The following is a 69,656-nucleotide window of genomic DNA, read 5'->3' on the forward strand; positions in this document are numbered from 1 at the left end:
ATAAGACTTGCAGCTCATTGCTTAAATCTGTTCCTAAATGTTTTGTTCTTTTAGATGCTATTGTAAGTGGAATTGTTTTCTTGACTCCCTTTTCAGAGTCTGACTCCCTTTTCTATGCACTGCCCGTGCATAGAAACTCAACTGCTATGTGTTGCTTTTGTATTCTTCAACTTCGCTGATCTCATTTATTAGCACCAGTAGTTTTTTTGTTTTAGGAAACTAGAGTTTTGTGGATATAAGATCATGCCATCTGCAAATAGAGGTGGTTTTACTTCTTTCTTTCTAGTTTGGATGTCATCTATTTCTTTTCCTTGACTGATTTCTCTGGCTAGTACTTCCAATATTATATTGAATAGAAGTGGCAAGAGTGGGCATCCTTGCCTTGTTCCTGATCTTAGGGGAAAGTCTTTCAGTTGGCCTCATCCAATCAGTTGAAGACCTTACTACAATATTGAAGTTTCTCAAAAAAGCAATTCTCCTCAAAACTGCAACATAGAAACTCTACCTGTGTCTCCAACCTGACCAGTGAGCCAATTCCTTAAAATCTCTCTCTCTCTCTATGTGTGTGTGTGCATACACACACATGCACACACACACAGACACATATATATGTATATACAGATGGTCCCCAACTTACAATAGTTGAGCTTAATGATTTTTTGACTGTATAATGGTGCTTTCAGCTATGTATGTTGATGACGAGAACCCATACAACTATTCTGTATTTGACTTTCAGAACAGTATTCAATAAATTGTATGAGGTATTCAGCACTTTATTGTAAAATAGGCTTAGTGTTAGATGATTTTGCCCAACTGTAAGCTAACATAAGTGTTTGAGCACATTTAGAGTATGCTAGGCTAAGCTATGATGTTCTATAGTTTAGGTAGACTAAATGCATTCTCAACTTACAGTACCTTCAACTTAAAATGGGTTTATGAGGACATAACCTCATAGTAAGCTGAGGAGCATCTGTATATGTACATATGTGTGTATATATGTATATGTATATACATGCACACATATCTCCTATTGATTCCATTTCTCTGGAGAACCCTTACCAATACACAGATTTTGGGTTTTTTTTTCCTTTCAGCATTTTAACAAATATTTAAATATGTCATCCCACTGCCTTCTGGCCTCCATGGCTTCTGACCAGAAATCAGCTGTTAACCTGCTGAGTATCTCTTGTGCATGATGAGTCACTTCTCTCTCACTGCTTTCACGATCCTGTCTTTGTCTTTTGACAATTTGTCATAATGTGCCTTAGTGCAGATCTCTTTGAGTTCATCCTGCTTGCAGTTAGCTGAGCTTCTTTGATATGTATTTTCATGTCTTTCATGAAGTTTGGGAAGTTTCAGTCATGATTTCTTCAAATATTCTTTTCGTCCCTTTCTCTCTTTGCTCTCCTTCCAGGACTTCCATTATGTATACGTTGTTATACTTGAGAGTGTGCCACAGGTTTCTGGGGCTCTTTTAATTTTTCTTCATTCTTCTTCCTTTCTGCTCTTCAGACTGGGTAATCTCATTTGTCTTGTATTCAAGTTTGCTGATTCTTTCTTCTGCTTACTCAGATCTGCTGTTAAACCTGTTTCGTGATGTTTTTATTCCAGTTATTGTACTTTTCAACTCCAGAACTTGATTAGTTCCTTTTCAGAATTTCTCTTTATTGATATTCTCATTTTGTACATACCTCATTTTTCTCATTTCTTTTAGTCATTTATGTGTAGTTTCCTTTGGCTCTTTGAGCATATTTAAGATAGTTGATTTAACATAAGCCCAATGTCTGAGCTTCCTCGGAGAGTTTCTGTCAATTAATATGTTTTCTTTGACTGGGCCATACTTTCCTGTTTCTTTACATGCTTTGTGATTGTTTTTGCTGAAAACCAGACATTCAGATATTATGGAGTGTTATCCCTGGAAACCATATTTTCCTCCTTCCCCAGAGTTTGCTATTCCTAATTGTTGAAGGCTTAGCTTGTGCTCAGCCAGTGTTTTGGCTAAAATTTCCTTGAATGCCAAGTGCTTTAAAACCAAACCAAACAAAGAAATTTCTCCCATTCTTTGTGGATTTGCTCTACGTTGAGGCACTCCTGTAACACTTAGCCAGGCTGGTCACAGTTCTGCCCCGGCCTCTGCCTCCTCTTCTCGCTGAGCCTGTAGATCAGCCAGTGCTGAGAGCTTTGGATCTTCGTGGTCTTTCCGGGGCATGCATCCTGTTCTAAGCCTGCTCTTGGCCTTCTAAATCCCCCAGTATACATGAGTCCTTTTGAATCTCCTAATTTCCCAAAGAAACTCTCTCTCCAGGTTTTCCCCGTAGGCTTTGTGAAATCTATTGTGTGTCTCAGCTATAATTTTTTGCCCAGGCAGCTGTGAGTTTTTCATTTGCCTTACAATGTTTCTGAGCACCGCCCACAGCTTTTCCACCTTGTGTGGGTTCCAAGTCAGGCAAAGACAAGTGCCTTGCTTCGGTCCTTCCGGAAGCCCCCAGAGGGGTTAGAACAGAAAAACACAAGAATTTGCGAATAAGGTTTGCCCTGCTTCCTCTGGAGTCAAGAACCAGGGTCCCATACTGGGAGCATGGGCTGCTGTCACTGAGACTGCCACCGAGTCAGGGAGAAGGTGGGGTGAGGGCAAAGGAAAATTCCACAGAGCTCTTCTGCCATTTTAAAGCTACCTTTTCCTGAATTCATTGTTCCCTTGGTTGCTGCAGACCTTTGATTGTATTCTAGAGTTTTAACAAAGTTGGTTCTGACAGTTTCTGGTTGTTTTATCAGTGTTTCCATGGAGAGATGGAGTTTGGAGCTGTCTACCCTGCCATTTTGCTGACGTCTGCAGCCACTTTAATTATGCTCCTTTCTGCTGCCTTACTGCTGCCACAATCAGCATGACTGTGGGAGTTCCATTAGCTCATTTACATGCTCAAAATTATATTAAACAGAATGCAGAAAGGTACATTTTGCTCCGATACACATCTTACAAGTATTGGGGGACCCCCCCCAGTTTGTCCATAGGTTCTGTCAGCTTTACCTGTCACCTCTCCCTGGTCACTTGTCTCCTGCCTACACTCTTGGCACAGTTGGCAGGGAGATGGCATGAGCACAGGTTAAGCTCAGGGGTTCTGAAGTCCAGCCAACCTGGTCTGAATTGGACTCTACAATTTGGTAGCTTTGTGGCCAAAGTCAAAATCAAGTAATTTACCCTTATGAGCCTCAGTTTACTTGTTAGTAAAAGGGGAATGTGAACCCCTACCTCACTGATACGAGATTCTGATGAGGAAATGCGTGTAATGAATACCATGCCTGCACATAGCAAGGGCTCCACAGGGTTAGTTCTTACTATTCCTGAGGAAGGGCCATTGGGAAGGGGAGAAGGAGGAAGCCTGGGGTACATCTAGGGAGCAGCAAGCAGTTGGGTCTGGGTGGAGGATGGTGAGCAACAAGGGAGTCTGGCCTGTTTCACCTTTGGCAACAAGGAACCAGCAAAGGTTCTTGAGCTAAGGAAGGATGAGACCAGGGATGTGCTTTCAGAATCCAATTCCAAACCAAAGGAAGAGATTTAGGGAGGAGAAGTGGGGAAGAAATAAACTATTAAGAAATATTAATAGCCGGGTGTGGTGGCTCACACCTGTAATCCTAGCACTTTGGGAGGCTGAGGCAGGAGAATCACTTAAGGCCAGGAGTTTGAGACCATCCTGAACAAGAGCAAGGCCCTGTCTCTATAAAAAATAGAAAATTAGCTGGGCATGGTGGGGCATGCCTGTAGTCCCACCTAGTCGGAAGACTGAATCAGGACGATACCTTGAGCCCAGGAGTTTGAGGTTGCAGTGAGCTATGATGACACCACTGCACTCTAGCCTGGGGAACAGAGTGGGATCCTGTCTCAAAAAGAAAAAGAAGGAAAAAAAGGGAGAGAGAGAGATGAAAGAAAGGAAAAGAAAGAAAGAAAAGGAAGGAAGGAAGGAAAGAAAGAAAGAAAAAGAAAAGAAAAGGGGAGGGAAGGGGGGGGAGGGAGGGGAGGAGAGGGCAGGACAGAGCAGGACAGGGAAGGGAAGGGAAGGAAGAAAAAGTCAGCCAGTGGTTAGAAATTATGTTCTGGAGCTCAGGAGAAAGATGAAGGCAGGATTTGAGTCAGAAGTAATTATGACTTTAAATGACGTCTGTATGCTGATGACTTCCAAATTTATATCTTTAATTGGGAACTCTCATTGCCACTGCCTTGTTGAGTAGCAGCTCAGACTTGGTGTGCCAGAATTTCCCGGCAGGACTCCTAACACTCACCCCACCAGCAGCTCTGCTCCCTTCCCCTCTCTGCTCCTGGCAGCCCTGTGCTTTCAGGTGCTGAGGCAGGAAACCTCGCTCTCACCTCTCTCTTTGCTTTCGTTTACACTCCCTGTTTAGTCTGTCAACACATCCTGTCAGCTCTGTGCTCACAGCACATCTAGAATTCAACCCTTCCTACCCCTCCTGACCACCCCTCCATCTTTTTGTCCAGCTGCCATCATCTCCTGCCTGGTTGCTCCCCGGCCTCCTCACTGAGCTCCCCACAACCGCCCCTGTGATCTGTTCTCAGCGCCAAAGCCAGGTGACCTGGTGAGCCTGAGTCATGGCATGGCCTTTGCCTCCAAGGACATCCTGCTGGCTCCCAGCCCACTTAGGGGAGAAGCCAAAGGCTCACATGGCCTCCCACGCTCCCCATGGCCCCCTTCACCCCTTCCCTCCCGCAGCTGCCCACCCTGTCCCAGGCTCGGCTCCTGCTGCCAACCCTCAACACTCAGCAGCTCCCACCCCGTCTTGCCAGTTGCTGTCCTGGAACGTTCCTTCCACAGATCTTCACTCTTCACTCTCTTGACCTTGGGGTATTCCTCACAAGCCACCTACAGCAGGCCTTGCTCGAGTACCCACCGCAAATCAGTGCTTCCCTCTGCCTCCCTCGGCCTGATCTCCTGTCCCTCCTCCCCGTTTCTTCCTAGTGCTTGTGAGCATCTAACACAACGTGCATTTCACCCACTGCTGGTTCCCTTTCTCCCCCGTGGGTGCATCTTCAGCGGGGCAGGGATTCTCGTCTGCTCTGTTCTCTGCTGGGTCCCAGTGCCGCCTAGAACTGGGCCTGGCTTGTTGTAAACATCAATAAATATTAGCTAAGGAAATCAACCTGCATAAAGCCGAAGGTTGGAGCCACAGGAGGTGGGACCGTGGAGGAAGCCAGGGCAGGCAGGATGCTGGCCGGTGGCCCCTCTGAGGGGCAGAGTGTTCAGAGAGAGGAGCGGCCAGAGGAGGACAGGCATGGAAGTAGGAGAGAACCCGGAGCCACGTGCGGTGGGATTTCCAGAGGAAAGGGCCCGTGGGCCCCAAACAGCTGAGTAGGAGTTATCTCCAGAGAGGGATGAATGCGTGTTGGCGAAGGGCTTAGAGAATGCGTATTCTCGTGCCCTCTCTACGGGAGGGTAAATAGGGCAGTCACCTTGGAGGGCAACATGGCAGTGTCTATTAAAATGTAACCACAGACTGTAGAATCCAGCTTTCCGTTCCTCAGTATTTTCCTTATGAAAGAAAAAAAAAAAAAACACCCACACAGGCACAGGGAGGTATGCTGCAATATTTTGGTGATAGTGAAAAATTGGAAACAACCAGAAAAAGGAACGGGTAACTAAATTGCAGCTCACGCACCATGCGAGGTACCGTGCAGCTCTGCAGAGGGAGGAGCAGCCCCTGTGTGCCGACAGGCCCGGGGCACCACGCCCTGAATGCCAGGAACACCACCGTCCTGCTGCCATTGAGAAAAGATGGGGGCGGGGAGATTTAGGGGTGACTTTTAAAATTTTGCCCTTTTCTATAATTTTTAAGGTTTTTAAAAGGTCGTGAGTCTATAGTGCTTTACAATCTGAAAAAGTGTTAGAGTTTAATGTATATATATTTTCTTAATATATTTGCTTAAAGAAGCAAAACAGGAGATGGGTTGAGGGGATGTCTGGGGGCTGCATCCAATGTGTGGATGCTTCTTGACTCTGGAAGGGCAGCTCTGGAGAGCGGGCTGCAGGCTCCCCACCAGGAGTAAGGGAGTGGGTAGACACCAGGCAGCAAAGAGCAAAGGCAGCGGGCACAGGCTCTTCCCACAGCAGGGGAGGGAAGGAGTATTTGAGAAGATCAAGGGGAGCATTTTTATGGTTGAAGGAGACTTGAGGATTGCAAGGTGTCAGCAGGCGGTTGATTTGTAAAGTAAGCTCTGTGTGTCCATGAATGATAACTCGTATGATACTGGCACCAACGTTCACCAAGGCCAGGGTGTTAGCAGCAAGGCAGGGAGCATCTGACCATCACCCCTCCCACGCATTTCAGACCCAGCACTAACATCACAGCAGGCAGAGTGGTGCAATTGCAGGCCCTCCTCTGCAAAAATCTCCATCTGAATTCTGTGCATTTCTTTAAAAATCATATCCCTTTATCATTTCCTGAAGCCCTGCTGGCTTTGGAAATATGCCCGATCTTTTCTGAACTTAAGCAAACTGAAAATTTTTATTCTTTCTTTATTATCCATGAATTATAATAGCTCAGCAAAAATGTCTCCACTATAGTCTCAATACTGATGAAGCTAAACTAAACCTTAACAAAGAGTTGTAAGTAATTTCTCTGGCCGTGATTGTTCCTGGCCTGCTGCACTGAAGTCTGCCAAATGACCCACTCACAGGAATTGGAAGGAATTGAAACTGACCCTTAAAAATTGAATCCACTCTTATTTAGCTGAGACGCCCCATGTGCCATTTTCCTGTCCCTAGCTAGGCATTAGCTGCCTTCGTTAATGGTGGTTGGCACGGCTTCCGTGCTGCGTAGAGGGGGGAGAGGTCTGTCTGTACACCGTGACTTCCCGACCAGCAGCGTGTAAGTCACTTGCAGGTGGGGCACGATTCCGCCTGCGCTGAGAGGGGGGAGGCTTATCTGCGTCCCTTCAGTTTATCTAGATCCCCCTTGAAGAATGAGGTGCCACTTCAAAGAGGTGGGTGTTCTGCGGGTGGCCTTACAGCTTCTGGTTGATTTATGCTGGAGTTTAGCCACTGCCTTTGCAAAGACTTTGTTTCACGGAGTATATTTATCTGACCTTTCTTTGAATAGACAACCCCACAGCAGCTCATAGGAAAAAATGGGTCCTCCATGTAGAGAGGTGGCATTTGGATGAGCTGCAGGAATTCTGGGGCTTCTCTGTGTTTGATCCCTTAAGCCTGCGCTGGCCACCCCACAGCTGGGCTCCGCACATCCCAGACGGATGAGGAGGAGCCGGGCGTCCTGCGGCTGGATGGACGATGTGGACTCTGAGGCAGCTTATCGCTTTAATAAGAACCAGACTCAGGTCACTCGGGGTCCACAGGAGTCGTAGGCAGTGCCAGCACCATTCTGAGTTACTCAGGGGGCCTGCATTACTGCCTGGCGCCTGCAGGAGCGCCGGGGCTGGGCGTTGAGGGCAGCAGGAAGATGCACACCCTTAGGGACGCAGAGAGCCTGTGCTCCCGACCCCGGGTAAGGCAGAGTAAGGAGCGCTGTGGCCTCGTAAGAGGATTTCTTCCTACTGCCTTCATCTGCGCACAGATGAGGTGGACCCTCATTATTCGGCACCCCCAACTCCACAGAGTGGGTCATTCAGTGGCTCAAATCCTGGTTGTGAGTTGCACAATGCCATGTAAGAATGACACTGTCCTCATAACCCAGGCGCCGCATGAGGCTCGGTGAGAAGGGCCCCAGGCAGGGCCGTGGTGGCTGCCGGTGCTCGGCTAGGGGTCTGCTCCTGCCTACCAGAGACAGTGCCTGTGCCCCCCTTGTCTCCACAGCCCCTAGGCCTTGGAGCTGGCCTTGGGTGTCAGCAGGAGAGTGCCAGCGCCTCACCCCCAGAGGCAGGGGTGTAGGTGGGAATGGAGAAGCTGTTTGGCTCCTACTTCCTTCCTGTCAAGCTGAAGCCCGTCCTGGAGTGTCTTCAGGTAGACACAGCTTCCCCGCCCGAGGGGGCACTGCTGGAGGAGCATGGGGTCCCAGAAATCTCTGCCTGCAGACTGCCTTTATGTCCCCCTACATGAACGGCCCTTCCAGACCAGCGGGACTGCTTCATTTAAGCAAGTCACAGCCCAAGCTGTGTGCCTTCTTCAAAGATGTTTAACACTAGACACTTAAACAGGATACAATATCATAAATATGCCAACAAAAAAGATGCGGGTGTCCTTTAGAGAGGCATTAGGTGATGCAGGCCAATTAGAGCCACCACCAGGTGCCCAAAGAGCATTATCTTGTTAATGGAGATCCTCGCTGAGTCTCTTTCTGAAGTTCCTTTCCAGAAGTGAAATTAAAATCACGCAATTAAAATGTTCACAGTTGGGGCTGGATGTTCTTGAACTGATTGAAAGATGAAGTGGACACACCAACATTTGAAACAGCAATTGTCTCTGTCATTAAATGCAATTAACTGACGTAACTGTCTGCTTTTCACCAGTCCAATTAGTAAGACTGATTGAAATGCTAAAACTTCAAAAAACATGCCACCCACCTGATTTCTCATTCCATCCTCACCAAAATTCTCACCCACAAATGAAGACTGCCAAAGGTGGCTATGAGCCACCCACTCTAGTGTCTGTATCAGGGGGTGAGTAGGGCTTTCTACCAGAAACTGGGGCGGAAGGGCACGCCCACTCCAAGGTCAGTGTTATAGGGCAAACGCACCGAGGCAACTGGGAGAAGCTCGTTGGCGAGCATAGAGCTCTGGTCTGTGCCGTGCACACCACTTCATCCGACCCATATATCCTTGCACTTCCACAACAGAGATTAAACCTAATGTTTTCTCCATGGCTGATCTCTGGGGAAGGAGCCACTGAATGTAAGTGATAACCAACATGCAGATTTCAGAAAAAACTTTTTTCTGATTATTATAAACAATCTGGAAAATATTGAAAGAATAAAAAGGGGAAAGTTTCATATAATCTTACCACAGAGAGGTAATCACTGTGGTAAGTGATATTTTCTTCCTCCTTACATACATATTTTAATTAATATTGAATATATATTTTAGTATATGTTATACATATTCATGTCTTGTATTTTTGCTTATCAGTATTTTTGCTTGAAGTATTAAAAACTTGAAATATAAAAAACCTAAACATTTTTTAAATGTCCAAATAAAATCTCATTATCTCATTATATGGACATACCATTTTCTTATTATTGGACATGTGAGTTGTTCCCAGTATTTTGCTATGATAATAGCAAAGATAATATAGAAAGGACATCTTATTGCAAAAACCTGCCTGTATTTCTAGTTTTTTTTCTTGGGAAGGTTTCTTTCAAGTGCAATTTCCTTGTGGTATGTGCTTGTCAAACTACCCTCTGGAAAAGTGACCGATTTGCATTTCCATCAGCAGGGTAAGAAGTTGCCTAATCACCTGAGTCCCCTCCAACACAATCTCTGGAAAGCCCAGTCGCTCTTTCCTAGCGAAAGCTCATTGTTCAACAGATCACCTGGGTCTGGGGAAATCGCAACAGAAAGCTGAATGGTCAGGCCTCTGGCCATAGTTCCCATCCAAGGGGAGGGCACAGGGCCAGCACCAGCTAAGGGCCTGCCAAGGCGGTATACCCATGAGCAACTGGGGCAGACACACTACTGTCATCCATGAGGACAGCTACCCGTAATCTGAAACCGGGCCCCATCACCCACCTCCTTCTCTGTCTTCTCCAGCTGTGCTGGCCAGAGATGGACACGAGGTCATCCTAGAGAAGATAGAAGACTGGAGTGTGGTAGAACTCATGGTAAATGAAGAAGTGGTCTTCCACTGCAACATCAAGGACTTGGAGTTTGGTAAGCCCTTGAGCAAGGTTTCCAGCCAGCATTCTGCCACCACCTCTGAAGAGTCCCTCAGTTTCTAGTTGGAATGGTCAGTGTGTTGTGTCTGGGTTCAAATTGGGCTTCTTTCTGAGTTTTAAATTCATACCGCGAGCCCTATGCCATATGGCACAGACAGGAGAGTGTCCTGAACCACACAAAGGGAAGTGCTGGGTGCTCTGGGAACAGAAGAGGAAAGAAAATGAAGTTAAGCCCTTCAAGTGATATGATGGAATTTAAGGATAATAGGTTTTTTGCACTTTAATAATGTGTTTTATTATTTTCTTTCAAAGCTATTTTTGTTCCATTTGTTTATTCTATCTAGACTTACTAAGACAATTAGAGTCAATATGCCAGCAGGGCATGGCGTTATCAGCAATGTTCTAGGGGATTTCTTTGCCCTGGAGACTTTCTGGCCTGGCAGTCTGGCAGCGCGAGTGCCTCTCTGTGCTCAGAAGCAAAAGCTTTTGCATCCACTAGTACTCTTTTATCAGAGGCTAGTTGACATTTTACACGCCTGTGGCCTTTGAAAATGCACTCTGGGTGGAAGCCGGGTATATGTCTAATAAGACATTACATTGTATATAAAGCTGGCCAAAAGAAAACTCTTTCTATTTCCCTAGGAGGTGATGGTAAATTAGACCCACTGTGTGAAAAGGCCAGGATAGCCGTGCTGAATGCCTACTGATCTCCTCATGCAACGGGCGTCTCAAGTGGGCAGAACGGCAGCTGCCCCCAACCATTCTGTGATGCAGACAGCAGCGGCCATGCTGAGGCACGGACGCTGGGCTCTACCAATCAGAACGGGGTGATGCCGGCCTGTCCGTCAGCTTACACAGCATCGGGTTTCTCACCTGGCTGCTAGGGGCCCAGAAATAATAAAACCACATCATTTGCAGCATCTCTCGGTCTCAACCCATAGGGAGAGCCCTCCAATATTAGGTACGCACTGAGCTGAAGGAAATAATAAAATGCAATCTAATAACAAGGTGCCATCCGGTACTAATAACACATAGTTGCCAGAAGCATTTGAGAAGCCATTCGACAGTCGGTGAAGAGCTAGGTAAGATTAGAGAGGGGATGGTGGGAGGGGGGCTTGGGGTGTAGACTAGAGGCCTTTCGATGTCTGAACCCAAAGTTAATGTCAATATTTGGAAACCTAGCTATTCCTACAAATGTATTTCTGGCTTCTGATGGAATAAATTTAAAATTGCTAATATAAAATTAGCTATAATCAAATCTTTGGTTATTCTCATTTAAAACAAGAAAGTGACCTGCCTTCTTTTGCATTAGCCAGTCTGACAGGATGTTCTAAGGAGGACACAAAGGAGGGCTGGGCAGAACATGAAACGGCTCTCCCGTCCCTTTGGAGAACAGAGTCCGGTAGAGTCAAAGAGGACTTTAGCTACAGTCAGTGCAATAATCAGTCATGTCAAAATAGTGTTCTTCATACCTCAGGTCCTGTGCGCCAAACTGCAGTCTATGTCCTCAACTGCAGAGCAAAGGAGAGTGACACATGCAGATACTTATCTAATGACGCTCGATGTAAGGTCATGGTAAGAGGGCCTTGTGCCTTTTGGAAGAAAGCTGGATCCCCTAGCAGAAGACTCTGGGGCCCTGGGAACCTGTGGTGCCAAAGCAGGGCTTTCAGAGCCTTCCAAGAGCCGAGGACTGGCTCCGAGCGCAGCCCTGCAGCCTCGCCACACCTGGGAGCAATCCCGGCCGTTGCCCCAGGCAGCCTCAAGCCCGCCTGCCCCAGAACCTCAGAGGCCAACACTTGGGCAAGTTCTCTCTCACACATGATGAAATAGAGGATGTAATTTTAAAACCCCAGCCCAAGCTTCACTTGTCAGAGTTGCTTTGGAGTTTATGGATCACGTAGAACTCTTTGGAAATATTTAATCATCTTCTTACTGAGAAATTGAGGCTCAAAAAAGTTCTTCCTCCCAGTGTCTGATGCTGATTTTCACATGTCTTCAGTCACCCTAGATTTAGTCTCTGTCTGTCAAAGAACAGCCAGCTTAAGTCACTACAGATATAGTGTTCTATCTTTGTTTCAATATAAACATTTTATTGCAAGAGAAATCCATTTTCGGCCGGGCGCGGTGGCTCACGCCTGTAATCCTAGCTCTGGGAGGCCGAGGCGGGTGGATCGCTCGAGGTCAGGAGTTCGAGACCAGCCTGAGCAAGAGTGAGACCCCGTCTCTACTAAAAATAGAAAGAAATTATCTGGCCAACTAAAAATATATATACAAAAAAAATTAGCCGGGCATGGTGGCTCATGCCTGTAGTCCCAGCTACTCGGGAGGCTGAGACAGTAGGATCGCTTAAGCCCAGGAGTCTGAGGTTGCTGTGAGCTAGGCTGATGCCACGGCACTCACTCTAGCCGGGGCAACAAAGTGAGACTCTGTCTCAAAAAAAAAAAAAAAGAAATCCATTTTCATTAAAGAAAAATGAAATAATAAGGTAATGATAATGAACAAATTTAATTACATTTTGATATATTTCAGTTTGAGTTTCTTCTATTTATGTCCGAATATTCGTGGAGAGAGACATATACAGAAACTGACTTCACCCATTTGGGATCACATTATCTGTACACAATTTTCTCCCTTTTTTTAACTTAACATTTTATGTTGAGCCTTTTCCCACGTGACTAAAGCATTGGTTGACTATCTGAGTGTTCTGTCTCGAATCAGGAAATTTCTCCCTCCTTGAGCGGTGATCCCTACTTTCACTGCCCAAACTTTTTGTGCTGAGAACTGAAACTGCTAGCTTTCCCAGTCTGCAATCCGTGTGGTAACTTCAGCTCCTCCGGCTCTGCAAACCTGGCGTTGAACTGGTAGCAAGTGCTCCCCCTGGTAGCCCCCTTGCCCTCCTCCACATCCTGCCCCACCCCTAGGCTGTGACTGTGCCTTCAGAGCAGCCCATGACCACCAGGACCTGCCCTCCTTCCCTCCGCAGGGCACAGGGCCAGAGCTGAAGGGCCGGTACGGCGAGATTGCACAGGGATCCTAAGAAAAACCTGAGATGCCTGTGCCCAGAGCTCTGTGTCCCAGTTTAGATCGGAGGTCAATGATGTCTGAATCAGCATTAGTGGGAAAAGTCACCGGGGTTACCTCTGGGCGGTGGGACTGGAGAGGAGGGTGGGGTGGGGCGGCGGGAGGAGGCCTACGGGCTATCCTGTCTTCCATGTTGTAGATGTCTCCTGTGTTGGGATTGATTTTTACTTCCTGAGTGTGTGCAAGGGATATTTTTCAAATAAACACTTAAAATAAAATCAAGACTTTGACATAAAGGCCACCTGTCTATGTGGCCTAACCTTCCTCTGTCATTGATTAAGAAGAATTTTCTTGCTGGAAACATCTGAAGAAATGTGCCGTCATCCTCCTTCAGCTCCCTCTGTCTTCTGTCTTCTAGAACAAACTCCTCCCTGCAGAGAGCCGGGAAACAGGGCTTGCTCCCGATCAAAGGCAAAGTGCTGTGTGCTTCCACAGGCTAGACATTCGGGTGCCTTTTAATGCTTTTAAAACACCACTTAATTAAATCACATTTTAAGTTTTATAAGATGCCAAATCAATGTCATTGCTATTGGAACATATATAGAAATTATCTTTTTTGGAATAAAATTAGTAGCATAACCCTGTCTTAATAGTTTTTAAACAAAATTTGGAATTCTAGGCTTTTTCTGTCTAGTTTTAAAATTTAAGAAGAATAGATTTTTAGGGAACCTTTCTGGACTCTTGCCTGGGGCCCCACTCTCTTGGTGGGTTTACCCTTAAAAATCTTGACAGTCTTTTAGCAAAGAGCCATATACAGTAGAACTGTGTTAAAAATCAGTTCCCAAGGTAAGTTGCTGGGACATTTCAGCAGTGAGGGGACAGAGGGAGGATCCTGAAAGGACCCTTGTACCCTCAATAGCAAAGGCTACTGCCTTGGACACACATCCTGGACAAAGTAATACTGGGACTTGATACTCAATTCCCTCTGCTTCAGACGTGCACCTCCAGCTCATAGGCTCTGTGGGCATTAAAGTGTTATGGGGGAGAACATCTCAGGTGACAATGGGTGCCCTGATGGTGCCAAGTTCCCAGGAGAAACACGCCAGTTGGCCAAATCCAGGTAAAAGACAAGAAAATGCCAGCCCAGGTCTCTGGCATGAGGCATGGATAAAATATTCTTTTCAAATTGCTTGCACATTGAAAAGGCTAGTGGAACAGAGCTTATTAGATAGTGGTGAAATCAGCTACTCAGGAGAGACCGGCGTTTGCACCTCGCAGCCCGGGGCACGCGCACAGCATCCGGGTGCAGCATGCCGAGGGGCAGCAGGCTGGTGCGGGAAGACAGCAGGGCAGGCAGCGTAGCGTGTGCTGGGGATGCTGCCTCGTGGGGGAGCGTGGGGAGCGGGCACCAGGATGACAGCGGTGGCCGCCACTCAGCTCCGTGACACTGTTGCTGTGCAGAAGGCAGGTCTGCTGGTATCACTCTTCTGAATTTTTCCAGAAAAGCTGGAAATCTGGATTTTTATTTGAAACTTTTTTGTTTAAAGAGACAGGTTCTCAATCTGTCACCCAGGCTAGAGTGTAGTAGCGTGATCATAGCTCACTGCAGGCTGAAGTTCCTGGGCTCAAGGATCCTCCTGCCTCAGCCTCCAAGTAGCTGGGACTACAGATACATGCCACCAGGCCCAGCTAATTTTTTATGTCTTATTTTTAGAGACTGGAGGTGGGATGGTCTCCAGGCTGGTCTTGAACTCCTGGCCTCAAGCAACCCCCCTGCCTCGGCCTCCCAAAGTGCTGGGATTATAGGCGTGAGGCACCCCACTGCCCTGAAACTTTTGGTTTGAAAGTGTTCACCCAGTTTTGTTTGTTTTTTAGCCAGCAATAAAACTTTATTGAAAGACATTTTTAAAATGGCTCAACAAAGTGGCATGATTAGCCATTTCTCTTCTTTTTTAAAATTGAACTCTTTATTTTGATGGCTCAATTTTCAAAAAAACAAAAACAACCTGATCCATCAGTATGCGGATCACTTGCTCCTGTTTGCTGGGACCACTCCCTTGGTCTGGGTGCAAACTTCCCCTTCAGTTCCACGGTCACTCTTCCCGGGAGGCCATGGCCCCTGTCCCACAGCAGTGGTGTGTGTAGACTGCTCTTGTTCCAGTGAAACCACTTGACCCAAGCATTTGGGTATGCAAATGAAAGAGCAAAGCTTCTGTTTGCAGATCTCTGAAATAGACATTTGAGAAGCCAAGACCATAAACAGCCTTATTGTTCCCATGCTTGGGTACAAGGGGCCCCAGCTGTAGGCAGAGCCACCTCCCCCAGGTCGGGTTGCCTGATGGGAAGAGCCTCCGAGCGAGGTGGTAAACAACATTTGCCTGCTTGGGCACGGCCCTTTGTGAACATGTGTGTCCCTGTTTGAGTGATTGGAGGAGCTCGAGAGCTGAGACTGCAGACTGAAGGAGATTGGTAAATCCCACCCACTCTTCACATGGGATTAACAAGTCAGGGAAAGCTCAGTCCAGACCATACCACTGATGTCCCCATGTGTAATATTTAAGACCAAAGCTTCTGACTCCAAGTAATGCACAGGCATTGCTGTCTCTTGCCAGCAGATTCTAGGTCCCATTCCCATGCTCTGATTTAATGAGTCTGAGATGGATCCAGGAATCTTAATTATTTACACATGTTCCACTTGGTTCTGATGCACGTAGACCCCTTGCCCTCTGAGAGAAGTGGTATCAGGGTGTCAGGGCAAGACCATGTCCTTGTAGGCAGAGGTGGGGGAGTGGGCCTGCCCTCTGCCAGCCATCCCAGGAAGGGCAAGGAAGGCCATCCCTAGACAGGTGAAACAGGATGTCTCTTCCCTCTCGACCTCATGCTCTTGGTCCTGGATTCCAGGGAGCCTATAAGGGCTTGGAAATACTCCTGGGGGAAGGGAGTAGGAGGAGCTGGCCCCCAGAGCATGGAGGTAGGTTGGGGTTTAGGCTGGCAAATATCCTATGGCAGGTACCCCATAACATAGCCACTTACCCCTGAGCTCCAGCCAGCTCTTGCTAACAGCTGCAGACGTCTGAAATGTGAGGTGCAGAGGCCTGCTCTTCTGCTAGGTCTGTGTCTACTCCTGTGGCACAGGAAAGGGCCAGACGAATATGCTCCCACGGTGAGCACAGCAGCAGCTGCAGCTGTCAAGGCCAGTGGCCCTAGGACCTGCTGGAGGTGTAGACTCCCAGAGCCCAGGACAGCGAGGGAGACCACTGGGGAACAGCCCCCGTCACTCCTGTCCAGAAAACGGGCACTTTGGAGCATGTATATTTTTCCTTCGACCACGCAGGAGGACTCTTCTGGAGCAAACTTGGGATTTTACTGCTAATCTGTCGCTTGTACTCCTAAAACAAGAAGAGCCAGGTAGCATTTGGGTTATACATATAAAAATTATTTTCCTTTTTATAGATATCTGTTTATCAAAATCCACATTGACAGTGGGGAGGGGTCTTTTACTTTGAATAAAAAGCAGTACAGGCCAGGCGTGCCGGCTCATGCCTGTAATTGCAGGACTTTGGGAGGCTGAGGCAGAAGAATTGCTTGAGCCCAGGAGTTCAAGACCAGCCAGGGCAACAGTGAGACCCCATCTCTACAAAAGAAAAAAAAAATAGAAAAATTAGCTGAGCATGGTGGTGCATGCCTGTAGTCCCAGCTACTCGGGAGGCTGAGGCGGAGGATCGCTTCAGCCCGGGAGTTTGTGGTTGCTGTGAGCTATAATCACACCACTGTACTCTACCCTGGGAGACAGAGAGAGGCCCTGTCAAAAAAAAAAAAAAAAGGACAAAAAAAAAGCAACACAGGCAGTCCTCACTCTGCAGAATCGGTGTGCTCCAGAGAAGGGCAGTGGCCAGCAGCGACTCTGGAGAGCCGGGAGGGGGTTGCGAGGGGAGGGGCAGCTCCCTGAGGGTGGGTCTGGTTTCAGCTGCTCAGTCTGCAGAGCTCAGTGGAGACAGGTGTGCTCACCCAGGGAGTGAGCCTGCAGCGAGCTGAACCTCGGCGCTGACGTGAGCCTGTGTCGAACGGGGAAAGCTAAGCTGAGAACCACAGCTGTAAGTTTTGTACAAAGTGCTTCTTTTTCCATTAACTTTTATTTTAGACTTAGAAGTATATTTCTGAACTGCTGTAACGGTTGTGCTACACGTTATTCCCCAGTTCATTACGGTTTTTCATACCTTTTAAGTCCAACCACTGACTTAGACTTGACACACATACAGTCTGGTTACCCCAAAGTTCTCACAGTTCCTCTAAGGAAACCACGGCCTTTTCTTTCCTCTCCCTTTCTCATGCAGCTTCCCCTTCCTAGAACGCCCACACCGTGCTCCCGGCTTGACCAAATTTTAGGCGGCCTCCAAGTCACTGCTCACCTGTCAGGCCCTCCTTGAAGCCTTCCCTGCCCCCATCCGCACCCCTGTAGCACCAGCTATGACCTCACAGGCCCTCCCACTGTGGCATCACAGCTGACCCTGCTGGCTTGCCAGTGTCCCCAGCCTCTGCGTGACGCGCTTGTCGACAAAGATGCTCACTTCTCTTTGCCTATGCTCTGGATGAGTAGGACCAAATTCAGCAGCATGTTGGAGAAAAATCCAAAATAACAACGATCAAAACCAGTTAGAAGTGGGAAGTCGAAATGGTTAACTTTATGTATCAGCTCAGCTGGGCAATGGGGCGCCCAGACAGCCGGTCAGGCAGTGTTCTGGGTGTCTGTGTGAGGCTGTTGCTGGATGAGACTGACATTGGAATCAGTGCGCTGAGCTAAGCAGGTGACCTCCCCATCCACTGGAGACCTGACTAGAACAAAAGGCAGCGTAAGGGAGAATTCGCTTTCTCCCTTCTCCGCCTGACTGTTGTAAAGTGGGGACACTGGCCTCTTGCACTTGAACTGGAACTGCACGGCCAGCTCCCCTAGTTCTCCAGCTTGCAGACAGTAGATAGAGGGGCCGCTCAGCTTCTGTAATTGCAGGAGCAATTCCATATGCGTGCAGGTAGACATAGACATAGACATCGATTTCCTACTGGTTCTGTTTCTCTGGAGAACCCTGACTAGTACAGAAGTCTAGAACTGTGGCCACGCCTCAGTCCCCAGAGACCCTGACTTCACCTGCCTCTCTGCTCTGCCATCTTAGCATGGAGCTCTGTGGTCCACGGCTCCTGAGTTCCAGCCACCAGGAGTGCACTGCAGGCAGCTGGGGGGAGGAAGGGACAGGAGAAGGGTTTGCTCGCTCCCCTTTAAGAATTCTCAGAAGCCCCACGTGATCCTCCACTTACATGGCCAAGCCTAATGACAAAAGGGACAGGAATTGGAGATGTTCAGCCAAGCTGCAGCATTCTGCTAGCTCATCTTCTTAGCAAAGGAGGTGGGACGATCAGTGTGAGGTGACAAGCAGCTGCACCTCGTGTGGGCACAATAGGTGCTCACAGCATGTCCACTGAGGGCTCGTGATGCCTGGTCTTGTGATGAGCTGAGTGCTTTAGGTCCAGGAACATTTCTAGACAGTTCTAAAGTTCTTCTCGTCATACCTCCTTCCTCCTCCTGGATACTAAAGGCAGACTCATCATAAAACATCTTCTCCCAAATTGATCTGTAATTTAATGTTATCCCAATAAATATGCCAACAGGACTTTTTGAAAACAAGACAAACTAATTATAACATTTATATTGAAATATAAATAAACAATAATCACTAAAAATAGAATAGAAATTCAAAAATTGACAAACAGAGGAATGTAGTATATGATCAAGGGCTTTTCAAATCAGTGGGGAAGAGCCATTATTCTTAAAATGTTGTTAAGGGAATTGGATCACCATCTGGAGGAACGGCTCTATTCCTACTTGTCTTTGTCCTAGAATAAACTCCAGATGTAATAATAAAATCACAAACTTGAAATATTTTATAAACTTAAAGTGAAGAAGGCCTTTCTAAACATGATTCAAAACCCAAAGGCATAGAAGACCAACTGGATAAATTCAACTTCATAAGAATAAACATGTTTTTTTTAAAAAACAAAAAAAAGCAAATAACATCAGAAGTTAAAAATTAAAATATATGTGGGGTAAAGCATTTTCAACTCATACCTTTAATCTATACAGAGCTTCCACAAATCAATAAGAAAAAGACTAACAGCCTAACGAAAAAAGGCGTATGTGAAGAGAAAATTCAGAGAAGTGGAAATATAAATGGTCCTTGAACATAAGAAAAGATGTTTAACCTCACTCATGCTAAGATCAATGCAAATTGAAACTAAAATACTCAATCAAAACAATGCAACAGCACTCTGTTGGTGCGGATGTGGGGACAGGCGTCCGTGCGTTGATAGAGGCAGTATAAATTGCTAAAGTGTCTGCAGAGCAATCTGGGATGATTTGTCAAAAAATTTAAAACATATATTCTTCGATTCCAGATATTCCCCTTAAAGGGATTTATTCCAAAGATCCTGTATGTATCTACACATACAAACATTTATGCTTACAAAGAAAATCCTGTGGCATGGCTCATAATAACAAAGATTGAAAGTCGCCCCACGTCCACTAACGAAGGTCTAGTTAAATAGACCCCGGATCACTCGCGCCCGGTCCTGCGTGTCCAGTCGAAAGAATGAGAGAGACTTTTGGAGTACTGCTGTGGAAAGGTCTCTAAGAGACATTGCTTAAACCAAGGAGTATATATATTACGTTACAATTTATGAAAAAATGAGAAAGAACACATGTATATACATTGAGTCTATGCAAAATACCAAGAAACAGGAAGCAGTTACCTCTAGAGAGAGAGGCTGGGGCTGCCGGGGACAGCAGTGAGTGGGAGACCATTTCACTACACACCCTTTTTACCTTTTAAAATCTGTGTATTTGATATCATTTATTCAAAAATAATGTCTTAAAAAATAAAGCAGTTGGGTTTAGATTGACAGAGAAACTAGACCCTAGCATAGAATCAACTGACAAACTGTTTGGACTAATGAGAGAATTCAGTGTTTGGAGAAAGATCCAAAAGTCATTTGCCTCAAGAGATGGAGCTGGACAGCTAGCTAGCCCATTCGAAAGAATGAAACCAGACCCGTCCTTCACACCACAGAAAAATTGACTCAAAATGGATCAAAGACCTAAATGTGAGAGCCAAAATTATAAAATTGTTAGAAAGCCTGGAGGTAAATTTTCATCACCTTATATTTAATAATAGTTTCTTAGATATCACACCAAAACACAAACAATAACTACAAAAACAGATAAATTGGACCTCATCAAAATTAAAAACTTTTGTCCTTCAAAGGACACCATCAAGAAGGTGAAAAGGAACCCAAAGAATGGGAGAAGTTTTTTGCAAATCATATGTCTGATAAAGTACTTGTATCTAAAATATATAAAGAACTCTTAAAATTCAATGAGAAAACGATGAAAAAAAAAACAAGTTAGAGATAGGCAATGAATCCAAATTCTCCAAAGAAGATATACAAATAGCTAACAAACACATGAAAAGATGCTTAGTATCACCAGTCAGCAGGAAAATGCAAGTTAAACCCATAATAACACCCATCTCACATCCATTAGGATGGTTTTTATCAAAAAGCCAACAAGTGTTGGTGAGCATGTAAAGAAACAGAGCCTCATACCCTGCTGGTGGGTATGTAAAATGAGCAGCTGCTTTAGAAAACAGTCTGGCAGCTCCTAAAAACAGTAAAACATAGAGTTACCATCTCACCTAGCAATTCTGTTCCTAGGCATACATCCGAGAGAAATGAAAACATATGTTGACACAAATGTTTATAGCAGCATTTATTTATAATAGCCAAAAGTTGGAAATAATCCAAATGTCCATCAACTGATAAATGGAGAAACGAAAGGTAGCACAGCCATCCAATGGATATCCTATTATCCCACCATAGAAAGAATGAAGTACTGATCCATGCTACAACATGGATGACCTTGAATACATCACGCTAAGTAAAGGAAGATCCTGTATAACAGGCGGCCATTTATGTGAAATGTCCAAATAGGCAAATGTACACAGACAGAAAATGGATTAGTGGCTGCACAGGGCTGGAAGAAGGGGGACTGAGCAGTCAAAGCTGAAGGATAAGTGGTTTCCTTTTTTAACACGATGGAAGCATCCTGTAATTGATTGCAGTGATGGTTGTACAAGTGCAGAACATACCAAAATACATGGAACATGCATTTGAAATGGGTGAAGTGCATGTGTGTGGATTTTACCTCAATTATCAAAAAAATCAATCACCTTCTCCCTCCAAACTATCGGAACAATTTTAAAAGCAATGAGATAACATCTACATCTATCTATATGCACTGATTTTGCAAAGATATCCATATCTCAGTGGAGGTGAGGGACTCAACGAGGGAACAGAGCCAACGTGCAGGAGACCCCAAGGCGCAGCTGGCCCACCCTGTCCCTTCCCGGTGCTGGAATAGGACTCAAGCTATTTTTGTAATTTTCCCTAAACTGACCTTCTGGAAATCTACTTCAACAATAATGAATGACAAGGACAATCCAGCTACAGTGCCCATATAAGATAAACCAGGTTCATGCAAAAAATTTTAAATTTCACCAGAATTTAAAACAGAGCCTAAATAACACCAAAGGAGGTTCAGAGCAGGTGGTGATCAGGCTCCAAGACTTGAATGATTCTTGCTGTTAAAATGTTCCAGTCATTTAGATATTCATTAGGGATTCAGCGTCACTGAGGAAATGGGTTAAATGAGTTAAATACCCAATTCATAATGGAAAAGTATCCAAAACAATGTGTTGATTGCAGTCCTCTCTGAAGCAAGCAGTGGAGAGGCACTGAAGCCAGGTCCACAAGGCCTGGCATAGTGTGTGCTGCTTGGGAACTGTCCTCGGAAAGACATCTATTTCCTGGTTTTGAAAATGCTTCCAAAACATGTAATAGTATCTCGGTGATTTTCTTTAGAAATGAAAAAATAAAAAAAAAAATTTAAAAAACCAACCCAGAGGCCTCATTATATTTTTAACTCTCTACATTTTTCCCAAAAGGAAAATGGTGGATCTGCTTCCAGAATAAGGGAGAATAGATACTGAGTAGCCGAAAACAACAGTTGTCCCCATCCCCTGAACATCTCCAATCGGACGGCCGACAACCTGTGGCAAACCCAGTACATCTCCCCAACTCCATCTCTACAACTGCATTCCCATATGAATTAAAGTTCTCATCAGCGACCTACTTACTCTGTTTGGAAACCTGGGGACGGTCACAGTTGCTCCATCGCCACCTTCTCTTGCTTTGACTTCTGAAATGCACTAACCTGTCCTTCCCTCCACAAGGCCGGTGCTTCCACCCAGCTTGGGGTGTCCACCTCTCTCACCAACGCTGTTTCACTGGATCCCCGCCTCGTGACTGTCTCCATCATTTCCTGCAAACCACTCTACTAAATAATCTTTCTGAAGTATCCATCTGCCCCATTCCTTGCTTCCCCGTGCATCTGTGGTTTTATAATAGCTTTCCGTGGTCATGTCATGCCTGGGACCTCGCCACACTGTGAGCCTTGGCAGAAGCAGAGTAGCCCACACTTGGTCAGTTGGATGCACCTGGCCCAGACCCTGACTCTAGTGTCCATGGCACAAGGATGGTAAGAGGACGGAGGATGTGTGCTGTGGCCCGGCAGGGGCAGCTACACCCAGCTTCTGGGGGCAGCCACGATATCCAACATCCAGCAAGCTTTGTGGTTCAAGCTGCCATTTCTGGCCTCAGCGGCCAAGACCATGGCTCCTACCAGGCCCGGCTTTGTGGTGTGACTGGGGCTACCTCTGGCTTCAGAGCCTCTCCTCGTGCCTGTATCTCGTCCAGCCTGCTCCTCCAGCCTTCCAGGCAATTCTCTGAGCTCCATGATTTCCTTTCAAATAATTCCTTTTTAGCCTTCCCCAGCCAGAGTCAGCTCTGTTGCGCACAGCTATAACTTTTGACTGAGACACCCCCAAGTGGCTTCAGGATAAAGACTAAACTCTTCAGCCAGGTGTACAGACCCTGTCTGATCTGGGCCTCACTCACCTCTCCCCTGGCCGCCGCCCACACAGAGCCCAGGTGACCAGCCAGCCAGGCCCTTCACACTCGCAGGCCTTTGCCCTCCCGTCACCCCTTCTTCGCCTGGGAAATCCGCCCGACTCAAATGCTCCTCGGGCCATCGTCCTTCCTCCTATCCCTTCTCTCCCCCTGAACAATGGGCTCCCTCCTCCGGTCCTCGGCAGGCCGTGCTGTCCACAGGCCCTGAACAAATGCCTGGCAGCTGGTGCCCGTGTGTGCCTGTCTCCTGAGAGGGCCACAGAGCTCCTGGGAGCAGCGACGTGTCATCCTTTACACCTTTGTGCCTCCCGTGGCAGAGCCTAGCACAGCACTTGTCACATGGTGAACCCTCAGCAAACACGCAGTCAGCAGCAGAAGGCAGGCAGTCCCCATCCCGTCCTGCTGGGCCTGGACAGCCCCCGGCACCGCGCGAGGGGCAGTGCGGCGTCATGCTTGCTGACGCTCGCTGGGAAGAGTGCTTAGTACAAACTGCTGCTGACACTTCTGGGCGTCTCCCTTTGGGGGTCAGTTGGCCTGCTGGAGAGAACCGCCTCCTTCCGGTGCTGGTGGCTGGCAGAGCCCTGTGCCTTTGGGCAGGGAAGCCTGGACTCTCTCCTTTGGCCACTGTGGTGGACAGTGGCTGTTGCCTTCTGCAGCCTTCCTGCCACTTTTTCCAGTAACGATCCTATTGTTTAAAGGATTCGCTTCTCCCCACTCAGGCTACATGGTCACCTGACACTCCTTGCTCTGCTCTGCTGCAGCTGAAACTCGTGCCCAGACAGTCAGAGCACGATGTCACCAGGGCCACAGTGATTGGCTTCTCTGAGGCCAGTGGGAGTTACACTTCCTATCACTTGGAACCAAAATGTTTTCTGCTCGGTCAGCCACCAAACTCAACGGTGGGTGCTCAGCAAAATTAAATTGCCACTGCTCAGAGCAGCTGGAGAGCCTCGGCCACCTCTCACCCAGAGGCCAGGCAGCTCCCTGCAGCTCCTGGCACATCCTGCTCCAGGCTGGGACTTGAACCGCCCATTCACCCTGCAGCAGCCAATTGCGTTCCTACTCTCACTTGGGCATCCTGAGGCTCTTCTCTGTCTCACCCAGCCCAGCCCCTCCCTCCTCCCCATTCCCTGGGGGCTCTGCCCCCTCCCACTTCCCAAAAGCAAACACTTTCCTGTTTTCTCATCAGGCAGCTAACTTTTCCCCTTGTCTTGACTCCAGGCAAACATAGACCACAGTTCTGGAAGCTTCACCTCATTACCTATTTTGAGTGAGGAACCCATGGCATGCTCTTCATGTATGTTCATGAGCTCTCAGCAACCTGTGAGCTAGCAAGACTTGCTATCCATATTTTTAAAAACTGTGTTTCAGAGAGCGAAGTAGCTTGCCCATGGCCCCAGGGTTGGCTGGGAGCAGAGTCAAGGCTCGAACCCAGGTTTGCACGACCCGGGTTAGGCTGAGAAAACAGCATGGGTGACCAGACTGCAGATGGGTAAGAGAGATAACAGCAGAGGTGGCTAAGAACAGTCAGATTCGCTTCTGAGGCCTGGGAAGGTGTTAGAACATGTTAGGGCTTTTGGCAAAGGGACAGAACATGTCATAGACAGAGCTCGTCCTGAAAAACAGCCGTGGCTGTGAAATGCTTGGAAAAACCACCCCGTTTCCCAATATGCTGTTCAGGCTGTCTCAGGGACTGTTGCTGTTTTCCAGACAGCTAGACTTGCACGTTACAGGAGTGATGACCTGTCCCACGTGGAGAGTCGCCAGCGTGGGTGGCCGCAGCGTGGTTCAAAGCACACATTTCAACAGGCTGTAGGAGCCCAGCAAAAGAGTGCCCCAGATCCCTTTACGAACAAAATAGTCTTGGCCACGCCTATGTTTGAGAAAATGCTCTGACAGTTGCTCCGATAGAAGTGGGTGTCATGGTGTGGAACCGGGCTATGGGAAAAGGAAAGACGGCTGTCATCCTTGTCAGCCACACGACATGCACAGTTCCAGGGTGGAGACCTAGAGCCAGCTCCCCCTCACTATCAGTAATACTGAAAACTTGGCCTCTCAATTCTCAGTTTTCTCACCTAGGAAATGGGGGTGGCAACAGCACCTCCTTGCTGGGCCCATTGCAGGGACAACATGAACGCACGGGAAGAGCAGAGCCCACCGGGGCACAGTTACGCCCTCAGGAAATGTTGCATGAGCGATGATCACTTTGTTGCTTTTTTTTCTGGACTTTCTCATTTTTACTCCAAGGACATATATTGTTTTTCCCATCAGGAAAAACATGATTTTTAGGATCATTGGCAATAAAGCTTCTGTTTTCTTTGGCCTTTCTGGGGTCAGCAGTTCTGAGAAGAAAATGACCTCAGGGCATTTTCATTTTGCACTTCAGCTGGAACAAGAGGTGACAAACAGCGTGTGGAGGGAGATATTTGTAATATAGTTCCACCCTGGCCTCCACATTTTGAGAAAACAGCTCACCTCATTCCCTCCTGCCCGCACACATGGAGAAAACCTGGTGAGCCGCGGTCGGCCCCGGGCTGCCCAGCGTGGCTGGCACTGAGCCGCCACCGCGCCCGGGGCTGTGTCGGCCGCTCCCTCGGTCACTGCGTTCTCACCACACCCTCGTGAAGAAGCACCTGAGTGCAGAGCAGCGTGGCTCAGGGGTTCGCATAAGGAGTCTAGAACTAACCCATCTGGGCCTCAACGTCCTAATCAGTAGAAAGTAAAACATGCCCCATGGGGCATAGTGAGGATGAGAGGAGTTATAGGCAGAAGGGACCAGGAGCAGTGGCTGACACCTAGTAACGACTTCAAAGCACTAGATAAATACCAGCTGTTATTATTGTTCTCACACCTACCAGGGGCAAAGTAGAATGGGCATCCACCATGGTAACGCCCAACACCCGTATCCCCTTCTTCTGGAAAGCAAACCCCAATTCTATTTGAGGGCTCCTCCTCCATTCATTGCACACAGTCTTGGGTAAACTGTCCATGAAACGACCCCAAGAAAGATATGGATGGCCCAAGAAATGTCAATCAGATATCCTTTCCTGACACTTAAGGATAGTGACAAAATGACTGAAGGTGATTAGAAATCTGGGAATCATTTGGGAACAGGGCATGACCCAGGCTTTCCATAAGCTCCTGCTGCTCAGATCCTCGGATCTCTCCTGATCACATCCCCCTCCGGCCCACAAGCTGCTTCCCGATCTTCCTATGTGAAAATTCCAGCGGTCATTTCTGCAGCTTGCAGTGAAAGAACTCAAACACATCCTTCAAGAAATCTTCCTATTGCAGCACACTCCTCTGCTCCAAATATATAACAGTGACAGAAAAAATTTTAAAAGAGAGCACTCTAAAATATAGTCAGTTCCAAAAAAGGTGACTATCTCTGGAGCCAGACACAGGACGGAGTGCAGTGTGGGAGACCGTATGGAAGGCACAGGTTCCTGAGCGCTGGTGCCAGAGCAGGGAAGGAAACTGGGAGTTTGGCTTTTACAGGGTCATAGCACTAAAAAGCATCCCACGTGAGATGGAGGACCAGCCTCTGCTGACAGGGCTTAGGACGTGGAGCTGCGTGTTGGGAAACATGGCCGAAACAAACCCTGACCCAATACCTGGAACACCAGATTCTTTGAGGCTCTGGACCTAAAGAGGAGGCTGGATAAAGAACCTAAATTAATTAAGGCCCCTGCTGGCTTCTCTTCTGGGCCTAGGATCTCTCTGGCATCCCCACAGAACAGGATCCGTAAAATCCCATTATAATGCGTAGTCCTAGATGGGATTAGATGTGGCTTCGTGAAGACAACCACAGAAGTAAAGAACTGATAGACAAGGCAGAAGAGAGAAGAGAAGAAACTGGAACAAAACAAAAGGCCTAAAATATCCCACTCAAAATAAGCCAACAAATCAGTATTGCCAAATGTAAGGGAGAATGTAAATACTAAAAACGATAACCGATAAATCAACAATGGGAACACGGATTCACTCCAGATACTATTAGGTTTATAAAACAGTCTGACAAATACTTCAAAATTATTATAAGCTTCTCAAAGCGATTTTTAAAATAGTATTCATTAAAAATAAAATAAAATACTTTTAAACAGGCAGAAATGAAGAATGCATACTAAAATGAAATATCAAGTATATATAAGCAATTTAGAAATCTTAGAAAAGTATAGTCATTAAAATTTTTAAAAAACTCACTAGCTATGATAAATTCTAGATAGAAAGTAGTTGAGGAGAACATTACTAAGTTGGAAGATAGTCCTGGGGAATTCACTCATGACACGAGATACACAGACACAGACATTAAAAGACATATTTGAAAAAGCAGTTATGAGACCTGAAATCTACTTAGAGATATTCTATCATCTATCTAATAGGGATTATAGAAGCAGGGAATGGGGAAAATAAAAAAATAAAAAACAACAACAACAAAAAAACCCCACACATATTTGAAGAGATAATAGCTGAGAAATTTCCAGAATTGAAGAAAGGGTTCTCTGAGTGCACCAAGAGTACTGAGCAGGATAAAGAAAGATAAATCTACACCTAGAGAAATTGTAACAAAACCGCAGAACATTAAGGGTAAAAAGAAAATGTTAAGAGCTACCAGAAAGGAAAAACAAGTTGCTAATAGAGCAACGATTAGACTGAGGGAAGACTCTTCATCAGCAAAAATTGAGAGCCAAGACAACAGAGTCATATCTTCAAAAGGGCTGAGGATAAAGAACTGTCACGTTGGAATTTTATGCCAGATAAAGCACCATTTATGTATGAGTGGTAATAAAAGCGATTTTTATACCTAAAAGACTAAGAGGGTACACCTCTACAGATTCCCATTAAAGTAATGGCTTGTTAACTGGAATTTGTTTTAATCGGGTACAGTAAGACCCACAGACACAGAAATGACTGTCTAAAGGCAGAAATTTGTTAATGTCACAGCTCCCCAGACCCGGGAGGCAAGTCACGCCTGGCAGGGCCACACACACTCGGCCAGCCCAGGGTGGGTGAGGAAGCAGAGGGAGTGAGAGGGAAATGGAGGGAGGAGCATTTTTATTATGGTTTCCTTGGGAAGAAAAGGACAAGGGAGGGTGAACAGGCTAGGACTGGCTCGCTTGAGTAAGTTCAGCAGGCTTTTAACATGACAGGGACTAGGGCTGTCCCTAGTTGTCTGGCACCGGACCCCGGGGTGATCAGGGCAGGTGGCTAAGGGTACAGGCTCTGACTGGTTGGTTCACACAGGGAAGACCTGCTCTCAGGGGGACTGTCCACCGTCTCTAGGAACGGGCCAGCCCTGGCAGGGGCAGTCCCTCCCGGCTCAGCAAGGCCCCAGAATGTCAAAGCATCAGAAAATACAGAAAATAAAAAATGTGATAAATATAGATTGTATTTCAGTCCAAAGTAAAATAAACTGAGAGGGAAGCTGTGGGATTCAAAATACAATGCTGAACACAGGGATGACTAAAACATGTCATCAAATTTAGTTAAAAATTAAAATAGTAACGGTAATAATAAAATATTAATAATATAATTTCTGTGTTTAACAATATTGTTTTTAGATAAGAAGACTAAAATGGGGATTATTCAATGAGTAGCTAAAATTTGCAAAGTTCCTTTGTTAAGGAGGTTAGAAATACCAACTAGCAACTTTTTTTATAAAATCATACATTTAAGAATGCATGCTAAATATTAATATTTATTGCTCTCAAACCAACAGAGGACAAATTGGATTAAAGAAAATTTAAAACTTTTATTCAAGAAAAGATAGGATAAATAAATTGGTAAGATCGGCTACAGTTTGGAAAAGGATACTCGTAGCACATGTAACTATCAAGGATCAGATTCCAGGATGCAAAAACAACCCCTAAAATCCAATATGAAAAAGAAAAATAACAAAGAGTTTCAACTCTATTTGTTACACTTTATTGTTTTAAAAATAGGTAAAGCATGTATGTCAGGATTTGATCAAGACAAAGTGGTTCATGGGTATACTGATGTCTGTTCTCATATCCTCTTTACTTTTCTGTACGTTTTAAATATTTAATAATTATTTTAAGAATTAGAAAGAACCATGAATGTTTCAGCAGGATCAAATACATACCCATTCGATTCCCAAGGCTTCCCTCAATTGCCACACTAGAGAGCAAATGCTCACTGTCCCATCCCAGCCGTGGTCCCAGCTGAGGCCCGGCAGGTCGGGATGGAAGAGAAATGGATTATAGAGCAGAGATATTCGCCTCTCTTCAGAGGAAGTCCCTTCCTTTCCACTGCTCAGAAGGAGCTGAAGATTCCACTTGGGTGGCAGGTGTGGTCTTCCAGCAGGCCTTGCCAAGGGGGATCCAGTCCCCTTTGGTGTTCTTTTCCCACTGAGTGGTTCCCTGTCACACATGGCTGCTGCATGGGGCTTACAGAGGGCAGAAGAAGAACAATGCTGTTATTTCTGCAGCTGGGGCCCCATTTCCACCGGCTCCTCAGGACTGCTCACTCCCCACACCTGGGACCTTCGGACTGGAGGTGTCAGTATGGGAAATCCAGGTTGCAGTTAGTTAGGCAGAAGATGGGAAAATTGAAGTAGCACTCAGGCCGTGGGATGTTTCCAGTCCCACATTCTACAGTTTTTCAAAGAATTTAAGCTTCAAACACAAAATTTCTAGAAGTTGCTCCTTAGACAACTTGGGAGTCCCAGGTATGCCAGCAACTCCATCTCAAAGCCAAAAAGGATGTCAGTGCAATCATTGTTCAACTTATACCTGCTTAGCTTTCATTGATCACGAAGAACTTACCTTTTGGAGAAATCTCAAAGGCATTTTGCTGAAAGAAAAAAGTCCATTTCCAAAGTTGATATGCTATATGATTCCATTTATATAACATTTTTGACATGACAAAATTATAGAGATGGAAAAAAAAATAATGGTTTGCCAGGAGTTAGGGACAGTGGGGGTGGCAGCGTAAGTATACATGGGTAGCACAAGGGACATTTTTGTGGTGATGGATAGTTCTGTATCTTGAATGCAGTGGTAGTTACACAACTCTACATGTGTGATTAAAAATGGCATAAAACTATACACCACAGTGTACTGATGTCAATGTGTACAGTTCTATATTACACACATTGCACAGGAAGACATAAAATTCTATTTGTAGATTATATGATTTTTATAGAAAATCCAAAGGAATCTATTTTTCAAAAACTATTAGAACCAGTAGGCATGGTCCCAACATATAAAAATCAATTGTATTTCAATGCACTAACAATGAGCAATTAGAAATTGAAGTTTTAAAAATACTGTTTATGGCAGCTTTAAACATTGAAATATTTACAGATAACTTTAGCTAGATGTGTTATTCCTATACACTGAAAACCACAAAACATGGCAGAGTGGAATTTCAAAAGATACAGATAAATGGAGATACAGAACATATTCATGGACTGAAAGGTATCATTCCTCCTGAAATTGATATACAGCTTCAACACAATACCAATCAAAATCTCAAGTACTTATTATTGTTTTATAACAAATCTTGAAATTAGGTAATATAAGTCTTCTATGTTCTTTCTTTCCAAAGTTATTTTGGCTATCTAAGTATTTACATATAAATTTTAGAATCAACTCGTCAATTTCTATAAAACAGCTAGATGTAACTTGGATGGGGACTGTACAGAATCTATAGATCAATTTGGAAAGAATCGATTCTTGACACCATTAAGCCCTCTAATCTGTGAATATGGTATGATTCTATGTTGTTTGATCTTCTTTTATACTGTATTGTCTACTGATATTTTATGCTTTCAATGTACAGGTCTTGCACATATTTTATCACTTTCAATGCTATGTAATTGACAACATATACATACACAAAGGTGCTAAGTTAATTCGATGAATAAACGATAGTCTTTTTAACAAATGGTGCAAGATCAATTGACTATTGTACAGGAAAAAATAAATCTTGACCCTCACCTCACACCATATACAAAATAAATTAAAATGTATGTTTATAGACATAAACTTAAGAGACAAAGCTATAAACTGTCTAGAAGAAAATACAGGAGACAGTCTTTGTGACAGTAAGTTAAAAAACAAATTTTTACTTAGGACACTACTATGGTCTGAATGTGTTCTCCAAAATTCCTATGTTGAAATACTAACTCCCAAGGCGATGGTATCCAGAGGTGGGGCCTCTGGGAGGTGAGTAAGTCATGAGGGTGGGGCCCTCGGGGACAGGAGCAGCGTCCCTGTAAAACAGGCCCCAGGGGCCTTGTCTGTGTCTCCACCCTGTGAGGACACAGCAAGAAGGTGCCACTCCTGAGAAAGCAGGCCTTCACCAGATACCGGACCTTAGATCTCCCAGCCTCCAGAACTGTGAGAAATGAACCTTTGTTGTTCATAAGCCACCAATTTATGGTATTATGTTATAGCAACCCGAGCGGACTCAGTCACAGCAACACACAAACCATTAAAAATGATTAATTGGACTTCGTGAAAATAAAAATCTTTTACTCTCAGAGAAAATTAAAATACAAGCCATAAGCTGACAATATTTGAAAATATATAGATGATAAAGGACTTGTTTCCAGACTACACAAGGAACTCTTACAACTAAATAACACAGAGCAAACAATTCATTTTTTAAAGAAACATTTTTATTTGCTATAACTGTAGATTTACATGTAGTTATAAGAACTACATCACATGTAGTCTTTTCCTCCAATCGTAACATCTTGCAAAACTCTAGTATAATCGCAACCAGCTCATACTGACACTGACACAGGCAAAAGGCAGATATTCCATCGCCACGAGGATCCACGTGTCTTCTGCTTCTGGGAGTCCTGTTAGATGCATGTCAGAACTGTGAAATCTATATGCTCCCCACATCTCTTTAAAGAATTTTTAAAAATAAAATCTATCTTTGTTCGTTTCTTGGGAGAATTCCTTGCCCTTAGCTCCAAACTTACTATTTTGCATTCCACTCTGCTACTCAGCCCATCTACTGAAGTTTTTGACAATATTTCATGTTTTAAAAATATCTAATTAGTGTTTAAATAGTTGGCTATTGTTTCATAGTAGCAATATTCCCCTTGCCCTCTGAAGTTATTATAGTTCATTTAAAGTCTTATTTGTTCCACGAGCTCATTTTATTTCCCAGTGTCGGTGCTTACGAGTATAGGGTTTAGAGCCCCTTTTTATGTGGTTGGCTTCCCTCAGTTTGGTGATGGGGGCTGCTCCTCTCCCTGCAGAAGGTCCCTCACGGCCTGTCTGCAGCCTTCCTGCCCCAACAGTGAGGCTGCACTGGATCTCCACAGGGCCCGGAATGCACGACACGGGAAGAGCTCTTTCCCAAGGGAGGCCATGTGGTCTTGTGGACAGAGGCCAAGTCCAAAACCACCACTTCCTCAGCAAGTGACCTTGGGCAAATAACTTTACATGAAGCTCGATTTCTTCATCTGTAAAATGGGCACATTCCCAACATGCAAAGCCATGGTGAAGGTTATATATGCATAATGTCCAGCAGAAGGCCCAGGGTGGAGCAGACTCACTGTGAATGGGGGATGTAAATATCTTTTCTTTCTGCCACTTAGAATGCTCCTGAGGCAGGATTCGATGTCTATGCCAACAAATTGTTTTGGAGGCTGATGAGACTTAACATTCCCCTGTTCAAACTCAAGCCAACTGTTCCTTTAGGTTGCCCCCAGCCAACCCCATGGTCAGTATTTCTACACCTGCTCCACCAAGGCTCGTCTCTGTTTCGCTCCTCCTTCCTTCAAGTCAGCCTTCCCTGACGCCCACAGCACTCTGCAGTCCCACTCCCAACTCCAGAACTGCCAACACAACTCCCGACCCAGCGAACAAACCGTGTGCACGTCGCCCCAGCTCGACTCCTGCACGTAGACACATGCCTTTCACCCTGGCCCTGACCTAGCACGGAGGAAGTGCTCCAAGAAGGGCACAAATGAACAAATGATGCCCTGAAAGCCAGACGTCCCTCCTCCGCTGCAGCTTTCCCAGCATCTTCCCAGGGCAGCAAAACCAATGAAACGCTCAAGAGTGGAGCAGCCAGGAGATCTGCAAACACTCCCTGGTGCTCAAAGGCTGGGTTACTTTATCCCCGCCATGGCTCCCCTCCCCTCTCTCGAGCATCTGCCTCTCCCAGGATTTTACAATATGAAATGAAAACAGCAAATTTCTCTTAAGCATTTTTTTTTATTTCTGTTATTTGGTTTCCTACTTTGGTACATGAGCTGTTGGCTGCGTTTCACACAGCAGCTGACATGTCTCGTAGGGCACGCCCCATAAAACAGAGCACGTATAAATCACCCGGCGTGGTTCTGCTTCATCTGGTTGTCAGTGCTGCAATGCCTGTTTCTAAGAGCACAAAAGACAACATCCCTTTGCATCTGCAGCGGAACAAGGATGGGGGTGTGGTGGCCAGACCTGCCAGGAGGGGAGAGACCGAGGACACAGGCCTCCCAGGCGTGTGTCCTGAGACACAAATACGGATGGATATGCCACACAAGAAATCCAGAAAGATCAGGGCAGCTGGGGGAACACTCCAGAACTGCATCCTCTCTGTCAGGCCCCTCGGCTTCTTAAGCCCTGACAGGTTCTGAGGCAAACGCGAAGGCCGAGGTTGGCACAACACCCAAGCCAGCAGGGCCTGCTCTTTGGCCTCACCGGTTGCGAGAGCCTGTTTCATCCCAGGGCCCCGCAGCCCCTGTCCCTCCCCACCTGGGTCCCCAGCTGACCCCACAGCTGGCCTTGCCCAGCTCTAAAATGTCTTGCCCTCAAAGGCCTGGAGGTTGAAGGCAGTATCCAGAAACTTCTTCAGCGACACCAGGTGAGTGTTCCGGTTTCCTGTGGCCGGTGCCGCTGCTGGGTCGCGGCCGACGTACCTGGAGGAGGAGAGACGGGCTAAGGGCAGGGCTGGGCCGGGTCCGCACCCACCCAGGACCGCAGGGGCAGTATCCGTGGAAGGTCAATGGCAAAGCCGCGGCCGGCACCACTCCCAGAGAGCTGCAGGGCCTGGGCCAGGCTGTTACCCAGCCACAGAATGGGAGAAACTGCCACCACCGTGTCAATGGACTTGTCCATGAGGACAACAAATGAGGCCACAACCCTAAGTCTTTGGGGGCAAATGCTCCTCAGAGCTCCTCATGAGTTTCTCATGCCCCTCTCTGCCTTCCTAAGGACAACCCATGCCAACATCGGGCGCCCACTCTGTGCCAAGCACCTCACGGGACTATACCCGCACTGGGTCTAAGCTCAGCATCACCCTGTCGTCGAGCTGAAGAGCCTAAGGCTCTCGGGGCCACATAGCTGTCCTTAGGGCCACGGCAGAGGTCTGGGCCGTGCAGCAGGTTCTCTAATTCAGTTCCGGCTACAGAACAAGCACAAAGGCTTGCTCTCTGTGAAGTGGTATTGGCGATGCTCCGTCCCCGATGGGGAAGGCGTCCCGTCAAGGACAGAGCACACACAGTTGGCAGGGACTGTGGGCTCCAACTCCTCAGTTTTCAAATGCGGCTCAGAGAAGGACAGTGGCCAGTTCTGCGGCACAGCCCCTGGGGCAGGCAGAGCCCAGACGGGGCCTCCGAGTCTGAGAGCCCCGGGCAGGCCCAGCAGAGGCGCCCCAGGCTGGTACCAGATGGGCCGGGCGCGGCTCAGGATGGTCATGAAGCGCGGGCTGATGTAGTCATAGTAGCCCATGTTCTTATGCTCCTCCTGACACCACGCCAGCTCCGCGCCTGGGTACTTCTCTGCCTCCTGCTTGACCAGGTCGAAGGGGAAGGGAGAGATCTGGGGAGGCAGGAACAAAGCGGAACATAGCTGGGGAGGGGCAGTGTTTCCAGGGCCCCAGGACGGGAGCCACAGGGCCTGCCCACCCCTCACCGGCCCCTACCCTGGCCTGCCTGGCACGCTGTCCCGGCCACGGCTGGCGATGGGACCTTGCCCACCACGCTGACCATGCGAGGGGCTCGGGCACACCTGCTCCAGGCGCGTGATGGCCACCTGCTCCTCCAGGCCCTGGCTGCTCCGCTCCCTCACCAGGTCGTAATACACCTTCCCCGTGCAGAAGACGAGCCGCCGCACCTGCTCGGGAGCCCGCGCCGCGGCCCCATCTTCAGGAATCACCCGCTGGAAGTTGGTCCCTGGAGGGGCGACGGGGCATCGGTACCCAGAGGGCTCAGCAGCTCAGGAAACAGGCCCGCCTGCCCAGGCTCTCCCTGGCCACTCAGACTGACCCCGGGTCTGAACCTGTGGCTGCAGTGGGCATCTCTGGATCAAAAGGTGGAGCGGGGCAGATGACACCCTGAGATGTCACAGCGAGAGGGGTGGAGACAGGGAAGTAGCCACGGGCAGAGCCCTGGGAGCAGCACCGTTTAAGGGGGTGGGCATTGGGGTGCCAGGGGGACGGCCCCAAAGGAAACAGAGAAGGTGACATGATGGACCCATCTATAACACCATCCTTTGCCCCAAACCTGCAGGGCACTCTGGCCCCCTCACCAAGCAGCTGTCACAGGAGGCCACTGCACAGTCCTCCTCCCTCAACCCTGCAGCCGAGCCTCCATCCCCACGCCTGTTCACGTGTCCTTCCTGAGTTCACACCACGTGCCAGGCACCAGGTCAAGCATGCTGCAAAACCTCTCAGGAGGCCACTGTAGAGTCCCCACATCCCTGTGTCCCCACGCTGAGGCAGAGACGGCGAACGGCAGCCAGGGCCCAGGAGGAAAGCCAGGCAGTCAGCCCCGGTGGTCCAGTCCCGAGGCCGGAGCTCTGAATTGCCACTTCAGCTGCCCGCCCATACCAGAGGGGACAGCCAAACACGCACAGACACAAAACCAATGCCTGTCCATGCCGAGGCCCTCCCCGGCCAGCCCCTGGCCCTCCCCTACAGCCAGGACCATTTTCCATGACATTCTGCTCCGCCAGGCTCACACCTGTCCCTCTCTGGTTCTCCTCTGAGTCACATCTCGATTTCAGCACCTTCACGTGTTTTATCTTGACAAAGGCAAGGCAAATGAGGCTGAGGGCTACTGGAGGGGACACCAGGTCCCCGGGGCCAATAATGTCTGAATGAATGACACTGAGCAAGCTTGGCAGATCTCCGCCAGGCCTCAGCCAGCCCTGCTCGGGTCTAACGGGGCCCCAGTGCTCTCCTCTGGCCCTGGAGCTCAGCCCAAATGACCCGAACTGGCCTGCCTCAGCTGGCCACCACGCCAACCTCCCAACCCCTGGCTGGTGGGGACTGTGCCAGGAGCTGCTGTGGGGCCAGCAGAGCCACAGGCAGAGGGGAGGACGGAGCCCCAGGAGAAGCCACTCCATGGCCACCACCCCAATGTGGGCTGCCCCACACGCCCAGGCCAGGCACATACCGGACACCATTTGGTCAAAGCTGGACTTGGCCTCCGGGTGCCTCAGCAGAGACTTGGGTGTGAAGATGATCAGCTGGAAGGGAAACACACGCCCAGCTGCCAGCTGCCCACCCCGGCCAAGGTCCCGCATTTGTGCCACAAGGGGACGGAGACTCACCGGCTTCCGAAAGGGCAGCAGGATCTGCCGGCGCAGCACGTGGAAGTAGTTGGCCGGCGTGGAGCAGTTGACCACAATCCAGTTGCAGTCATAGAGCTGCCTCACCTCGAAGTCCTCGGTGAACGCCTGCGGGGACGGGATGGGGGTGGCTGCCTGCTGCACCCCGTCTGGGACCCCTGCCCCTGTGGGCACAGCGGGGCGCACCCCTGTCCTGGGCACGGAGGGCAGCACTCACAGGGTAGGCGTCTGAGTCGTCATTGCTCATCTGCAGGAACCTCTCGGGCCGCGCTGAGGAGTGCTCTGGCCCCTGAAAGCAAATGCCATGGCCCCAGCTGGCCCCCATGGGACAGACACAGGGGCCCCCAGGCTCAGGGCACAGTCTGGAGGGCTTCTCGGGGGAGGGGCCCTCACGCTGGAGTCTGAACCACAGGACAGTACCAAGACCGCGGGGGACGAGCAGGACGGCCACCCTCGCAGTGAGGTCTGCCAGGGCCAGCGAGTGGCGTGTGAATGTGCACAGTGGGAGGAAAAGCAAAAGGCCCGCACTGAGACACTCTTTCCCTGGAACATTCTGGAACAGTGGCTGCCATGATTGAACATGTGCTGCGCACAGGCACAGTTCTAGGAACCCCGCCTGCATCACTCACTAATCTTGACAGCAGCCCCGTCAGGAGACCCCCTTTCCCTCCCTTCACGGATGAGACGGGGAGGGCACGGGGAGACAAGGAACGACCCCGCAGCCCCGCACCGGGGCGGGCAGACCCGGCCCGCCTGGGCCTCACCATGGGGCCTCTCTGCTGTGAGGGCAAGACGAGCCCACGCGGGTTTGCAGGCCGGCTTCCCGAGGGACGGAGTGGCCTGTCCCACGGCCACCACCCACCCCCTTGGGAGCAGCCCGAGGACCCAGCACCACAGGCACCGGCCGGCCGCGCCCTCCGCACCCAGCCTGGCCTTCACAGCAGGGCAGCCGTGGGCAGGTCGCTTCTCTCCTCGCGGAGCTCCCAGTCTCCCGAGGACGCCACGGCACGAGGCGCAGAGTGTACAGAACTGAACGTGCCACTCGGGGACACGGTGCTGCTGAGTCCCAGCCAGACGACCAGTCCCTGCTGAGCGGGACCTTCGGGACACGCACCGCAGCCTGACCACCCAGGGGCACAGAAGGCCTTGCCCTGGGTCACAGCCCAGGCACGGCCGAGCCCACCCTGCGCCCTGCTGCCCTGCACCGGCACAGCCAGCTCCTCCTGTCCCCTGCCTGTCTCCCTGCCACATGCCTAGGAGGTGGCATCACATGACACTCTGCTCCTTCCTCCCCACCCCAGGGTACACCCAGCCTGCACACCTTCCCTCTACCCCGAGTGTGGCTGTACAGGCAGGTCACAGAGGAGGGGGCCAGAGGACAGGCAGTATTGTACAGCACAGGTTCAAATCCCAGCTACTGGCTGTGTGACCCTGGGCAAGCTACTCCACCTTTCTGTGCCTGCTTTCCTCCTCTGGAAAGTGGGAACAGGACCTACTTCATTAAGTTGTTGTATCGACTGCAAGAGTCAACGCACAGAGAAGGTGTTCACATGCCTGGCGCACAATAAGCTCCCTCACGTGGCAGCTAATTCTGCTGCCAGCATCATCGTCACCTCAGCAGCTGCAACACGCAGGTGTGCAGGCCCCGGTGCTCCAGGGCTCTGGATGGCATCCACCACCCAACCCAGCAAGGGGCCAGTGTCCCTCCCGCCAATCCCAGGTCTGCCAGAGCCCACTGGGCCCCCGGCCACTGCCGCAGCCCTCACCATGCCCTCCATGCCGTGGGGCAGCAGCAGCACGATGCCGTTGTGCCGCACCCACTTGGCCTGGCCGGTGCTGATAAACTGGTCGATGATGCACTGGGCTGTGTTGTGGAAGTCGCCGAACTGCGCCTCCCAGAGGACCAGGGCGTTGGGGCTGGCCATGGCGTAGCCCAGCTCAAAGCCTAAACAGACACCAAGATGGTGCTTGCTGTACACTGTCACCAGGTGGCAGTGGCTCCAGGCAAACCCAGCGCTGTCTCTGCACACCCTCCCTGCCCCCACCCATCCTTCCCAACAGGCCGGGAAGGGCCCAGGCATTCCCTGGGATCAAAGAGCAGCACGTCCCTTCCCAGGAGCTAGCAACGTGCCAGAGATGCCACCCTCAGCCCTGACATCACGTGTGGCCAGGCCCAGCCTTATCTAAATCAGGGTATCTAAAGATATCCCGGGGAGCAGCAGGGACCACCCGCCAAGAGGAACCCCCCAAAACACGTGCAGAGCTGCTGAGGAGACGGGGCAGGAACAGCCCCAGCTGCATCTCCCAGAGGGGCTGGCTGTCGTCCGGGGGCGGGCAGCGAGGAGGAAGCCAGCTGGCTAACGAGCCGCAGGAGAGGGTGTACAGGGAACACCATCAGGGCAGCCCGGAGCCAGGACGGGACCGCAGTGCAGGGCTGCTGGGATGCAGGGCAGAGGCGGCGAGATGGGGCTCAGGAGTGTGGGGACGGCCGGGCCAGGATGGGGGATAGTCGGCAGCTGCGGCCGTGGTGGACTGACTCTGCTGCTCCCCGTCTGCGCCCAGTGTGGCTGGTGTCAGAGAAGGGGCTCTGGTACACACAGAGTCCCCCTCAAGGCAAGCAGGGCCCCCCGGCTGGGATCCCTGCGAGGCCCAGATGGGACGGATCTCATCATCCACATGGCCTCAGGTGGGGGCAGCCCAGCCACCAGCCTCAGGGCCATCCCTGGACCCGGCCCCCCCAGGGGCCTCTGAGCCTCTCCAGCCCCTCCCAGGCCCTGACCTTGGCCCGTCTCTGGTGCCCAGGTGTCCCAGGGCCCACCTGACCCACAGGCAGAGCTCTGACCCACCCAGGACTCCGTACTCCGAGAGGGAGCTGTTGCACACGGTGTAGGGGGCCTGGTCAGGCCAGAGATGGTTCATAGGGACGCACGTCCTCCGGTCAACCTCCTGGTCGTGGAGAACATGGTGCCGGTGACTGGAAAGAGACAGACCGGGCAGGTGGGCTGGCACCTGCTCACCTGCAGCAGGGCAGATGGCAGCAGGAGGCAGGCAAGCCTTCGTCACTGTCCCAGGAAACCTGCAGGGTCCCACAGGACGGCACCCAAGAAGGCCGTGGAAAGCCTCCAGGCTGCCCGGCCGAGCATCCCCAGCCCTGCCCCTGCCTGTTGTGCCCACATGCGGTGCACCGGCGGCTCTTGGGGCAGGACTTGCGAGCTGTGGCACCTCCCCGAGTCTCAGCTTCTTACTCACAGAGGGGACACGATGAGACCTCTCGGGTGCTGGGTGGAGCCTGAGACCCTAGGAGGTCACACCCCGGGGCACTGTCCCCCTGTGCATCCTGCTGGCCCCTTTACCATCTCACTTGCCCCGTCCCAGCTCAGGAGGCAGGAACGCTGTGCAGCACCTGAGGCTGGCGCAGTGAGGCTGCCTAGCAGAAACCCACGCCTGGCAAGGGTGACGTGCAGCTCAGCCTGCATCAGCGCAGCCACCTGGGCCCCGGCGGGAGCAAGGCCAGTGGGGTTGAGCAACCAGGACATGAGAAAGCCGGCTTGCTGCGTCCTGGAAGCCACGCCACCCTGGCTCAGCAACATACGTGGATCTGACCAAGTCAGGATCCAAAACACTTAGGGTCCCAGACCAAAGGAGATGTGACGCGGACAACTGGCAAGTTTAAGTCCCCATCTGGATTCAAAAACTCAACTGCAAACAAACAAAACAGGGAAGGCTGGCTTGACAGCAGTTCACACACATGCATAAAAACAGATCTTGAGGACCAGAGATGACCACAAGCTTGATACCAGTTGATAGCTTGGACCTAGCAGTCCGCTCTGCACACTTGTCCCCGTGGAGGTCAGAGGTGGCCCGGTGGCCCTCTCTGGCTTGGCCTGCGGCCCGAGGCTGGGGCTGCTGCTGTGATGACCAGTGAAGACCTCGGCGAGACAGGGGCCTTGTGTGCGGCCCCCCAGGCCCAGCAACAGGAGGAAGGGCCGGCTCCCACTTCAGATGCCCCATGCTGACTCCGAACTGCTGAATGGGCTCGATGGGGACGAGGCCAACGCCCTGGGCCAGGAGACCCCCTGCCCTCACCTGAACGTGCCCCTCTCCACGTCCTGCCCGCTGAGCCGCACGTGGGTGCCCTCCCTAAGCAGGGAGCCGAAGGCCATGTACTCTGCCAACGCCCAGTCCACCGCCCGACTCCTGGTCATGTCTGCGCGGCCCCGCAGGATGCGAGAGAGGCCTGTGGGAGGGGAGGGCTGGCCTGAGGACTACAGGGGCCTGGCAACCCACCTGGGACAGTCGTGGGACCTGGGGAGGGTACGCATGTGCCCAGTGCACACCTCCCGCAGAGCAGGGTCCCGGCCCAGCACCAGCACCCCGCACAGCCAACACGAGGGGCCGGCCTCCCCGTGCCAGGCACTGCACACGGCCTGACACAAGGCCACCCCACGGAGGAGGCAGACTCCCTGCTCTCCAGCAGAGGAGACTGAGGCTCGGAAGAGGGAAGTCATTTATTCGAGACCACACAACTGCCGTGGTGCTCAGGTCTGAACCGGGCCCGCCGGCCGACGCTGTCAGGCCGTGCCCGTCGGACCCACACCTGCACGGAACCAGCTGTGACACAGGCACAGAGCAGGCGCTCAGCCCAGATGCCATCGGCGGGTGCCTCAGGACACCTGGGCTTCCATGCACATTGTGAAGGAACCCCCTCGGAACGGCGATGTGCTGGTCAGGGGGTACACAGGTGCCCCAGTACAGCCATGGGGGCCTCCAGACTTCCCAAGCAAAGGCCACAGTGGCCACAGCCTACGGGGCTGAGGGGGTACAGTCAATGAGCACCCAGAGCCCAGGAGCCCCAGGGTGGTGGGACTGCCCCCGTCACCCAGGCACCAGCAAGCCTGTGTCCTTCCTGCCTGCAGAGTCCTGCCCACAGCCTAGACCCTCCGCCCCCGCGGGAAGCCCTTGCCTTCCTGCTCCACGCCTGCACAAGCCATGCCCTGGCAGAGGCATCCGGAAAATCCCAGGTGATGACCGAAGACCAGCCGCTGGCACCCAGCCGCGAGCGTGGCAGCCGTACCTGCCCACCCTGAGAGGAGCTCTTGCCACAGGCACCTCACGGGGGCACAGGCGAGGCTCCAAGAGCTGCGCTGACCTGCTGAAGGGCCGGGCAGGGACACGCCACACCCCTCCCCTGGCATCCCAGCTGCCCTCCCTGCCGGGCACAGTGTTGGCACTGGGACAGTGGCCCGTGCTGGAGCCTGCACAGCCTCACCTGTGTGGATCTTAAAGTCCTCCAGGGGCACAGAGCTGGCCACGTTGCCAATGTGGGTCAGCACATCCTCAGGGATGCCTGTGGCCGGGCACGTCATGCTCTTGGGCTCCCCGTCCACGTTGAAGAAGCCTGAGAGGGAGAGAAGCTCCATCCAAGTCCCTGCAGTGGTAGCTCTGGTCCCCAGGTCAGCCTGTCCCCCGGGCCTAAGGGGCCCTCGGCTTCACAGCACCACAGGTACCTGGACTCACCCTGAGCCCACCTTGGGACCCGCGGCAGCTGGACAGCCACACCTGCAGCTGTCACCTGGGCCCCTGGGCCCTGGGGTCACAGCTGACCTAGCCTGCCCCACAGGGAGGCCCTCCAAGCGTGGCACGGAGCACAGAGATGCAGCTAGCTCGTCTGGCCTGAGCATCTGCCTCCAGGGCTTCCTCCCCCACCCGGCCCGGCCTCCCTTTCCAGGAGGCACTGGCCACACGGGCTCCGAGGCAACGCCATCCTCGACCTGCAGAACTCGTCCCCACGCAGCCTGGGAGCCTCAGGGACACAGGTCTTAGCCCCTGCCCTGGGCAGTGGCTGCTCTCACCAGGGCCATTCCAGTCCTGGTCCCAGCGCCAGACTTGAGGCCCAGCGGCGCCCCAGAGGCACACGCGCCAGCTCACCGGGCCAGGGGGAGTCCAGCCAGTGCTTTATGTGCAGGATCTTCTTGTCCTTGGACCTGCCGTAGGCCTCCTCACAGATGCGGTCATACTTGGCGATTTCTTCCTGCAATCCGGATGAAGAAGGTCTGAACGGAGGCAGGGACGCTGGAACTCTCTGTCTGCTGTCCTTGGCTAGAGGCCAAAGTCTCAGAGTTCAGGGGGATCTCGGACAGGCACCCCACGCCAGGCAGGCCTGCTGTATGCTCAGCAAGGGGTTGGGGGAGACCCAGGGAGGACTTGCAGTCCTTGCTCTCAGAGCTCCCTGAAGGCAGGAGGACCAACACGTCACAGATAATTGTGGGGACAATCCCAGCTCAGGGCCACCTCCTACAGGAAGCCTTCCTGGATTCCTGCCCGGGGCTGGGCTTCCCCCACATTGCAGTGCTCACTGTGTTTCACCCGGCTATAACCATGTCCTTAGTTTTCTGTCCCCTTTGGTAACCAGGGGCTCTTGGGGACAAAGACCATATTCACTACACCTTTAAATCCTGAGTCCCCAGCCCTGGGCTGGTAACACCTGCAACTCCCCCAGGGCCCCCACCCGCAGCTTGTCCTGGGTGGCCACACAGCCTGCCCGCCCACCTCGAACTCCTGCAGGGTGACCGTGCCCTCAGCAATGAGCTTGTCTGCGTACTTCTTCAGCACAGGCACCTGCCTGTGTATCTGCTTGTACATGAGCGGCTGCGTGAACATGGGCTCGTCCATCTCGTTGTGGCCACGCCGGCGGTAACAGACCTGCAGGGGCAGCCAGAGGGGCTCAGTTCCTGCCCCCATGCCATGTGGTCAATGCTGTCCCGGCAAAACTGGGGCACATCGGGCAGGGCACACCCTTTGAGGCCCCGAGAGCTCCACTACCACCTATCACTGAATGAAGGTCCCAGCCCCAGGGCTCTGCACAGATTGCTCTTGGTGGCACTAAATCTCCCACCCAAGAAGTGCTCCCAGCCCTGCATCCTGACGATGCTGGAGACCTGGCCAGGCAGCACAGCGGGGATGGGCCAGCTACCCCTGCCCTGGCCTCAGCACCCTCAGACCCACCAGGTCCACAACGACGTCTTTGTTGAAGGTGTTCCTCCACTCGGCTGCCACGCTGCACACATAGATCACAGCCTCCGGGTCATCTGCGTTCACATGGAAGATGGGCGCGTTGACCACCCGGGCCACGTCGGTGGGGTATGGTGACGAGCGGGCCATCCGGGGGTCCGTGGTGAAGCCAATCTGCGGAGGCAGGAAGAACCGGCGGCGCCGCCCTGTTTATCAGAGTGAGGCCGATGGTGCTGGCCTCAGAGACTGGGAGGGGCATGGAGCTGGGGAGGGTCGTGGGACATTATGGGGTGTCGGGGAAAAGCCCTGCAATCAGACATGACAGCAGCTCCCACGGCACAGCAGCCACTCCGGGGAGTCACGCCTGCCCCCTTTGCCAGTCACCTTACACACCGGTAGTGAGGGACACGGGCCTGGGGAATGCCAGTCCCGCCAGTTACTAAGCGCATGACCTTGGGCGAGGTACTTACATTCCCAAAGCCACAGTTCCCTCATCTATAAAAAGGGCTCATTAAATTCCTGCCTCACAGGATTATTCAAGGAAGATTAAATAACTTAATGCAAGTAAGGCAGTTAATGCAGGATTTTCTAGGATCAAAAGATGAGCTGTTATCACCACAGCTGCCTTAGAGCAAGGGTGCCGCGATCCCTGTGTCCTGAGACCCAGTCACCCGTGCAGAGCTAAAGGGAACACCTCGTCCCACAGCACCTGCGAGGCACCTGCTACCCCGGACTCCTCTCACCCTCACAACCTTCTCCGGTGTGCACGGGTACACGCACGTGCCGGTGTACATGGGCACCTGTGCATCACCGAGGCAGCAATTCAGCTCCCTGAATGGGTTTCCGGGAATGGGGGCAATACTCTCAAAGCCCTGGTGTGGCCCATACCCTCACCTGGTTGTTGACGACGACGTGCACGGTGCCATTGGTGGTGTAGGACGGCAGGTCGCTCAGGTGGAAGGTCTCATACACCACACCCTGGCCAGCGAAGGCAGCGTCCCCGTGCACCAGGATGGACATGACCTGCAGGGCAGGGTGTGAGCCAGGAGGGACCCGTGCCCCGGCCTGTGTGCCCAGACCTGCCACCCACACTGTGTAGACCTGGGACCCAGCCCCCAGAGCTCCTCCCCCAACGCCCAGGTCCCAGGGCCCACGCCGCCACCAGAGCCCAGGCCGCTCGCCTTCTTGCCCTGGGTGTCCCCACGGTAGAACTGCTCTGCCTTCGTCTTGCCCTGCACCACAGGGTCCACGGCTTCCAGGTGGGAGGGGTTGGCCACGAGTGACAGAGTGATGTTCCTGTTGGTGACGCGGTTGATCCTCTCGTGGTACATGCCCAGGTGGTATTTGACGTCCCCGGAGCCCTGAAGGTGGCAGTGGGCGTGTGACAAACCCACCCCCTCCCACACCAGACAGGCAGATGCTCAAGCCCACAGGCCGGCACACTCCTCGTCACACTGCCCCTTCTTGCCGGCCTGCGGGAGGAAGGCAGGTTGCCCCGGGCCCTGGCTCAGAGCCCACGACGAGCCACCCCTCATCAGACCCCTCTGCACCTTCGACTTGCGTCCTCCCGGCACACTGCCCACCGTGCAGGGCAGGATTAAAGCACCCGGAAGAAGGGCCTCCCAGCATGCAGCAGCAGTGACAGCAGGGGATGCAGGACAACTCCTAAGTGCCAGGGCTGAGGCCACCGGCCAGGCCTCTGGGGAAATGCTGGAGTGGAATCCCTGCCCCACTCCGCACAGCACATGACACGCACACGCAGACGGAGCCAGTGTAGCACTGGAAGAAAACATCACATGTTTTATGATCTTGGAGTAGGGAAGGCTGACTTTCTAAACAAGATCCAAAGCCTAGAAAACATAAAAGATAAAACAGCTAAAATCTAATAAATTTGTCATGGGGGAGCAAATCCATGCACAGTGTTAGGGAAAAAAAATCAAGCTGAGAAAAATGTTAATAAGACACATGCAGGCAAGGAGCTAATTCCCTCAATATGCAAAACACTTTCCAAATCAGTTAAGATAAAGCCCCAAACCCTATAGAAAAAAGAGCAGAAGCCATGAATGAAAATTACAGAAAAGACATGCAAATGGCTCAAAACCATGTGAAGAGACACTTCAACGAACTCATAACAAAGAAACACATGACAACAAAATCCTTTTTTGCACCTGTCACCCTGGCAAAGGGGAAAGGCCCGGCCGGAGTAAGGGAGGACGGGGGAGGCCCTGTGGCCCCGGCACACGCGCAGGCCTCACCGGCGTATGTGAGCTCTTGGAGGGTCACTTAGCCCCACCTCAGCCCCAGCCACTGCGTTTCTCAGACAAATCTAACAGATGTCCTCGCCCATGCGTGAGCCAGGACCTGCTCCCACCCTAACACCCAGAAGACTCTGTGGCTGTGAGCAGCCCAGGGCAGCTGCACAAGCGCTGGCAGGGAGCGGTAACAACGTGTTAAGTGAAAACAGTAAGGTGCCACACAGCGTCACAGCTGCTCCTGCGGCCTCTTACACGTAAGGACGTACTGGACAAATTCGTGTCTGCGCCCGTGTGGGATGTCTCTGGACGTGCACGCCTGCACACCACACGCGCACACACAGGGCAGGCCGGAGCCAGCCGGAGGAGAGACAGTCCTGAGAGCAAAGGGACACAGAGGAGGGAGTGACGGGCTCACTGCCCAGGGGACCAGGAAAATCACCAGAAGGGGAGGCGGGTCGGGCCCCTGGAAAGAGGCAGCGGGTGAGGGAAAGGGGACGGCAGTGTGGGCTGAGGGCCTGGCCTGGCCAAGGCCCGGGGGTGCCGCGCACGTGCGTGCCAGGAAAGGGGTGGGAGCAGGAGCAGCATCTCCTCGGCTGACTGACGGGCGCAGGAAACCCCCGTGCCCCCCCAAGGCTCTCCTGGGCTAATAAATGAGTGAGGGGGCCCTCCCGGGGCCCACAAGCTGAAGTGAGTAACTTCTGGCAACCCCCTGCCCCTCTCTGGGCCTCAGTTTCTCTAGCTAGAACCTGAGAAGTTGGCCCAGATCATCCAAGGGCCCTCCCGGCTATCACAGACTGCAGCCCTTGCTCCAAAAAGCCCTAAGGGTCTCACGCAAGCATCCAGCCCCTCTCCCACACTCTCCTCCATGGCCGTGCATCGCAAGGCCCATCTCAGCCTTGAAACTCCTGGTCCACCTCCCAAATACCAGGCCCCCCAGGGGTGCCGGGACCTGGGCATGGCACCCACCTCGTCTGCTGCCTCTAGCTTGGGGTCAAACTGGCAGAAGATCTGCTCCAGGTCCTTGCGGATCACGTTGGCCAGCACGTTCAATCTGCCCCTGGAGCCAGAGGGGCCGGGCTCTCACCTGGCACAAATGTTGCCTCCCCCCCGCCCCCGGCCCAGCATCTCCACGCCGCCTGCCCACCTGGGACCTACTCGAGTCAGCATGTGGGGGTGGGGCCCCCGGTGGAGCCCAGGCGAGGCCCAGCCCTCCCATCCTGCCTCAGTCTACAAGGCCGGTGAGTGGGCCCGGCCAGCCAGCTCCCTCCAGGCAGATAGCCCAGCGGGTCCCAGTCAGAGGGCCCTCAGGAGCAGGGGCCACCCAGCCACACGGCAGCCACGCAGTCACCCCCCACCAAAAGCTGAGCCCAACCCAGTGCCTTGGTACCTCCCTGCCCCCAACTTAATCTGCTGATGTGTCAGAGTCGCTGACAGGCAGCCCTCCGTGATGCCAGTGGCAGGACAGGGGGGAGGGGACTTGACTGACCCTCAGATCAGGAGTCACCAGGGGACCCGTCCAGGGTAGCTGAGGTGGGGTGTGAGGGTAGGAGGACAGCCAGGGGATTCTCCGGCCCAGCCTGAACTTCCCATGGGGGGCCGTTAATTGGGGGTGGGCACCGGCCTGACGGGGACGCAAGAGGTGGCTCAGAACTCGCCCCACACAGCCCAGCAGCCCCAGGCCCAACCTCCAGCCCTGGGTGGCCCCGCAATGCGAGGGCTGGCCTCTCCCAGGTCGGCCTCTCCCCTGTTCCGTGGGGCTGCAGGAGTCCCCTCCCCCACTATGGGGGCCTGGTCTGGCTTAGAACAGCCCCCTGTTCCCACGGCCCTCCTCAGGCCACCCCTGGCCACCAAGCACCATCCTCTCCTGCTGTTCGAACAGCCCAAGACCTGAAGCCCCGAGTATCCCGGCCACCCCAGGCCACGGGGCCAGCTCTGCCTGCCCCTCTGACCAGACACTGGGCATTTCCAGACCCCTCAGGGCACAGAGCCTGTGACAGACAAACCCTGCTCCTGGCAGCCCAACCACCATGGCAGCACCATGCACCTCAATGTCCCCACCTCATGCTGATGCAGCCCGGAGCTGGCCTGACCCCGAGTAGCTCCCTGGGTCACAGGGGAGGCCGAGGATGTTGTCCCCAAGACCACTCAGCACATCCTCTTGTGCCCCTTTCATTAGAACCCCTGGCCACCAGGGTCCCCGTCCCCCAGGCTGCATTCCGCAGTGGCCCTCGGGCTTGGGCTCAGAGGTAAACCCAGCTGCTGGGCAAACCATCCAAGTCTTCGTCAGGGTCAAGGGAAACAGGCAGGCAGCCTGCACATAGGGCAGAGACCCTCAGCTCACCTCCAGAGACCTCCGTCCAGGGGGCCAGCCCGGGCCACCTGCCCAGGTCCTGCCCTCACTTCCCTGGGAGAAGCCTCCCCACAACTCCTTATCCATAGGGACCTCAAGAAGCACAGTGCACCTCTTTCTGAAATCCCAGCCTTCCAAGGAACAGTGGCGACACAGCCAGAGGGAAAGGGAGCCTCAGAGAACCAGTTAGTCCCTGGCCCAGCGTGGCTCTGGGAGGAGCAGGCCAGGCCCAGGGACTTTGGGACCTTTCCAGGCCACCCCCACTGCTGGCAGCTCCCACCAAGGCCCTGCTCTGATTGCCGTCCCTTCCCTCCCTCCCCGGGCTGGAGGAGAGCGGGCGGGCTGGGGACCGAGGCCCACCTGTGTGGCATCCCCAGGATGACATTCTCAATGCCCATCTCGCTGGATTTGTCGATGATGGTCTTGAGGGCCGGAATCATCACCTCACAGCCCTCCAGGCCAAACCGCTTCTCCGAGGACCACTTCCGGGCCAGGAAGTCTTCAAACCTGCTTGAGGGAGGAGACAGGAAGGGATGGAGAAGGACTGGGTTCGGGGTCTCGGGGGAAGCTCATGAGTGCTCAGAGCCCAACACCCAGGACACAGGAAACTTCGAGGCCACCGCTGCGGCCGTCTGCGTGGTGCAGGGCCCACCGCACGCACTGTGCCTGTCCCACCAGCAAGGAGCACGGGGTCAGGGGAGGCTGGGCCCTCCCAGGTGAACCAAAGGCCTCTGCCTGAACCCAGAACCCCTTCCTGCGGCCACCCTCCTCCTCTTCTCAGCCAGACCACCGTCCTCCAGCCACACTGCAAAGGGCTCCCTTGCCGAGCCCCAAAGACCTCCACTGGCTGAACACAGCCTCCAGCCCACACCCCACTGCTCAGGAATCCGCTTTGCACACGGCAGCTGGGCCACGTGTTCCTCCAAGCGCCTCAACCCTGGGCAGACCCAGCTTCAGGGAGCCCAGCAGGCAGAGCCAGGACCGCCCAACTCCCACAGCCACTCCCTGTGACTTCTGCCCTTGCTCAGAGCGCCCCTGCCGCCATGTTCTGGAGCCCCATCCCTGCCCACCTGACCAGCTCTTGGCCAAATTGCCTGAGCACCTGGTCCCAACACTCCTCCTAAGGGCCTTTCCACAGCGAGGGGTGGGGGAATTAGCCAATCCAGTCCTGCCTTCCCTGGCCAGGTACCCGCCTAGTTTCTTAGCCAGGGCCTGGGACATCTGGTAGAGCCCTGGAGCAGGCCCTGCAGCCACTCGGGTCGCCCGGGGCAGTGCCGACCTCATGGAGCGCACCAGGCGGGCCAGCAGGGTCCGCTTCTCCTCACTAGAGAACCGCATCACACCAGGGGTCTCGAACTTCTGCCGGATCCACTGGCACTGCTCCACGTCGTTGATGAACATGAACTCCAGGCCAATGTGCTGGCAGTAGGTGCTCTGGGGGGACAGGTGGGGACTCCACCAGGAGCCGGGAAGAGGGACGACAACCCTGGAGTCTGGGGCTCTCCGGAGTGCACCCACGCTCCCTCTAGTGCACTCCAGAGAAGTCCATCAGCTGTGGCTGACACCTGCCTGTGCTCACCTCCAGGCGCCGAATGATCTCCCGCAGAGAGAGGGTGCTTTCAGCGCCCCCGATGAAGGTGGTCGTGGGCAGCTGGAACTCCTTATCCAGGTCAGCCTCCTGCAGGTCGTAGAAGGCTGCAGGCGGCGGCGCAGCAGAGCCCAGGCAGCAGGGAGTGGGGAGGGAGGTCAGGCCCAGGTGGGGTCCCTCGGTCTCCCCAGTGCCCTCCCTCCAGGTCCAGCCTGGGGAGCGGGGCCGAGAGCTAGAGCATGGCTCTGCTACCACAAGGGAGGGCTCAGATGAGGCTCTCAAGCTTGCTGAGCACAGGGCACCAGCTGGGCAAGAGTGGACGTCCCTCTTAGAAACACGTACACAGGCAAGGTCAGAGGGAAGCCTTGTGGCTGCTGTCTGGGCTACATGGACCCCAAGGCACCGCAGGGCCCAAGAGCCCCTTACTGAGCCACCTGATCAGCATTGCCATGGCAACAGGAAAGCGTCCCAACTCTCACCCAATTTATCGATGGTTGTGATCAAGTCTGAAGGCACAAAGGAGTCCAGGTCCGCATCCAGAATCCCCAGGGGGTCCAGCTGGGCCACATGGTGGCCCCGGATCTGGGGGAAGGGAAAAGGGCAGGCAGAGCTGGGGCCAGCTGGACAGACCTTCACCAAAGCCAAGGTTCTGGGACCCTCACTTCCCACTTCGGATTTTCAAGTTTCCACGCCTCCACCCCACAGCCACTGCGCTGTTGCCTACAAGACCCCAGCCACGGCCACTAAGGTAGCAGGAGCTCAACCCAGTTTAAAAGTACAATGTGCATCTGGTGAAAACCAGACAAGACCCATACCCACTGCAGTACTATTAGTAATAGTCAAATTGTAGAAATGTCCCCATTGTCCATGAACAGGAGACTGGTTTGTGGATACGGGCAATCCACAAGGGGGGACGACAGAGCTGTTTAAAGGAAGGAGGAAAATCCCCATCTGATACTGCAACGTCATCTCCACAAAATACTGTTAAGCAAAAAAGCAAATTCTAGAAAAGTGCGTGTGGTGAACTACCCATTATCTAAGAAAGGGAATATGCAAGAAAATATATGCATTTGCACATATTTGTACACATACAAGTAAATATATGCACTAGAAGAATAAATCGTAAAATAAGAAGACCATAAAATAAGAAAAATTATCATCTATGGAGATGGGGCACAACAGGTTAGAGAGGCAGGACTAGAAGGCAGACTTTTAAGAATAAATCTTACTTTGAAGATTTGACTTTGGAACCTTGTAAATAGTTTATATTATTGTAAAAAATAAGTTTTAAAAATTTAAAGTAAAATGAAACAAATGAGTAAGTATGTCTATTTAGTGGTATAACTACACAGAGAGGAACTATTCCAACTGACTAATAGAATATTCCCTAAAAACAAACAGAACTTCAAGAAAAAAATTCATAAACTCTTTTCTGTTACCAGTCAGTAGTGACAGTGCTACAACTGTTATTCTAACACTGTTACATGGAGCTTGTGGGAAAATCAAATAAGCCCTTGTACTGATGTCTTTGAGAACCTCTATTTTTGACATCTTTAAAAGGAGATGGTACCGTAAGACTGATGAGGTCAAGGGCAAACCCTGAGTCCTGCATTTGAAGTATATAGAAGCAGCTGTACGAACACATAATGTAGGCTAGCTTTTTTAAAAAAAATACACATCCTGGCTCTGATGACTAAGAGGACCCAGAAGTAATGACCAAAACAAAAGCAGTGAACATTCCCATCTGGAGACCTGGATGGTTCCGGGGCTGGGCAGAAATGTACGAACTGAACTTGGCACATTTTGTTATGCCAGACATCAAGGGAGTGCTCAAATGCCACTAGGGTTGGTAATAAGGATGCATTTTGAGCAAAAATAAGGACAGTATATTTACAACAGACTGAAACCGATCAAGTATGTTTAAATTCATGCATTCAAACGAATCTGAAAAATGAAGGAAAAACTTCACTGGTCACCTTTGGAGGAAGCTAGGGAACCACCTCATAATTGTGAAAATCAGTCAATAAAAGGAAAACTCAAGCAGTGATCCTGCCTTTCCTATAAAATGTGTGATAAGCAGAGCTGACAAAGAGAAGTTTCTCCTGCCAGCAGGACTTCAGGTAATAAACAAAGAAGGAAAAGTAGAATTGGAATATCACCATTCTTGCAAGCCCCAATGAGTTAATGGAGCTAGGAAATGACTGTCCGTGGCTGCTAACTGCTGAAGTGCCATCACCATCACCACCAGGAAGCTGATTTTGAAAAAAAAAAAAAAAAACCAAATTCGTTGGTGATCAAGCCTCTCCATCTACTTGCCAATGAACAGAAATTACACAGGACAATGGGACAGGTGAAATGACACCATGCGGATGCAATCAGCAGAATCCAGACTCAGGAAAATGCCACAGGACAAACAACCTGGTTTTTCCATAAAAAATGGCAAGGCACACAAAAAGAGAGAGAGAAACGGGCAGAGCACAGAGACTTACGAGCCATATCATCGACCTATGGCAACCTGTGGATTTATTTCAACCCTGCTTCAAACAAGCAATTAAAAAATCCTACGACAGGCCGGGCGCGGTGGCTCACGCCTGTAATCCTAGCTCTGGGAGGCCGAGGTGGGTGGATCGCTCGAGGTCAGGAGTTCGAGACCAGCCTGAGCAAGAGTGAGACCCCGTCTCTACTAAAAAAAAAATAGAAAGAAATTATCTGGCCAACTAAAAATATATATACAAAAAAATTAGCCAGGCATGGTGGCGCATGCCTGTAGTCCCAGCTACTCGGGAGGCTGAGGCAGGAGGATCGCTTAAGCCCAGGAGTCTGAGGTTGCTGTGAGCTAGGCTGATGCCACGGCACTCACTCTAGCCCGGGCAACAAAGTGAGACTCTGTCTCAAAAAAAAAAAAAAAAAATCCTACGACAAAAGGCCAACATCAGTATCAACTGCATATTTAGTATTAAGTATTACTACCATTATTTTTAGATATGAGAATATCATGGCATATTTGTTAAGGAGCCCTTATCTCTAGAAATACATACTGAAATGTCCGATGAAGGAAATGGTGACATCTGGGATTTGCCCTCAAAATGATCCAGCAGGGGGTGGGGATCGAGGGGGAAGGGAAAATAGATGACCCAAGACTGACCGTGTGTTGAGGGGGGGGGGGGGCGGGGCGGGGGGGGGGTCACCACCCTATTCTTCTGCCTTTAAATGGCTGAAAATGTCCGTAACAATACAGTGCTGTTTCCCAGTACAGTGTGCTGGTGAGTCACACCAGAACTCTGTGCCTCGCCTGGCCTGCGAGGGGCCAAAGCCCTCCCGGTGGGAGCTCGCCCACACCAGGCACAAGAGAGCAACACGCCTGCATCCAGGGACCACCCTGCCGGGAGGGCTCCCCAGTGCCTGGTCTTGGCTAATTAAAGAAGGAAGAGCTGCTGAAGAGCTGAGAACTGTGCTTAGAATACAAGGCCCTCAGCCAGAACCCCAGTGCTACTCTGCATTTAATATACAGCTTCCGTTCCACGTTCTTCACTATCAAAGTCCGTGATTAGATAACTTCCTGCGTCTTTAAGCCAGCCAAGAAAAACACAATGCAACTAGCTGCTGTTTGCTCCCGGGTTGCCTCCACCAACAGGTACTCGGGCCAGCGAGGGAGCCCAGGCCTCTCACCTTCCCCCTTCCGTGCCGGGACCACTGCTGCACAGGGAGCTCCTTCCACCCCACACAGAGGGAGCCTCGCTCAGAGGCCAGGCGTCCTTTCCATCTGCTAACGCCCCTGCACCCTGGGCCTGCAAGCGCGCTGCGCCCTCCCATGGAGCCTCTGCCAAGGGCCCCAGGATCCCCTAGCATTCCCTCTGCACACGGGCTTTGCCGTTCCCAGAGAGATCCCACACGACTGTGCTTGTTACGGAGTGAACACCTGGAGCAGGCCTCCAGCTAGTCCTGTTCAGTCAAGACCAAGAACACAGGACGTCATCGGGTCTCTTTGACAGGGCAGGGGCCCAGCCTGGGAGAGCCTAAGTCTCCAAAAGGAGCTGCTTTTTACAGAACTATTCATTCATCCCATAAATACTAAGTAAGCACCTGCTGTATACCTGTCTTGGAATGCCCAGTCTAAAGGAGAAAACAGACACTGATGAGGGTCAATCTACTCACCCTTCATTCGACATGTCTAGAATTGATTATTTACTAAGTAATCCTCCAGGTACTTGGGGCACGGTGTGTACAAGACAGACAACATTCCAGGAGACACACCCCCAAGCAAACAAATCAGTACGCCCAAAAAATACCCGGGGTTGGTAAGTGCTCTGAAAGACAATGTGACAAAGACCAGCCAGAGAAGTGGGTGCCACTGGTAGGAGACTGGAAGAAGAGCTCTCTGGAGAGATGCCGTTGCAGCTGAGTGAGACCCCTTTCCCCAGCGCCTGGCCATGCCCCAGGAGCCAGCGCAGCCTCCCAGCCTGGCCTCCGCTGCCTCTCACCTGGTAGGCCCGGATCAGGGACTGCACTGCCAGGTGGTCCTCCACCAGCTTGCTGGTCTTGGTCCGGCTCGACACCACAGGCCTGCTCTCATGGACAACGGACAGTGGCTGTGGCTGAGCAGAGCCAGAAGAGGCTTCCTCACTGGCTTTCTGGAAGAAGCTGTCCCAGGACTAGGCAGGGCAGAAGCAAGAATGCAGCCAGGTCAGAGCCTGGGAGGAGTCAGGGGTGGCCCAGGCTGGGCATTGGGTATTTCCTAGAGACCACAGCTCTCAGGGCCTTCCCAAGGTGCCTAGATGTACATATGTGGAAGGTCCCTGCAGGACTGTTTATAAAAATGACAATGTAAAAACAACCTAAGTGACTAGAATCTGGAAGATTACCCAGTCTTAAAAAAAAAAGTGTAACCCGCCGGGCGCGGTGGCTCACGCCTGTAATCCTAGCACTCTGGGAGGCCGAGGCGGGCAGATTGTTTGAGCTCAGGAGTTCGAGATCAACCTGAGCAAGAGTGAGACCCTGCCTCTACTAAAAATAGAAAGAAATTATCTGGACAGCTAAAAATATATATAGAAAAATTAGCCGGGCATGGTGGCGCATGCCTGTAGTCCCAGCTACTCGGGAGGCTGAGGTAGGAGGATCGCTTGAGCCCAGGAGTCTGAGGTTGCTGTGAGCTAGGCTGATGCCACAGCACTCACTCTAGCCCGGGCAACAGAGCGAGACTCTGTCTCAAAAAAAAAAAAAAAAGGTGTAAAAAAAGTTTGTAACTCCTTAATACTCTGAAATTTTAAAAAACTAAGGTGCATTCAGTATTGTGGATACGGAATATCACCAAGATATGCTGTGAAGTGAACAAAGAAGAGGCTGTGTGGCTTGCTACTCTCTGTGTGGACACGAAAAGCAGACGTGCACTGCACGGTGGGAGCGCCGTGTGCTGGCCTCCACACGCGCCCATGCCGCACTGGCAGAAGCAGCAGTCGGTACAATCCCTGTGGAAAGCAATTTGGCAACACCCATCAAAATTACACACACAGATCCTCTTGGACGCAGGCATCGATGATGGGGAATTTACCCTACAGACAGCTGTGCACATGCAAGATGACAAATGTACAAGGTTATCCACTGCAGCACCGTCCGTGACAGCCACACTGGGAATAAACCGGTACTTGGGGTGACCACACAGCTGGACAAAGAGAACAAGGCTCCACATGTGCCGACATGGAAAGATCCTGGAGATGTGCCACCAAGTGAAAAAAGCAACAGGCAAAATGGTGCCCGACACACGTTATTTTGTGTGAAAGGGGGGTAAGTCCAGATCTATGTCTGCAATAAGTTTACCTAAACACAGTCTTGGAAAGGACACAGAAGAAACTAAGAACAAACTGGGGATGGTGGAACTGAACAGATGGGATGGGTTGGGAGGGGGCCTTCTGACTGCAACCTGTCATACTTTCTGGTTTGGGGTCACGTGACTGTGGCGTGTACATGAAGGGGAGACAAAGCCACTCCACTTTGCACATTTCACCCTCTCATCTGATTTAATTTTTTATTACCATCAGCAAATATTTATTTTCTCAGATCACTGCATACATAAATATGTATGCCCCTAATCACACAGAAGGGGCCGTCTGGAGACAGCGCAGCGCAAGCGGCAGGGCGGGTCCCAGGTGTGGCTGAGCAGGGCACTGCCAGGGCCTCTCAAGAGAGACCACCCCCCCCCCGGCTGGTTCAGCAACAGGAAAGCAACGGGCTTCCCTCACCCAACATGAGGACAGGCTCTTTCACAAACAGGGACAGCTGAGGACCTGAGAGGCAAAGAAACCTGCCCAGGGTCACACAAGCAGGCAAGCTGCTCCGCCCCACCACCCCAGCGCAGCCTGGCCCCAGGGGCTTCCCTCCCATGCAGCGGTGGGGGGTGCTGACCTTGTGGACACTCCGGGGGTTTTCCAACCAGGCGAAGTACATCTCCTCCATGTAACTGGCGCCACCTCCACCTCTGCTGCTCGGGAAGGTGGCTGGTGGTCCAGAGGACCTGCTGCGCCAGCTGAGCCCCAGGGCATCACGTGCAGACAGGAGCCTGGTGGCCTGTGCCCCAAGCCGGGATGGCAGCAGCCTCAGCTGACTCATCCTGGACACAGGCAATGAGGGAGAGGCATAAAGGACAGGACCAGGGCAGAAAGAGGCTCTGATGGCCACTCATTCACTCAGTCTGCACCTGTCGGTCCCACCGATGGCCCTGGGCTGGGCAGTGACGAGACAGGTGAATGTGACACTCTCCCAGCCCCCCCACTGCCTAGTGGGAGATCCAGGCCTGATGACCTCCATCAGTAGATTCTGAGCAGCCCTGAGTCCCGGCCCTGCTAAGCCCCACTCAGCCCAGCCTGCACCCTCTCCCTGCAGGTGCCCAGAGGCTGATGCAGAGACATACCACCCAGGCCCTGCCTCGGGGAACATCCAGCCTATGTCCTAGAGCCCACTTAGAGGGTCACAGGGCACCTACAGGCAGTAGCCCCAAGAAGGAGTGGGCCAAATGGCCCACCACCCTGGAGCCGAGGCAGGGAGTTTTACAGGGGCGGGGTGTGCCGTGCATGGTCAAGAAACAGCAGGGAGAAAGGTCTGGCAAGCAAAGGTGCCGGGGGATGAGGGATGACAGGGACACACTCTCAGGAGGCCCACGGCCCTGCTGGGTCTCCAGTCATCATGACCAAAAGTGACCAGTGATTCCCTCTAACTGCAATACTGGTCCAAACTGTGTCCTCTCTCCCAGGCACAGCCCAGAGGCCCGTGACACACACCTCAACAATGGCCCTACTTCCCAGCAGGGAGGACTAAGGTCCAGAGGAGTGGCAGAGGGCAGAAGGGAAGGCAGCCCCATGCCCAGCCCGGTTCTCGGGCCAGAGCCACCCTCCCTGCTCCCACACCCTCCCCAGAGCTCACACTCAGGACCAATGCCACTCAGGACCGATAACACTCAGGACAGGGAGGTACGTACAGGCCGAAGCCCACCCAGGCTGGGAGGAACCAGAACCTGCAGCTCATCTCATCCCATCACGTCACCTGCCCTTCCCAGGGAAACTTGCTAAGTGATGCACTTTCAGTCGGGGGTACTTTCTCTTCCCCCCACAGGAAAGGAGCTCTAAGACCCTCCTCCAATCCTGCAGATCCCCCGGGACTTCCTATGCAGGCAGGCTGGGAGTTGACAGCGATGCCCTGTCCTACACAGGATGTGTAAAGTAGGACCTCTGTTCCCCCACCCCTATGACTGTGAGCAGAACCCCCTCCTCTGCCCCAGCCCAGCCAATGCCTGGACACAGGACAGCTCCTGTTGAATACTAACTAATGCCCTCCTGCCCAGACACCCAGTCTGTGAGCGGACGCAGGGCCAGAACCCCCCTACCAGGGTCGAGCATGCAGAAGCAGCCTCTGCCCCCTGCACAGCTCAGTCCCCAGAAAATGTGCATCCTGGGGCACAACTAGCTCCCAGGTCCTGCCTGGGCCAATGTTCCCAGCCAGCTGTGCTCAGCCAACAGGTCACCTCCCCCAACCCCCGCCCCCAACCTCTGCCCTCAGCTCAGCCAAGGCCCCAGGAACCCACTGGCTGGACTTTCCACAAAAGGTCAAGCCCCATGGGAGGGTAGAACACAGCCCTCCCAGCCTGCCTCCCTCCTCCCATCCTCCCTCCCTCCCTCCAAACTGATGAGAGCCAGGGCGGTGGGAAGAGGGGCAGCCCTCAGGGCAACCAGCACTAAGTCTGAACAGGGAGGAAAGAGGCAGGTTTAGCAGGACCCTGAGCCCCAAAGCCCCAGGCTTCCCTCCCATATGCTCAGCCTCTGAAGCTTCGGGCTGTGTGTCCAGCCCCACTGCCAGTGATGCAGGCCCTATAGTGAGACCGCTCAGGCCCCCCAGAGCAGCACCTCCGAGAGCCAGGCCCCCAGGGTTCTGCAGGCAGACAGCCAGGGCCCCAACCCCTGCTCTGCCTGACTCCGGAGGCCCAGCTGGCCACCAGGCCCAGGAGCTCCTGAAGGACAGGAGGAGTCTTCTGGGACATGAAAAGAACCCAAACAAGCACCCAGGACGCTTTACCATCCCCATTCCACCACCAAGGAAGCTAGGCCCCGAGACCATCACGGTGGGAACAAAACCAAGCGTGCAGCCAGGGAGGACTGATGCTGGAGCAGCCGCTGTGCTCGTTTAATCTTCTCAACAGTCCATGAGTGGGGCACCTGTATAAGCCCATCCTTATAAGCAGGGAAACTGAGGTACAGGAAGCTAAGCTGGCGAGTGACAGGGCTCTGTGTGGTCCCAGGGCCTGTGCCCTCCTCACTGGTCATCAAGATGCAAGCACAGATTCCTCCCAGGAACAACCACTTTCCATCAGCTGCAGCCAGAGCTGCTCCACTCGCCACCCCCACCCCCACCGGGGAAGGGGGCAGTTCAGGCCAGGCAGGGACGAAGTCCGGCTGAGTCCAGCCTAGCCCAGTGTGGGAACACTGTGTTTTACAAACACTGAACAGTCTAGGGCAGCCACAGGACACTGCTGTGGCCTTCAGCCGGCCTTGCAGGAGGGCAGCCAGCCAGCCTTCCCCAGCCCTCCCCCAGCAGGCCCTGAGGACCCAGGAGCCCTGGAGGGCTCAGCATTGTCAAGGGCAGCAGCAAGGAGCCAGAGTCAGGAGCCCTGTGCAACCCCCCGCCCGGCACAGCACAGTTGCCCTGGGTAGTTCTTGAGGGGGTCTTTCTGGAGACACACAGCATGCCCAGCCCAGCCCAACCCCAGAACGAAAACAACCGTGGAAACTCATGGCCACTGAGACTCCCACACACAGGGCCCTGTCCGTGGTGCCCTGGTGAGGACTGCGTCCTAATGTGCCCACTGTAGAGATCTGCTAACAGAGGACAGGGGAGGGGCTAGGGAGGGGGCCCTCCCCAAGACCTCTAAGCTGGGCAGCAGCAGAGCCTGGATTCTCACTGCCTCAGGCCTACCCTGGCCCCACGTTCTGAGAACTGGATGAGGTTTGCTCAGGAATAAACCCCAACTCCAGTTTGCTGAACCCGAGAGAAGGCAGGCCTCGGCCAAGGCAGAGGGCAGGGCAGGGAGGAGGTACGTGTATTTCCTGGGCAGGGGCGAAGGGCCGGGCTCAGAAGTGGGGAAAGTACAGAAGGAGATGGGGCCTGGTGGGGCCTGCTCCAAAGCAGCGTGGGGAGGGGCTGCGAGAGCGTCAGAGGAGGCCCTGGGTCGGTTCATGCCTAGGCAACCGGAGGGGCCTGAGTTACCCCGTCCCTCTCCCTGGGGGTGGGAGGGGCACTTCCCACTCTAGCTGCGACCTCAGGCCGGGCCAGCCCGTCTCGGCCTCAGTCTCCTCATCTGTGAGTGGAGACTGCGGTTAAGACCGTCCCTAAGGAGCCTTCGAAGACGAGAGACGTGGACGATGCTTGCAGTCCCGCCAGGTGCACCCCACAGGGACCTCCCCGTCCCCCGCGCGGGGCCCGCGACCCCTCCCGAGAGAGGGCGACGAGCAGCAGGCCCCGGCCAGGCCACGAAAGGCAGCGCGGGCGGCCTCAGTCTCCCGGGGGAAGCCCGCGGGGAAGCCGGGCCCACCGTTGGCGCCTCGCTCCTGCGCGCAAAGCCCGCACCGGTGCGGACGGACGCGCGCCAAGGCCTGGGGGACCTGCGACGGGCCGGCCAGCCGAGGGCGGGGCCGAGGTCAGGTTCTCTTCCCCCTCCTCCCACCCAGGCCCGGCCAGGCTCCGGACTGCGGGCGGCGGCGCCCAGAGCGCGGGAGCGAGGGCCCGAGGGGCCGGCCCCAGGACGGCAGCAGAGGCAGCGCGGGCACGGGAGGGGACGGGCCGCCGCGCTCACCGGGAGGGCGGGGGTCGGCGCGGCGCCGGGGTCCGGAGGCCGCAGGTCAGCGGGCAGCGCGGAGGGGTGCGCGGCGCGCCGTGCCAATTATCGGGGCCACGTGACGCGGCCGCCCGCGAGCGCGCGCCCCCGGGACTGCGCGCGGTGACGTCTCCGCGGTCGCCCCGCCCCGCGGCCGGCGCTGTCCGCGGTGCCGACGGCCCAGGCCCGCCGTGGCCCGGGCGGGCGCAGCTCTCGGGCTGCAGGCGGGGCTGAGCCCCGGAACCCGGGGTCCTCGTCCTGAAGCTGAGGAGAATGTACCAGAAAATACGCAGCCGTTTGTGTGTAGGGGAGGAGAGTTTTTGTTTTATCACCTGTAAAATAGGGATGCTATTAAAAGTTTTACTGTCTTAGGGACCTTTTGAAGAAAAGATGATGAGATAATGCATGAAAGTCCTTATCACAATGCACATTTTACCCATCCACTCTCCCAGTGATGTAGGCTGCCCTCGCTGCCCTGTTGCCACACCGCTGCGTTGAACACCTTTGCACACATTCCCTTAGGATCCTGCGTGAAAATTTCTCTGGGAGAAAAAAAATTACACACACACACACATATATATATATATCACTAGGAGATGAATTGCTGTGTCGTGGGTATATGTACACTTAACGCAGCAGAGTAAGATTGCTGCTTGATTCTATACTCCCATTAACAATGCAAGAGGATTCTTAAGTCCTCACATCTCAGCCAACACTTGGCAATGCTGGCTTTCTAATTATTGCCAGAATAACAGATGCAGTGTCCTGTCATTGTTTTAACATGCATTTCTCTGATTATCAGCGACTTGCATGTCACGTTCTTTGTTAGATTGGGGGTTTCCTGTTGTATTTTTTGCCAGTTTTCTATTGGGTTTGTTTCCATTTATATGCAGAAGTTTCTTGCATAGCATAACACATCTGTACTTCAAATCTCCCCTGGATTATTGCAACACCCTATAACTGGCCTCCCTACTTCCACATTTGTGCCTCTGAATCTGAGTATCAACACAGCAGCCAGAGTTTTCTTGTAAAATACCAATTCAAATCATTCACCCCTCTGCTCAAAACCCTCAAATGGCTTCCAGTTTCACTCAGACTAAAATCCAAAATTCTTTTTTTTTTTTTTTTTTTTTTTGAGACAGAGTCTCGCTGTTGCTCAGGCTGGTCTTGAACTCCTGAGCTCAAGTGATCCTCCTGCCTCAGCCTCCCAGAAAAACCCAAAATTCTTACATTTATTTTGAAGGCCCATGACCTCATTTCAAATACTTCAGGCACGCTGTTAATACCATGCTGCTACAGTTTGAATGATGGTGTCCCCTCCAAAATTCATGTTAAAATGTAACCCCCAATGCAACACTATTAAGAAGTGTAGCCTTTGAGTTGTAATTAAATCATGAGGGTTCTATCATGAATGGCATTAGCACCATTATAAAAGGGCTCAAGCTTGAAGGTAGCATGCCCTTGCCCTTCTGCTCCTTCTGCCATGTGAGGGCACAGTTTCTCCCCTCCAGAGAGCAGCCCTCACCAGACACCAATTCTGTCTGCACTTTGATCTTGGACTTGCCAGCTTCCAGAATTGTGAGAAATAAATTTCTGTTATTTATAAATTACCCAATTTTGTTATAGTAGCACAAACAGACTAAGACAAAGGCTTAATGAAGAAAAATAGGAAACCAAAAGAAATATATAATGTAATACTATTTGTAAAAGGCAAAAGATTTATTTGATCTAAAGATAAACCAGAGTGTGTAATATTATTTGTGTTAATTAAAAGCACATGGCCACAAAACTAAAGTATGAATTTCACAAGAATACATTCAAATACCTATCAAACGTATTAATATGGTTACCTGTGGGGGAGGAAGGAGGACGGGGAATATGGACATGAAGTAATTAATCAATTACCCAGACCAATGCTGACAGGGTACCATGAAGAAAGGAATATAATTAACTCTACCCTCTGCACCTGAGGTCCCCCAAAAGTTGTTTACTTCGAAATATTTCAAGGTTCAATATGGTCAGGACCATACCTGTTTCATTTATCATCAACATGTAGCACAGTGCCCAGGTCATAGAATTTTTTCCGGAAATATTTGTTGAGTGAATGAGTAAATGGACACTTGGCTTGGATTCTGAAGTATGAGGATGAATTTGTCTGGTGTAGAAAGGCAGGGTTCATTGGGAATTCTTTGGTTACAAGCACCAGAAATGACCCACTGGCTTAAGCCCAAAAAAAGAGTCAGTATGAAGGTTTTATACAAGGCAACTAACCTAATCAGAAGAAAGCTAAAACATTAGTCTCAGAAAGCAAGGCTGGGCCAGAGAGGAACTGTCTCTTCGAGGCTCTTCCAATGTTCAAAATTCAAATTCTAGGAAGAGAGAAGCTAAATGATTGGGTTTGGGCTGAAGTAGGGGAAAGGAAGCCTGGAGTCACTCATCTGAACCACGCATGGATTGAGAGGCAAGGCCAATGGTTCCTTGGGTGCTGGTACCACAAGAAATAGGAGTGGAAGGAAAAATTAACAGAGATACTGAGGACCTGCAGCAGGAGAGAACACCATAGGCAAAGGCAAAGGTGTATGAAGGTCTAGAGGAGTGGGAATGACCGGGATGCCTGCAGTGGGCTGACGGGCTGGCCCCTGGAGCTGGACTACCATGTTAAGGGGTTTGGGCTCTATCCAGTAGGCCATGGGGCACCAGCAATGTTTTAAGCTGTAAATGACATGGTCAGATTTGCTTTATAAAAAGCTTTCTCTGGAAGCTGTAAGAAGGATGGAGTGATAAAAGGTGAAAATGGAAATCTATCTGGGTCAGAGGCAATAATGTACTTGCAGTAGACATGGAATAAGGGGCCTGAGTTGAGGGACGTTTAAGAGTCAGCTCCATGGGGTTTAGTGGTTGGCAGGGTTTGAGGGTGGGGCGATGATGACACACAGATTTCTGGCTTTCCTGACTGGGGACACAGTGGTACTTCTCACTGGGAAACAGGAGAAGATGCAGTTTGGGAGAACAGGAGAAAAGTTTGCAAGTCAGAGCCACCATTGAACCACTTAAGGAAGATAAGGAGTGTGACACAGAGCAGCAAAGAGGAACAGAGCCCTAGCAAATCAAAAGGTTTCAGAGCCTTCAGCCTTCTAGCCTGATTGATGCTTTGCAAATTGCACTGATTAAAGCAAACATTTGTGGCAATCAAGGCTCCCATGAGGGTGGCTGCCTGAGAGAACCCGAGGCTCTGTACAGGTCAGCAGAAGCAGACGCTTCTTTTCTTCCTTGCCTCTGTATGTGTTTGGGGTGGGGAGAGGGTGAAACAGAACGTGCCAGTTTTTATTTATTCAGGTTGCACAGAAATTAAATCATACAGAGGATACAGAGCAAAATGTGAGAAGTCCCCTTGCATCTGCCCCAAACACACCTTCGTTCACCTCCAGAGATAACTACTGGCCTGTTCGGCAAATATCTTTATAAAACTGTTTACATATTTACAAATATACATATATATATATTTATACAAATATACATATATATATATTTGTACAGATATACATTTATAAAAACATACAATGGACCACACCAGAACATAGTTCTGCAAACTGGCTTCTTTTTTCCCTTGAAAATTGTTATTTTAATCTCAGCACATGAAGGCCCATCTCGTTCTTTTTAATGGGTATGTTGCATTCATCGTAGAGGTGTATAATAACCATATTTCACTTCTCACCCATTGAATGGACATTACATGCTTTTTGACATTTACAGCAAAATAAAAATAGAGAGAGAGGGAAAGAGAGAGAGAAAAGTCCTGTATATATACTCTTTAGCACAAGTGCAACTATTTTGATAACATTGATTGCTAAAAGATTTTAACACTGGGTCAAAAGACGTACATGTTTTAGAATTTAATATACGTGGTCTTCAGGAAAGATATTCCAATTTATGTTTCTTGTTAGTGTTTTTGAGTTCCCACTTCCTTACATCCTTCCTGAGATTTATTGCTACCAGGTTTTTTTAGTTTGTGACAATCTGATAGGTGAAAAAAGATCTCATTTTGTTTTAGTTTGCATAAAACTGATAAATGAAGGTGAAAATCCTTTTACATGTTTATTATTTTGTATTCTTTTTCTGTGACTTGCCTATTGATAGTCTTTGCCCAATTTTCTATTGGGTTATGTTTTCCGTATGAAGTTATATAAATTCAGTATGTATCCTGGATAAGAAGACTTTGTATGTTACACATGTTGCAAACATTTCTCCCAGTCTGTCCCTTGTCTTTAACTTTGTTTATGGACACTTTGGCCATATAGTATTTATGCTTGTGATGGGCTGAATTGTGCCCCTCCAAATTTCATATGTTGAAGTCCTAACGCCCAGTACTTCAGAATGTAACTATACTTGGAGATAAGGTCTTTAAAGAAGAACTTAAGTTAAAATGAGGTCTTTCGGGTGACTCTAATCTATTATGACTGGTGTCTTTATAAGAAGAGGAAATTTGAACAGAGACATGCACAAGGGAATGAGCCTGTGTAGACATAGCAGGGAAGATGGTTATCTGGGTAACCAAGGAGAGAAGCCTCAGAAGAATCAACCCTACCGAAACGTTGATCTCAAACTTCTAGACTGTGAGAAAATAAACCTTTGTTGTTTAAGCAACTCGGACTGTGGTACTTTGTTATGGCAATCTGAGCAAACTAGTACAGTGCTCTCATTCGAGGTTCCATTCCTTGATTTGAGAAGCACTTAGAACTCTCACTTTCCCCTCAATTCTGGCTTCTCTTTTCTCCTGGGTTAAGGCTTCTACGTGGCTTGTCCTTGGGGGCGGGGGGTAGGGGTGGTCCAATTTTACCTTCTTGGAAAGCTTCCCACAAAAGTCTACTTAACAGTCTACGTGTGCGTTTCTTTTGTTCTTTTCCTCCACTATCTCACCATATTATTATTTTGAAGGGAGATATCAAAGGACAGGCACCAACCAGAGACAAATACCGTTAACTCTGGGACAGATTTCATCCTCACTTTTTAAAAAAATGTATCTTTTACATGCAGAATTGAGATAATTATTTATTTACTTTAATAATAATAATAAATGCAGATAATAATAAATTATTTATTATCTCAATATCCTGTTACTTTCCATAAAAGGATAACTTAAGCCGTTTTCCAAGTTATTAAATATTTCTAAGCCTGATTTAATGACTGTAAGTATATCACTGTATGTGTTTCCTCCAGTACATTTTTCTTCGGTCCCAACACGAGCCATTCTGTCTGTGGCTTCTAGCCAGCCCTCACGCTGTGTCTGCCTTGTTACCACCACAACTCCCCTCCCACCCTCGTGCCAGGTCATGTGACACACATGTTACGGGTGTCATCTCATTTTATCTTTACCACATGTAAGAGATGAAGAAACTGACACTTGCAGAGGTCACTTATATACAACTAGAGGCAGAGCGATGTTCTACGAATCAATGAAGAAATACCAGAGTTGAATTCTGAGACTTCCAACTCTGGTCCCAACATCCGTTAATGGAGCTGAAAGCAGAACACCCATCAATGCTCTGATGTTTGTGCAGGGTCACAGAACATAGCCAGATGCAGATGCAGTAGTTCCCCCCATCTGTGGTTTCACTTTCCTCAATTTCAGTTACCTGTGTCAACCAGAAACTGAAGCAGAACCAACAATGTAGACTTTACTGAAATTTCCCAAAATGTCTCAAATTGCACACTCATTAAAAGGCAAAACTATGCAATACAATCCTCAAATGGAATGCAGTATTAAGTCACTCGTATGATCACCAAAGGATTACAACCTCTGCAGCAACACTTTGACAAGTTAAAAAGAGACAACTATTTCTGAATACAATGTTCTTCAAAAAAAAAAAAAAAAACTCCAACTATTGAAGATCATCTGCTCCTAATACCCAGCCATCAATATCATCATGGCTCAACCACCCAGGATCACCCGAAGTAGATGATCCTCCTTCTGATGGGTCGTCAGAAGGTCAGTGGCAGCCTAACACTATGTCCTGGTGGCCTGCATTGTTCACCTCGCTTCATATCATCATGTGGGCATTGTATCTTTCCACATCATCACAAGAAGAAGAGAGAGTACAGTTTGATAAGATATTTTGAAAGAGAGACCACATTCATATAACTTCTATTACAGCACATTCTTGTAATTATTCCATTTTATTATTGCCATTGTTAATCTCTTACTGTGCTTAATTTGTAAACTAAACTTTATCATATGTAATTATGCATAAGAAAAAACGTGGCTGGGTGTGGTGGCTCATGCATGTAATCCTAGCACTTTGGGAAGCCTAAGTGGGAGCATTGCTTGAGGCCAGGAGTTCCAGACCAGCCTGGACAACATGGTAGGACCGTGTCTCTACAAAAAATTATTTAAAAATTAGCTGGGCTTGGTGGTGCATACCTGTAGTCCTAGCTATTTAGGAGGCTGATGCAGGAGGATTCCTTGAGCCCAGGAATTTGAGGTTGCAGTGAGCTATGATGATGCCACTGCACTCCAGCCTGGGTGACAGACTGAGATCCTGTCTCAAAAAAAAAAAAAAAGAGAGAGAGAGAGAGAGAGAGAAAGAAAAGAAAAAGCATAGTGTATCTAGGGTCTGTTGTTAATACTATCCACAGTTTCAGGTGTTCATTGGGGGTCTTGGAACATACCCCTCAAGGATAATGGGGGACTGCCACATAAAACAGTTCCATCACCACCATAGTTCCTCATGCTGCCCTTTTATTGCCAAACCTTCTTCCCTTCCACCTCACCTCCTCCTTAACTACTGCAAACCATTAGTCAGTTCTCCAGTTCTACCATTTAGTCATGCAAGAATGTTATATATAAATGGCATCACACAGTAGGCAACCTTTCAGGGTTGGCTTTTGTTTCCACTCAGTATACTTCTCTGGAGGTCCACGCAGGTTAGTGTGTCTCAAGTACCCATCCCTTTTTATTGCTGAGGAGTATTCCATGGTATACATGGAACATGTGATATACATGGAACACCACAGTTCCTTTAACATTCACTCAGCAAAGGACATCTGGATTGTGTTCAGTTTTTGGCTATTATAGATAAATTGCTATGAACATTTATGTACAGGTTTTTGTGTGAACACAAGTCTTCATTTCTCTGGAATAAATGCCTAGGAGTGCAACTGCTGGGTCATATGGTAGTTGCATGTTTAGTTTTTTTAAAAACTGCCAAATTCTTTTCCAGAGTGGCTGTATCATTTTACATTCCCACCAGCAATGATGATCAAGTTTCTCTGCGTCCTCACCAGCATTAGGTGTTGTCACTATTTGGCGGGGGTGTCTGTTACCTGTCCTGATAGGTGTGTAGTGGTATCCCCTTGAGGTTTTAATTCGCATTTCCCTGAAGGCTAATCAGCATCTTTTCATGTGCTTGTTTGTAATCTGTATATCCTCTTTGGAGAAATGTCTCTTCGTGTCTTTCAGCCCCTTCCTAATTGGCTCGCTTATTTTTTTACCATTGAATCTGAGAGTTCTTTACATAGTCTAGATGCTAGTCCTTGTCAGATATGTGGTTTGCAAATATTCTCTCACTCTGTGGCTTGTTCATCCTCCTAACAGGGTCTCTCACTGAGCAGAAGTTTGTAATTCTGATGGAGTCCAGCTTCCCAATTCTCATCTCATGGCTCCTGTTCTGGGCGTGCAGTCTCAGTGATTTCATGTTGCCCTAGGCCCTGAGATTTAGGTTCATTCTTTCACCTACGGATGGTCAGTTGCTCCTGCACCATTCGCTGAAAAGGCTCTTCTTCCTCCGTCGAATTGCTTTTGAACCTTTAAGACATCAGTTGGGCATACGTGTGTGGGTCTGTTTCTAGGTTGAGCTTTATTGAGGTATCATTCACATATCGTACAAGTCACCCATTTAAAATGTATTGTTCAGTGGTTTTAGTATATTCACAGAGTTGTGCAACCATCCGCACATTCAGTTTTAAAACATTTCATCCCTGAAAAGGAAATTGAAAGGGGAATTTTTACCACCTTAAGAAAAACAAGTTGTTCCAGCCCCATGGAGTGTTAAGGATCATCTGTGGGTGCCCCAGAGTGAAGAAGGGGCCTCGTGGACAGGCCGACGTAGCAGGAGTCCCGCCCGGGCCCAGAGCGGCCCGCCGCCCCGCCCAGCCTTGGACCGTGGCGGCGACCTCCAGGGCAGCCAGGGCGGCGGCCAGCCCTCGGCATCCCGCACCTCCGGTGCAGACAGCCGACTTCCCACGCGCCCACGGCCAGGCGCGGCGTGGTGACTTGGGTTTCCTTTTGCAAGCAGCAGGGTGCAGATGCGAATTCAGCCCCTGGACCCCTGAGGCAACTGAGGCCTCCCGGCTGCCAGAGCAGAGGCCCCCAGGAAGATCGCAGCCAGGTTTGGGGGCTGCAGGAAACGAGGGCGGCATCTCTCCGTCAGGCCCGGGCATCCCTGCCGTCCCCGCCGCCCCAGCCCTACCGGCCCGGCCGCCTTCCCGAGGGAGTGTCCGGCTGAGGAGGCCCCGCGCGTGGGGCAGCCCCTCCGGGGGGTCCCGGGCCCGGGCGCCGTGGGCCGGCGGGCTCCTAGCGGACTCTCGCGTCACCAGCACTGCCGGCGGTCCCCTTTGCTGCCCCGCACGCCGGGGTTGGACTCCGCGTGGCCGGGCGTCCGGGGGTGACCTCTGTGGTCCCGGACGCGCTCACGGTCGCCGTCTGCCTGCTGGCCCGGGCCGGGCCGGAGGGAGCCGCCTTCGGCTGCAACGGCGGCGCCCGGGAGCGGGCGGCGGGGCGGCCGCCAAGGGACACGGGACACGTCCAGGCGGTGGTGGCCCAGCGCAGGCCGAGGCAGCGCTAGGGCGGCCACCTTGCCCGGGGCTCGGGTCGCGGGGTCGTGTCCTGAGAGCGGGTTCCGGAGGAGGCGCCCCGGCTGCACCCCCCCAGCCCCACCTGCCCCGCCGGGCCTGGCCGGGAGCGCCGGGCTGGGGCCCCAACCCACGCGGGGACCGCCGGCCGGGGCGGGGCCGGGGGCGCCTACTGTTGGCCTCCGTGGCGCCCGGGAGGCACGAACGCCCTCGGGCAGCGTCCCGGGGAGGTCCGGTCCAGGCCCCGGAGGCAGCAGCCTCGGCCCGCACGCCGTGTGAGCGCTCGCGGATGGGGCCCGACCCGCGCCGGCCCCCGGCCGCCGTCTGCGGAGGGCTTCCCGGACGAGAGGGCACGGACGTGGGAGGGAGGAGGCGTGTTGCGGGCAAAGGCCTGGGGGCAAGCAGGGGACGCGGGCGTCTGGGGCATGTCCGGGAGGGGCGGGAGTTCTCTGTGGTGGCATCTACACTCCAGGCCAGAGCTTGGAGTCAGCCCGGCCAACCAAGGGCCTCAAACGTTCTCCGTGACGTTTCAGTCCTCAAAACTCTGGAGAGCCTCTTCGGGGTTTAGTAGGGGACGCGGTAAGATTTCGTTTTAGAAAAGACATTCTGGAAGCTGATGGAAGGCTAGTAAGAAACAAGACAAAGCAAGGAGGGAGGGGGTGCCGGTGTTGCGGAGGTGAGGTGGGCAGGGGCTGGGGCAGGCCGGCCGTGGGTAGCAAAGGAGGGGTGCCCAGGGTGCCTTGTGGGCCGGAGGGGTGCCACAGGCCCTTCCTGACTCTGGGGG

The 69,656-nt window shown here is 51.4% G+C and overlaps 2 protein-coding genes across 3 annotated transcripts in view; one reads left to right on the plus strand and one right to left on the minus strand.

Moving 5' to 3' along the window:
• Positions 1 to 11,324, plus strand: part of C14H10orf53 (chromosome 14 C10orf53 homolog) — a 15,749-nt gene extending 4,425 nt beyond the window's left edge. Inside the window, exons 2-4 of one of the 2 annotated variants that reach the window (XR_006739141.1) lie at positions 9,707 to 9,826; positions 10,474 to 10,913; positions 11,309 to 11,324. Coding sequence is in view for 1 of the 2 variants with exons in the window: in XM_045567973.1 (XP_045423929.1) it covers positions 9,707 to 9,826; positions 10,474 to 10,538 (185 nt within the window). In the remaining variant the exon portion in view is untranslated. Of the gene's footprint in view, positions 1 to 9,706; positions 9,827 to 10,473; positions 10,995 to 11,308 lie in introns of those variants that run through there. The other variant, XM_045567973.1, reaches the window with a different exon arrangement.
• Positions 11,325 to 33,105: 21,781 nt separating this feature from the next.
• OGDHL (oxoglutarate dehydrogenase L) lies at positions 33,106 to 60,135 on the minus strand. The gene is made up of 24 exons (XM_045567974.1): positions 60,005 to 60,135; positions 56,071 to 56,275; positions 54,153 to 54,323; positions 50,151 to 50,253; positions 49,663 to 49,778; positions 49,363 to 49,517; positions 48,444 to 48,590; positions 46,700 to 46,790; positions 44,660 to 44,839; positions 44,373 to 44,501; positions 43,473 to 43,652; positions 43,017 to 43,169; positions 42,396 to 42,498; positions 41,737 to 41,865; positions 40,554 to 40,704; positions 39,314 to 39,441; positions 38,234 to 38,412; positions 36,685 to 36,756; positions 36,450 to 36,575; positions 36,293 to 36,365; positions 34,905 to 35,068; positions 34,561 to 34,715; positions 33,705 to 33,814; positions 33,106 to 33,287 (listed from the first exon to the last, which is right to left on the minus strand). Exons 2-24 carry the CDS (start codon positions 56,272 to 56,274, stop codon positions 33,256 to 33,258), a joined length of 3,051 nt encoding a protein of 1,016 aa, XP_045423930.1. The 5' UTR covers position 56,275; positions 60,005 to 60,135; the 3' UTR covers positions 33,106 to 33,255.
• Between the last annotated feature and the right edge of the window lie 9,521 nt (positions 60,136 to 69,656).

The sequence above is a fragment of the Lemur catta genome, chromosome 14 (assembly GCF_020740605.2).
Source record: "Lemur catta isolate mLemCat1 chromosome 14, mLemCat1.pri, whole genome shotgun sequence".
Taxonomy (NCBI): domain Eukaryota; kingdom Metazoa; phylum Chordata; class Mammalia; order Primates; family Lemuridae; genus Lemur; species Lemur catta.

Bases quoted from the DNA above. Each gene is read 5' to 3' on its own strand.
- OGDHL (XM_045567974.1), bottom strand. From the start codon at position 56,274: ATGAGTCAGCTGAGGCTGCTGCCATCCCGGCTTGGGGCACAGGCCACC. The intron at 50,254-54,152 runs GTGAGAGGCAGC...CCCTTCCCCCAG, and splicing joins CCCTGATCCGGGCCTACCAG to ATCCGGGGCCACCATGTGGC. The intron at 41,866-42,395 runs GTGAGCTGGCGC...TCTCCCTCTCAG, and splicing joins GCTGGACTCCCCCTGGCCCG to GCTTCTTCAACGTGGACGGG.